This window comes from Artibeus jamaicensis, unplaced genomic scaffold (genome assembly GCF_021234435.1).
Source record: "Artibeus jamaicensis isolate MK-2021 breed Jamaican fruit bat unplaced genomic scaffold, CSHL_Jam_final scaffold_847, whole genome shotgun sequence".
In the NCBI taxonomy this organism is placed as follows: domain Eukaryota; kingdom Metazoa; phylum Chordata; class Mammalia; order Chiroptera; family Phyllostomidae; genus Artibeus; species Artibeus jamaicensis.
The window spans coordinates 25067639-25135966 of record NW_026522057.1 but is presented as its reverse complement, the minus strand read 5'-3'; the positions used below and the strand labels follow the sequence as shown (position 1 = coordinate 25135966).

The following is a 68328-nucleotide window of genomic DNA, read 5'->3' as shown; positions in this document are numbered from 1 at the left end:
TTGAGGGGGTGGTGCAGGGGTGGGGGCACTGGTCACAGTGGCAGCAGTGTGGTTTGGAACCGGCAGCTGTATGAGCAGCCTCTCCAACTGACCACAGGGGTGACGGCCTCCCCGTGGATGGCCCTGACCTGCTGTGTGGATGTATGGATCAAACTGCAGTTCAGGCCTTCAGCCCCTGAGGATTCTATAGGCCATTGAAAACCCTGCGAAATGTCCCCTTCTCTACCCTGAAGCTGGCCTGCGTGTCTCCATCCCATTTCGCCTGGCAGCAGGGAGGCCGAGCTGGGCACTCCCTTCTTCTCCACTCTGTGTTTACAACACAACTCTAAACCCAGCTTCCCTTCTCACCTTCCCTTGTGATTCTCCGAAAGTGCTGACTGTGACTGCCCTGCCTCTTTACACTCCTGGCCAGACGTCAGTGACCCTGAAGCAAGGAGAGCGCCCTGCCGGACCAGGACAGTTGCTATAAGGGCCCCCAGCGGGAGAGAGTCACAAACACCTTATTCCGAAGATCTGGATCCCCGCGCCTGGGTTTTCTGGTATTTAGAAATGATCACGTATTACCGACGGGGTAAAGGCGTTTTCTGAAGTAAGGACGCAGCATGTAAAGGTGCGGTAAGAAGCAGCAGGGCAGGCTGCGGGGACGCGAGAATAAACCCTAGAATCAGTTCCCTGAGAAGAGGTGGTTGGGTTCGGCCGCCGCGCCCTTGGTGAGTCCCCTGGAGATGCGCCACCCAACACCTAGCCTCTGGCCGCATTGCCTGCAGAGTCCTCGGAAGATGAAGAGCCCCCACTGAGATGTGATCTACGTGTAGATTTCAGAGTGGGCACAGAAATAAAAATACAAAGAATACGGACAGAGCCCAGGAGCGACTCTGACATGGATTGTTGGGAACCTTACACCTGGCTTCTAGCTAAAAACATTGCATTGATTACAGGAACCTGTGCGCTCCACGAGCCAATCAGCTACTGGTACATGAGGTGTGCATGCGCTCCCCAAGCCAATCAGCTACAGGCACATGAGGTGTCCACGAGTACCAGTTGCACCCAAGTAATCAATAAGCGGGCCCTTCTTTGTCTCAAGCTAGCCAATAGCAAGCAACCTAATCTCCTTCCTCTCCCTCCCCCCCTATATATATACCCAGTTGTCTTGCTGCCATTCTTTGCGCCTCTTGTCCCCCCAACTCATTTGTTCTAGGTAGGTGGTCGAGCCCCAGTTGATTGCTCCGCGGGCCGGAGCAATGGATTACATGTTTCAGGTTGAAATGGTACTAGTTTGGCTCTATTGAGATAAGCGAAATATATTATTAAACCCTCACCTGTCTCTTTTTACATTTTGCCTGTGGCTGCTGGAAGATTTTAAGTTCTGTATGCGGCCCTGGCCGGGTGGTTCCGTTGACTGGAGCATTGTTCTGCACGCCAAAATGTTGTGGGTTCTATTTCCACTCAGGGCACATCCCTAGGCTGTGCGTTCGATTCCCAGTCAGGGTGTGAATGGGAGGCAACCAATTAATGTCTCTCTCTCTCTTTCTCTCTCTCTCCCCTTTCCTCTCTCTCTAAGATCAATAAACATACCCTTGGGTGAGAGTTAAGAAAAATTCTGTATGTGGCTGGCATGTAATGTCCCCAGAACTCCTCAGGGGACAGGGAGGGTCTGGAGCCTGAGCTTTGGGGTCAGGAAGTGACTACATTAAGGGGACACGACGGGGGCTGGGGAGAGAAGGTAGCTTTTTCAGAAAGTTGGCAGTGAATGAAAGAGGGAACATGGCAGATGGCCTGAGGGGAAGCGAGGGCCCAGGGAGCGTCTTTTAGGACCGGGGTCTGGAGACACTGCGGAAGGTTAGGGTCCAGGAGAAGGAAGACGGCTCTGCCCAAGAAGCAGGACCGTGCAAGCCGGTCCGGACTGGGAAGGAGGCCGGGGGCAGACGCCGGGGAGGAGGGCCTTCACGGCTGAATAAAGCGGCTCAGTGGGGCCATGTGTTACTTGTCCTCCTCGCAAGACAGAGGCTGGGAGTCTCGGGCACCCACGCGTTAGTGCTCTCTGAAAGTAGGGTGACCGTTTCCCCCAAGTAGGTTTTTCTGTGTCTTCCCAGTCTCTGTGTGCTAATCATTTTTTTTTTTTTCCTTTTAAGACTCCAAGGGGCCCTGGCTGGTGTGGCTCAGTGGATTGAGCAAGGGCTTCAAACCAAAGGGTTTCGGGTTCGATTCCCAGTCAGGGCATGTGCCTGGGTTGCAGATCAGGTCCCCACTTGAGATCAGGAGGCCACTTGAGAGGCAATGACACATTGCCATTTCTCCCCCTTTGTTTCTCCCTCCCTTCCTCTCTCTCTAAAAAATAGATAAATAAAATCTTTAAAAAGACTCCACGAGGCCTGGAGAGCTTCTGAGTAGCAGGACACCCAGAAGACAGTTGCCCTGAGGACCCTGAGATTCAGCCCAGGCCCCACCCAGCTTCTGGGGTCTGATTCTTGGGGTGGGGGCTTCGCAGCCTCACTCACTGCACAGCTGGCCAAGGCGCCTGGAGGCACCGTGAGGCTTTGTAATACAGATGTGGCCTGTGGTTCCAGGCGGAGGGGTCATCGTCTCTTAGATCAGTGGCCCCTCCGGGGTTGCAGGCTCAGCAGCCAGTTCCCAGGCCGAGGTGTGGGAGGGCTGCAGGGGGACTGCCAACTGGACCGGAGGCTGAGGGGACGGGGTCGGCCACCACCCTGGCAGGGTGCTGCACGCCACAGGAGCCCCAGAACTGCCCGCTACATCCGATGCCTCCGGCCCTCTGACCTTCACCCCCAGCTTCTTGGCCAGAGCTGATCTGGGTCATCACATTCCACTTGGACTCCAAGATAAAATGAGTTCACGGCTCACTGAGGGAGCACCGTGTGCCCAGCACTGGGGAACCTCATCCCCCTGAACCTTCACATCAACACTCTAGATGCTGACCTAATACTACCCATTTTACAGATGAGGAAACTGAGGCTCGGAGAAGTTAAGCCACTTGCCCAAGGGAGTGAAGGCCCAAGGCTGACAATGAAGTGGTAAAACAAGAACTCAAACGAAGGTGCGTTCACTGCTGAGCGACCCTGAGCTTTCTCTCTCACCTGCCTCAGCCCTTGGGCGTTCAGGTCTGGGAGTCTCACAGAAGCAGGGTTTGGACTCCAGGGAAGAGCAGAACCTTGCATCTCCCTCTCTGTTACCCACCGGACGGATGGAGAGGGCCCGGATCTGGCCTCCTGGACAGAGAAGCTCAGGAGGAGGCTCTTTCAGGAGTTCCTGAGAGGGGCCCCGGGGTACCAGGTTCATATCTCATCATTTCAACTTGTTGGAACATGCCCAGTGAATTACAAAAGAAAGCCCCGAATGACAGAATCACAAGCCATTTATTTGAAATGTAAAACAAATAGGTAACTCTCTAGTGAGAAGGCAGAATAAATGGCATTTGGATGACATTTGGTGATTAAATTAAATAGTAATGAACTCATGAATAATATGCCTAAGAGATAACTAGGGAGGGCCATTTTTTTCCCCAAAGCCGAGGGCTCAGGGCCTCAGCCGTTCTCGGTAATCGTGCCTGGGGGCCTCGCTGGGGGTCACGGGCCCTGGGGTTGGAGGTGGGCAACCAGCCCCCCTGCTTCACCAGGGACCCAGCCTGGAGAGCAGGGCTAGCCTGTGCGTCCGGGAGCCCTGCCCAGGTCTGTGGGTGCCAGGGGAACCTTCGAGATCCTCCAGTCCACGCTGGTCATTTCATACCTTGGGGAGCTAAGACCCAGAATGGTCAAGACACTTGTCCAAGGGTGACCAGCAAAACCAGCAATAGGTCTCCTGACCCCCTGTGCAGAGACCTGCCCGCTAGGACACCCCATCCTCTTTTGGCCCTGCAGCAGCTGGTGTCCAGGGACGAACCACACCTCCCGATACCCACACCCTCGTGGGGGCCTCCCGGGAGTCTGGGCTGGCCTGTGACTCGCCGAGGAATAGCAGAACGTGATGGAAAGGATGCTGCCTGACTCTCAAGGCTGGGTCACGAGAAACCTGGTGCTTCCACCTGCGACTCTTGGACCACTCGCTCCTAGGAAAGCCAGCCATCGTGGAAGAAGTCCCAGCCCCCAGCATCTCAAATGAGGCACCAGACAAGGGCAGGCAGAAGCCACCTTGGAATCCAGCCCTGTCGGTCGAGCTTCTGAAGGACTCCCGCCCCAGCCACCATCTGGCTGTCACCACGTGTGAGACCCCAAAGGAGACCCACCCAGCTGAGTCCAGTCACCCACGGAAATATGATTGTTAATAACTCATTGTTGTTTTAATCTACTGTGATAGTTAGTTTTACATGTCTACCTGATGGCCCAAGGATGCCGGATAGCTGGTAAAACATTGCTTCCGGGAGGCGTTTGACCCTCCCGGCAGTGATGCTGGGTGTGCCCAGCCACACCGCATCATCCCGGGGAAGTGCCCCAGGTGAGCTCGGGCCTGGGCAGTCCCTGAAGGCGCAAAGTGTGTTACGTGACGAAGTGGCCCCAGTGCCCCTGGTCCCTACTCCTGCCACATGGTCCCCTCCCTCCCAGCCTTCCTCCTGGCCTGTGGCCATTTGAGGAGTTATCTATGACCCACTGAAGAGAAAGAAGACTCAGGCCTGGTGTAAGACGGGGCTGCATGGTGTCCAGGTGCCCCCTGGAAGTGGGCAGCCGCACCTCCCCAGACCCTCTCTGGGACGTCCCAGAAGGACAGGGGAGAATGAAGTCCTTCTGCGTTGGGCCAACAACACAGCCAGAATTTGGGGCAGTGCCTCTGGTTGCTCATTTGTCTTGGAAGGAGAGAGATGGTCAGACATGTGATTTATGCAGGTTCATGGGTGGCCAATGGCTTAACTGGCCGGTTGGAAGGAATACGGCTGGAAAATTGGTGGCAATAAAATTTGAAGAAGAGGTACATGAGGTCTGTCTGGAAAAAGTCTAACCCTGGTTAATATAACAAGGGCAGTTTGCACAACATCGATGTAACCTGGCAGCCAAGGCGAGTGGACTGGAGTGCGCATGTGTGAACGATGACGACTTCACTGTACTGGTCAGTGGGGGGCGGTAGATGCCACTGAGTGAGCATGTGCACTGTGTGGTCGTCACGTTCAAAGTGACTGAGCGAGTAGAGCAACAAATCTGCATCAAATTTTGTGTTAAGCTTAAACCTTCCTTCACAGAAACTATTTGGATGGTTCAGAAGGCCGCAGTTATCAGCAACTGGTGATGGGCAGCTTCACCACGACAACACACCCGCTCATACATCACGTCTCACGAGGAGTTTTTTGGTGAAACATCACATCACCCAGATGATTCAGCCCCGCCCTAGAGCACAGATTTGGGGCCCTATAGTTCTGGTTTTTCCCAAAACTAAAATCACCTTTTGAAAAGTAACAGATTTCAGACCATCGATGAGATTCAGGAAAACACAACAGGGCAGCTGGTGGTGATTGGGAGAACTGTGTGAGGTCCCAGGGGGCCTGCTTTGAAGGGGACTGAGGCCTCCTGTCCTGTGTACAGTGTTTCTTGTCTCTTGTGTCTTCTTCAGTAAATGTCTCTATTTATCATAGTACATGGCTGGATACTTTCTGAACAGGCTCTCTGAATGGGCAAAACGGTGTGAAAATATTAATGTCACATGCAAATGCTCATGGGATGCTCACCTCAGCAGAGAAGGATTTTCATGATCAAGTGGGTAGGATGACACCTTCTGTGGATCCTCAGCCACCTCTGTCACCTCCCAATGGACCCATGGACAAAGGAGCCCTGGTGGCCGGGCTGGAGCTACTGACAGGCTCAGGAACACGGACTTCCACTCACCAAGGCCAGCGTGGCCACAGCCACCGCTGAGTGCCCAGCGGCAGAGACCAGCACTGAGCCCCCATGGCAGCATCCCCCAGGTGACCAGCCAGCTCTCTGGTGGCAACTTGGTTACATCAGACCATGACCCTCATGGAGAGGACAGCGTTTTGTCCTTACTGAGACAGACACTCTGGGTGTGGACCTGCCTTCCCTGCAGGTAATGCTGCCACCAAAACCACCCGTGGACCTAGGGAACACCTTGCTCACGGTCACGGGGTTCCACACGCATTGCTTCCGACCAAGGAACCCCCTCGCCGCCAAAGAAGGGCAGCCACGGCCCCGTACTCATGGAATTCGCTAGTCTTACCACGCCCCCACCATCTTGAAGCAGCTTCACAGAGCCATGGGGTGGCCTTTTGAAGACTCAAGGCCAGTGTCCGCTCGGTGCCGAAACCTAGCAGGGCTGGGGCGAGCTCCTCCTGCAGGAGGCTCTGCGTGCCCTGCGTCCGTGTCCAGTCCGTGGTGCCCCTTCTCTGACAGCCCAATTCCCGCGTCCAGAGGCTGAGGGGTGGACACAGGCTCTTCCCGCCTCTGGGTGAGGAGATAATAAAGGAGTCGCGGCACTGGCTGGGGCACCGGATCCTGACTCCCGGGTGGGCGGGGTGGACACTACTGCACCATGGCGGTGAGGAAGAGCGTGTCTGGAGTGCAGGACATCCCTGAGGGCGCCTCCGAGTGTTGCCATGCCCTGTGATCAACGGGAAACTGCAACAACCCAGCTCCAGCAGGAGGGCGACTGGCTCGGACCCCTCGGGAACCTGGAGCACGACCAGCCGGGTGCTCGCCGCAGGCAGAGGGAATTCCGAGCAGTAGTGGGAGAAGGTACTTATGAACAATACCAGCCATGACCGCATCACCAGTTACCGGGGAAAAAAGATAGACTGTAATTGTCATGACTGCTTCCTCCTTACCTGTGATGAATGCTTCTGTGTGTCCATAACCATATGTGAAGCAAATATTTGTGTTTTCTTTCTTCTCTTATTCCCTTACCATGTAACCTAAGAGAGACTGACTTTATGTTAGCATTCCCATGTTGTTCGTTTCACGGCCTAGTATTTAAGTGGCAGGATGTCAGGAGAAGAGGGAACATCACTCAGGGACCTCGTCTCCTCCTCCGGTGGGGGGGGGGGGGCGTTGGTTAGTATGTTCTCGGTTGTCCTCTCATTACTGTCTCATCTGGGGGTCGAGCGCGGTCTAAGGAGGTGCATTCGGGTGCCAGGTGGACGAGGGTGAATCCTGGTGGCTGTTTTTATGTGTCAACATGACTGGGCTGAGGAATGACCGGAAAGTTGGTAAAACATTATTTCCGGGAATGTCTGTGAGGGTGTTCTCGAAAGAGGTCAGCATCTGAATGGGTGGGCTGAGGAAAGAAGCTCCCCCTGACCCCAACCCCACCCAGAAAGCTGTGCCCCGAGCCAGCGCCCCAGCCCCGGAAGCCCCACTGCAGCAAAGAGGCCAACAAGAGGCTCCTGGCCGAGCGCAGGGACCCAGGGCTCCCTGACCAGGAGAAGGGCCCTGTGGGGTGGATGGTGTGTGGGCGCCCTGCACCGGGCCAGCTCCTCTCTCCTCTCAAAGGAACAGGCTTCCCCTCTCTCCTCTCTGCAGTTGGGGTGGCTTCTATGGGACACATCAGGCACTTCATGGCACCCCTCCTGGGTGGGCAGGGAGGTGTCTTCTCCAGAGGAGGTCCAGGCCCTGGGAAATGGCTGCCCATGGCTGTTGCCACCCCACAGGGTGGGCTGAGCCCCTCTCTGCTCTGTTTTACAGAAGAGAAAACCGAGAATCAGAGAGGTGGAGTCCTTGCCTAGGGCCCACGTCAGTCCGATGTGGCAGGGAGCGTCTGGAGCCCAGGTTTCTGACTCCAAGTTCGGTGGTCTCTCAGGGGTGGGGGAGGGGTGGAGAGAGCCTAAGGCCCTGGACACTCTGGTCCCCACAGGGCCTGGTCCCTGGGTCTGCCCCACAGGAACGCCCCTCGGTAAAGGGAGTGGAGACAAAAACGGGGAAGAGGACGATGCGGTGGAACCGGAAGGCGTGGGGCCTTGCTTCCATCCTGTCTCTCTGTGTGACCTTGGACAGATCCCCTCCCTCCTCTGAGCCTCCTTCTCAGCTGTACCATGGGGAGGTGTCACTAACAGACCTCTTCCTCCTCTCAGGCTTCAAAGGGGTGGTCCCACACCCTCAGCTGTGGAATGAAGGATGGAGGCCCAGAAGGGACATGGTCTCCCTGGAGATCACACAGGTCTTTGGAGCAGAGCCAGGCTCAGACCTGATGCTGGACCACAGACGGGACGCCAGCCCGTCCCAGGTGTCCTTTCACGGGCCAGCTCCGAGACCCCTGTGCCCACCTGGGGCTGCACCAGGCCCGCCCTCAGGCTTTTCCCCAGACCCACCCCTCCCACTCAAGCCTGGGGCTTTGATCCCACCACTGCCCCGGCTGCAGGTCTGAAGACTCCAAGGAGCTCTTCTCACTGGGGATGGCAAGCCGCCCTGCACAAGGAGTCTCAGCGACAGAGTCAGAGGGGCAGGAGGGCCCCCCACCTCTTCCCTCCCCTCTAAACACCCCCCCTCCTCGTCCTGAGGGGTTACTGGCGGTGAAGGTGCTGGAAGGCTCTGGCTGAGGCTTCACAAATGCCAAGCGCTGGCCCCAGACCTGGCCAGGCCTGAGTCAAGGGGACTCTAAAGCCCTCCCCTCCAGCAGAGCATTTTCCCAGTTTTTAAAGGATTTTCTAAGTTCGCCCTTGGGATTGTTTGGCCACCAGGTACCGATTTAACTGGCAGGGGGCTGGGTCTCCTCGTGCTTCCTCCTGCCCGGGATTCCTTACCGGGCGAGAAAATGGAGCCGACAACGCTCCCACCGGCGAGGACGCCTTCGTGAGCACCAAATGTCGTAATTCACGCACTTGACCTAACATTACAATTTGTACGCATTTAATGTTGATTAATTCCAATTGCACAGTTTTCTCTTCCCATTCTGTAGCCAATAAATATTTGAAGTCCTCAGGTATGTTTGCAGGGTCTTTAAAAGCTCGTCGGCCTGAAGAGCTAGTGTGTCCTTGGAGAAGAAACTGAACTTCTCTGGGTCTGTCTGCCCACCCCGCTCTCCGGGGGCCCTCGCAGCCATAAGCGTGTCCTGCAGAGCTGACCCTCTCCCCGAAGGGACATTTCAGAGCTGTACTTAGCCAGGCCAAGGCCGAGCCCCAGGATGGAGACGCTTAGAGCCACACGGAGGCAGAGCCAAAGACCTTCCTCTCCCCCACGGCAATAAAAAATGTTATCTTGCCAGTCACTGGAATTTCATTTGTGTGGTTTGGAGTGTATTTTCTAGGTAATGAACCTGCCACGTTTATGACCTCCCTTTCTGAACTCAGTGGAGAGAAAGGGGAAGAAGGAAAGGGGAAAAGCTGCGTTATTGCCCCCAGCCAGCCAGCCGCTGCCAGCTGTGGGTCTGGGCAGGGCAGGGCTGCCTAGCTGTGGGCAGAACAGACTGGTCAAGGGCAAGCTCAACAGGGAAGTGCGTGTATGTGCAGCCTAAGTGAGCTGGGTTTGACCTCAGGGAGAAGTCCCCAGCATTGGGTGCTTGCTAAAAGAAGCCACTCCCCCAGGTATCTTTCCTGAACTAAGGTGACTGGGTCTGCCACCTCCTGTGCCAGGCTGGCTGGAGATGCCAAAAGGGTAGTGCCCTCTACCTTGTAGGTTCAGGAGAAAAGGTCAAAGGAACTGGAACATGCCAAGGGGGAGAGAAGAAGAAGGGATGGCCCCTGGCAGAATTGTCCACGCACAAGGGCACCTTAGATCCTGAGTGATCCATGGCAGATGGGACCAGTGGCTCTGCAACCACACACATGCACACACACGCACACACAGAGAGGCGCCCCCTCCTTCCCCTAGCTCAGGAGGAAGCAACTCATGGCCCCAACCTCTGGGGAGTATTCTGCCGGTCGTCTCAGCAGCGGACATCCCCACCCACACTGGTCATGAACTGCAGGGGCAGCAAATACGAGTGACTGTGCAAGGTGGCAGCAGAGTGGGTTCCGGGAAGCAAGCCCCTATCCAAGCCGGGGGAACCCCTCTTCCTCTCTGACTTCAGCCTCCAGCAGCCCCACGCCCCTCTGACTTCACCGCAGCCCCGACTAAGCTATGCAGCCGTAACTTGTGTCTCCCTCCATCCATGCACACATATGTATTCGCATCAACTAGGAACAGGCACTAGGTGGAAGGGAGACCACGGCCACCCAGGCAGACCTCAGCCCCTGAGCCCTCAGAACTCACAGTGCTACTGCAGAAATGGACAACAAGGGCCATCACAGAGAATGACCCGTGCTCTGAGGAGGAAATAGGGGCTGCCGGGGAGCAGAGCGGGTGCACCTCACCAGGTCTGGGGAGGGTTCAGGAAGACTTCCTGGAAGAGGGGGCAGCTGGGAAGGGAGGAAGAGATTGTAAGAGGAAGCCTAGAGCACAGCATAGTGCATTTGTCAGCTCTCCCAGAGCCCAGGGGGGCAGGGGTGCTCCTGTGTCCCCGTGGACTGGGAGAGGAAAGCCAGACCCCGGAGGCCTGCCTTGGGCTGCCACACCCACCTGCTCAGTGGGGACAAGGAGGGGAAACAACAGAGTGAGTCTAAGTCCCCAGTGTCAGGCTGGCAGGGCCTCAAATCTTTCACTCTCCGCAGCAGCAAGAGAAACAAAAAAACAGCGTTAAGGGGCCTCCCAGGGGGGTTGCGTGTTAAGAGGGATCAGCACCTAGAAGGAAAGACCTGCCCTCATCGGTCAGCTCCGCTCTCCCTCCCCCACCCCGGCAAGTCTTCTGAGCCTTCCCTTTCCCCTCGAGCCTCCTCTCCTCTCCTCCCTCTGGTCTCCAGACTCAGCACCCTGGCACCCCTCTTGGGGGGGAGTTATCACCATGGTAACCCCACCTGGGGCTCCTGCCTCCGCTGCTAGCCTGGGGCACACTAGGTCTTATACATCACCCGCAGCTACAGCTGAGCCAGCACAAAGCTCAGGGTTTCCCCAGCAGCTACAGGGGTGGGGGAGAGACACTGGCCCTCCAGGGCCCAGCTGTCCGATTTGGAGGGTGGGGTCAGGAAAGGAGACATAATGGATTAGTACACCCTCCCATCTGGCCAGACCTTCATGTTGGAGCAGGAGTGTCTAGAAAGAGTAACACTGTGACCCCAAGGAGAGAAGGAGGGGGTGAGGTGGAGGGAACTGAGGCCCCAGGGGGCTCACGGGGCAGCCAAGGTTGCAGAACCAGCAGGTGCCCCAGCCCCAACCCCCATCACCATCTATCTAGTTCAAAGGCTGCATTGGCAACTTCTAGGCCATCAGGCCACAAAAGACGCAAACGCCTGAGGGGACCGAGCAGATTGGGGGGTGGCAGAATGTGAGCATCGGGTCCTGCACAGAATGAGCAAGCAAAGGCCCTATCTGCACTCATGGCCAAAATTCTGCTCCCGTCGGCAGTTGCCTGGTGGGAAGGTGGGCCCCGGGGGTAATGTCCTCATTTTCCAAGAAGCAGGAATCCAGATTTTTATACGGCGTACTCTGGTTGGTAAAAGTTATCTAACTAAAGTACATTTACTCAGATGCTGTGCAGGTCAAACGGGACATACCTACCTCCAGTTTGCATGAATGCATTTAATGAATGTTTAATCAGCCCTTACAAGTGACAGGCAGGGTGACCATATCATCCCAGTGTGCCTGAATTGCCCTGGTTTTAAGACTGAAGGCTCTGCCTCCTGGGAACCCCTCCTTCCCTTAGACAGGTGCGGGGTTTTGATATATTTGGGCTGAAATATCTCCCTGACTCTGACCCACTGCCATTTTATAGGGACAAGGGAACGTGTTCCCTGACACCATTAAAGATGCCATCAGCAAACTCCAGACAGCGGGAAACTCTAAAATACAAACGACTCAGTTTCTTCACCACAGCGATTGCAGGAAGAGAGGAAAAGGGAGGGAGAGAGGGAGGGAGGGACAGAGAGAGGGAGGAAGCAAGAGGAGGAGGAGGAGAGGATGAAGAGAGAAACAATCTGTTAACCGCAATAAGACTGAAGAGACATATCAACAAATTGACGTGTTCAGATTATCCTGTGAAGTTATTTCACAAACTGCAAACTTTTAGAGGATGGATAACCGAGGCTTGGATGGAAGAGGAGGCAGCTGGCCAGTCGCTGTGGGAAATTCAGCTGGGATGCGGAATCCTGCTGTAGAAAAGGCTCTCCCAGGACGCAGGAGAGAAAGATCAGGAAGAGAATAACGAGAGAAGGGAGCGAGTCCACAAACCTCAAAGGCTGCAGCCCCCAATGCAGTGTGTGTTCGAGAAGGAAATAGAACGAATGGGGCAGAAGCTGTCACCAAGGGTAAAGTCAAAGGATACTTAGCTGAATCCAGAAGCCACCTGCGTCTCAAGATGGGTAGGAACCCACAGTGTTCCAAGTGAAAATTCAATAAAAATAAATGGAAACATTACTGTTAGAAAATAAATGCCTGAGCCAGCGGGGGAGGTTTGAACACTGACTCGCTGTGGAGTGATACTGAGAGAATAGAGTTCACTTCTTAGATGTGATAATAGGATTGTGGTTGTGTTTCAGGGAAGTCTCTTTATCTTGTAGAGATAATGCTAAAATATCTACAGATTAAAAGACCAGACGTCTGAGTCTGGTTTCACAATAATGCAGCAGAGAAGTGGGCAGAGCTATAAATAAAACAAGACTGGCCATGAATTAATAATCATTGGATCTGAGTGTTGGAGAGAAGGGAAGTTTATTATTGTATTTCCTTTCCTTTTTTAAAAGATTTTATTTATTTATTTATTTATTTTTAGAGAGAGGGGAAGGGGGGGAGAGAAACATCAATGTGCACTTGCCTCTTGCACGCCCCCTACTGGGGACCTCGCCCACAATCCAGGCACGTGCCCTGATTGAGAATTGAACCCGTCACCCTTTGGTCCACAGGCTGACACTCGATTCACTGAGCCACACCAGCCAGGGCTGTATTGTCTTTCCTATTATATCTGTTTGAAAGTTGTCCATAATAAAAAGTAAAAACAAGAAAACAGGGCTTGGGGTAAGAACTTTCTAGACAGAGGCTATCAACTACCACTAAGGCCCTGAAGCAGGTGAGGGTTAGGCGAGCTCACGGTGGTGGGTGCATTTGGAGCACGATGGACAACGGTACGAGAGTCAGGAGGGGTCGGAGACGCAGGAGGTGTCTGGCCACGCAGAGCCGCAGTGCCGGCGGGGAAGTGTGGAGTTTCCTTTACTTGCTGAAGGAGCCACGAGGGAGCCCTGGGCAGGACATGTTAGCATCTGATTCGTGCTTCAAATTGGTCCTTTGGGTTCACAACCCATGATCTATGCCCACAATGGAACATTGCTCAGCCATAGAAAGGGACAACCTGCCCTGGCTGGTGTGGCTCAGTGGATTGAGCAGCGGCCTGCAAACCAAGGGTTTCCCCAGTTCTATTCCCAGTTGGGGCACATGCCTGGGTTGCGAGCCAGGTCCCCAGTAGGGGGCACGTGAGAGGCAACCACACATTGATGTTTCTCTCCCTCTCTCCTTCCCTCCCCTTCGCTCTAAAAATAAATAAATAAAATCTTTAAAAAAAAACAGATAAGTACAAGTACACCTTGTAACCAGGATAAGCCTTCAAAACAGCGAAGTGAAAGAGACCAGACACAAAGCCACACACCGCATCATTTCATGTACACAAAAGGCCCAGAATTAGCAAGTCCGTAGAGACGGAAAGCCAATCTGTGGTTGCCAGGGGCTGAGGGGAGAGGAGAATTGGAACTAACTGCTAATGGGCACAGGGTTCCCTTCTAAGTGATGGAACGTTCTGGAATTAGAGTGGTACTGGTTGCACTACATAATGACTATACTAAAAACTGCTGAATTACTCACTTTAAAACGGTGATTTTAGCTCTGGCTGGTGTAGCTCAGTGGATTGAGCCCAGCCTGCGAACCAAACAACCGCAGTTCGATCCCCAGTCAGGGCACATGCCTGGGTTGCAGCCCAGTTCCCAGCAGGGGACACATGAGAGGCAACCACACATTGATATTTGTCTCCCTCTCTTCTTCCCTTCCCCTCTAAAGATAAATAAATAAAAATCTTAGTAAAATAAAATGGTAATTTTATGTTTTATAAATTACACATCTTTTAAAAGACCAGATCTTTGATGGCATTGAATGCTGAGCTGAGGCAGGGAGAGACCCTCTTCAAGCCAATCCTACACGTGTTTAGTCTGGATCCTTCCATGTCCAAGCTACTGGGGCCGGTACATAGGAGGACCCCAAAAAGCGTTTGTGGCCTGCCCTCAAAAGGGTGGTCCCAGAGCAGAGGTGGAGGCAGGAGTTGAAATCAGGTGGCAAGGATACATGGAAGGAGCTCTGTGCAGACGAGGGAGAGAAGAGAGGGGGAGAGAGATTCCCCGCGGTGGTTTAAGCCACTTGGCACTGAATCCTTCTATATTTATTGCAAGAGTGACAGAAAACTGAGGGACCTGGGGACCAGCCACCATGTTCTCCTTGAGCATCTCTCCGTTGTGCCTGATGCCAAAGGTGGCCAATGGCTAAAAGATGTCTACATTAGTGGGGGTTCTCCAGAGCAACAGAACCCTGGGGTGTGGGCGTGTGTATATATAGATATATGTATATAAAAGAGAGATTTATTTAAGGAATTGGCTCCCATGTTTAGGGAAGCTGGCAAATCCAAAATCTGCAGGACAAGCCAGCAAGTTGAAGACCCAGAAAAGGGCCCAGGTTGCAGTTCAGGTTCAAAGGCATCTGCTGCATAGTTTCCCCTTGCTCGGGGGAGGTCAGGCCTTTGTTCTATTTAGACCTTCGACTGCTTGCATGAGGCCCACCACATTATGGAGAGAGCAACCTGTTTTACCCAAAGTTTACTAATTTAACTGTTAATCTCTGCCCTGGCTGTTGTGGCTCAGTGGGTTGAGCACCACCAGCCTATGAACCAAAAGGTCGCCGGTTCAAGTCCCGATTAGGGCACATGCCCAGGTTGTGGGCCAGGTTCCTTTCCCTCTCTCTAAAAAATAAATAAATAAAAGCTTTTTTGAAAAGAAGGTTAATCTCATCCAAAAATGCCTTCACAGAAACATCCAGAATAATCTGGACACTGTCACCAACTGAGGTGACACATAAAATAAGTCATCAAGCCCTGGCATATGTGGCTCAGCTGCTTGGAGTGTTGGCCTGTAACCGAAGGGTTGCAGGTTCAATTCCTGGTCAGGGCATGTACCTAGGTTGCGGGTTCAATCCTCCGTCAGGGCGCATTCATGATACAACCAACCCATGCTTCTCTCTTCTACTGATGCTTCTCTTTTCCTTCCTCTCCCCCTTCCTCTCTCTAAAAAGCCATTAAAAAATGTCCTCAGTTGAGGATAAAAAATAATAACAAAATCAATCCTTCAGACACGTCTTGTCTAACCACTCGCGTGTACATATACAGAAATACCAGAGAGGCCCAGTAGTCTGTCCACGGTCACACAGCGACGTAGCAGCAGAGCCTGGCTGCCTCCACCCTGACTCCCAGGCCAGTGCTCCCTGGACAATCCCCTCATTCCTGCGGTGGCTGCTGGGGACCCAAGGGCTAGATGAGAGGCAGGGTGCAGGAGCTGCAGGCAGGGTAGTTGGTCACATTGCCAGGCCAACGCACCTGAGCAGTTGGCCCAGAGAACAAACTCTGGCTGCTGTGAAATTTGCATATCATCCGCATGCTGCTCCCTAAAGCTCAAAACACACAGAAATTCCCTGATGTGGCTCAATGAACTGAGTGCTGGGCCTGTGAACCAAAGGGTTGCCTGTTCCATCCCCAGTCAGGGCACATACCTGAGTTTTGGGCCAGGTCCCCAGTAGGGGGCGTGTGAGAGACAACCACACATTGATGTTTCTCTCCCTCTCTTTCTCCCTGCTTTCCCCTCTCTCTAAAAATAAATAATTAAAATCTTTAAGAAACAACATACAAAAATTTCTCTGATCCGCCTTTTCCCCTACAGCCTCCTAACTTCTTCAGCAGCATCTGTTTGGAAAGGCTTGGGGGCACTGGTCCTTCTGGGCTGGTCGCCTGCCGACCTGCCTGCCTGCCCCCCCGTCCTTGCCCCTCATATGTCCCCCGATGCCCACCCTGGGGCCGCAGGGGTCATGAGGTCAGGAAGCTCTTTCCTCAGCTGATCCGGGTTGCCCACCGAGAGGCACGCAGGTGGCGCGCCGACAGGCATTTTTTATTTTAATAGTCATGCATCCATTTTTATGTTGCTTTGAATTCATGACTGGGTGTGTTGTTTGCCATTTACGGCAGTGATATAAAGCTTCCCTTTAAACTAAATCTAAGGGTTTTTTTAAAGTGAGTCCATGAAAATCAAAGTAGTAAATAAATAATAAGAACAGCCAGCCCTGACTGGTGTGGCTCAGTTGATTGAGTGCCAGCCTTTGAACCAAAGGGTCGCCAGTTCGATTCCCAGTCGGAGCACATGGCTGGGTTGCAGGCCGAGTCCCCAGTGGGGGTCACATGAGAGGCAACCACACACTGATGTTTCTCTTCCTTTCTCCCTCCCTTCCCCTCTCTCTAAAACTAAATTTTTTTTAAAGATTTTTAAAAACAGGACCAGACAGGCAGTACGTCAGTGTGGCCAGAACAGGAGGGAAGGGACTGAGATTTTAGAAACACTGGGCTGATTGAAATATCACCTGTCACCACGTCGACCTGTCCCTTCTGGCCTATTCCTCAGGGAAGGTGAAGACCAAGGGGACAGTGTGCCATGTGTGGGGAAGAAGTGCTGGCTCCCCCACCCGTGTCTGGCTTTGAGACACATGGCCCAGGCGCCACGGCATGTCCCGCCACCTCTCCCCAGACTCCTATAGGCCCTGGGTAAGGTCCCAGCACCGGGTCTGGGGACCCAGTGTCTACCGAGCTAGCATCTCCCAGGACCCACCTCTCAGGCCTCCCAGAAGTAGAATCATGTTTCCCCACCCAGACCACCCTCCAACGTGGAAAAAAGCCATTTCCCCTCACGTTAAAGCCTGCAAGGTAATTAATTTCCCAGTCATTTAACTCAGCTGTAATACCCTCACCATTAATAAACCAGCTACGAGAGCCACTTGAAATTAATAACTTGCCAATGACCCAGGAGCCCTGGCTTCGTAACTTCTTTTTAAAACAACAAAACAAAACAGAATTTAAATGGAGAAGCCATTTTCATCTATGAGCCAGTATCATTATTCATAACTGGAGAATTGTAAGGAGTAAAAGCCTTTTCCACTTAATTAGAATCTTAAACATTACAGGAAAAGGGAGAGGTCACATCTAGCCCAGGGGACAAGGAGGCAAGAAGTATGAATCAAAAAGGAATAGAAGCCCCCCACCCCCGGGCAGCCTCGGGTCTGCACAGCTGCGTGAGGAGCGGGACCCGGGGTCTGTGCACCCACTGAAGCCAGAGGGTCCAGCGTGGCAGTCTGTGGGGAGCTGAGGCTGGCAGGGGAGGGAGACACAGAGACGCCCACGTGTCATAGTCACGTCCTCAAGACACGAGCAATGAAGTCTAATCTTAACTACAAGGCATGCGGGACAGAGCGAAAAGAGGCAGTGAGTGGAAAGGCAGAAGTGAGGTTATAAGCCAATCACCCCGATAAATGAGACTCCGATGTCCTTCACCAGCTGGCAGCCCTCGGACCCCAGGGGGGCCACCTGCCCCACGTGGACCCAGGACAGTCACCACCAGGCCTAGGGCTCATCCCACTGTGTGCATGACAGGCCCAGCAGCTGTCAACCAGCCGAGGAGGCCGGCGGAGCCTCAGAGAAACCAGTGCGCTGTGCCTTTTGAGGAACAGGATTGGTTAGGCAGCGGTTCCCAAGTGCCAGGCTCTGAACTAGCTACGCTGCATCACTTCTCAAAGATGCAGCTTCCTAGGCTCTGCCCCCAAGAGAGGGTGACCTGGCAGGTCCAGGAGAGGGCCCAGGAATCGCACATGAAACACCCTCGTCCCCACCCAGCCCATAGGGCAAGCGGGCTGGGGAACCACCACTTGGAGCACTGGATTCACTGAGGGTAGATCTGGGGGCACCGTAAGGACCGCTCACCCAGCCCACCCATTGTACAGATGGGAAAACTGAGGCTTGTGGGGCTTATCCTGGGTCGCAGGGTGGCTCACCAACAGTGCTGGGACTCAAACCCAAGTATTCTGACCCCCTCGCTGAGATGCCTGCGTCTGTTAAGCCACCTCAGGAGACAGCAGGAAAGTCCTCCGCCCTCAGGGCTGAAGGCAGGGCCTTCGGGAGAGGTGCGGAGGGGGAATTAGGGACATTGAAAGGGGGCAGACCATGCCTGTTTCCGCCCACTCTCCCTGTTCCCTGAGGTCCTGATGGAGCGTAGTCACCACTCTCTGTGCCGCACATTCTCACACACATGTGCACACAGGTGCACACATGATGGGGGTGGGGTGGGGACCCGACTGGGCTGTCCCCAGTTTCTACCCCTCATCCCCACGCCCCCTCCTCTGGGGACCTGTGAGGAGCAGTGCGGTTAAGGACAATGGCCTCCTGATCTGTAGACTCACCACCCCTAAAGAATGATAAGGACTGGCCCTGCCTGGTATAGCTCAGTGGACTGAGTGCCAGCCTGCAAACTGAAGGGTTGCAGGTTCAATTCCCAGTCAGAGCACATGCCTGGGTTGCAGGCTAAGTCCCCAGGTAGGGGTGTGTGGGAGACAACCATTCGATGTCTCTCTCACTCATCGATGTTTCTCTCTCTTTCTCCCTCCCTTTCCATCTCTCTAAAATAAATAAATAAAATCTTTTTAAAAAAAGAATAATAAGACTCTATTTCAAAATGCCCCTGGACCTTGGTTTCCCCCATTTATAATCTGGGTTGCATCCACCCACTGCAAACAGCCACGAAACTGCAGGGAACCCTGCAGAGGGGAGGAGGCCTATCCAACCTCACAAGCAGCCCTTCAAAAACCCAGCATCAGGTAGGCGGCCCCCTGACCAGCCAGCCCCCTTTGGGACAGGGAGGGCCAGAACGGTCCTCCCTCTCTGCAGGTAGGTATACTGAGGCACAGCCAGGTAAATGACTCACCCAAGGATGCACAGCTGGTTCTCCGAAGATCCACAGCTGGAAATCCAGGCGTGGGAGAAAGTGTGGTCCAGACCAGAGAGGGTTAACCTGGGAGCAGACCTCGGAGGAGGTGGGGAAGCGGATTGACAGGCACCTAGGACACATGTCCACGCCCTCTCTTTCCGCCAGCCCCTGCAGAATCAGGGATGCGTGTGGTGCAGAGGACCGGCTGGATGGTTACCCTGCCTCTCCCGCTCCTCGTTTCTCCCTCCTTGTCCTTGGGCACAACTGAGAGTCTCTTTTAGGCTCACAATTAGGCTCCTTCTCCAGCTGGCCTTGTTCCCCCGCCTCAGCACGTGACACCCCTCTCCCCAAGCTTTTCAGTCGCAACCCAGAGAAGCCAGACCAACCCTCCCTGAAACACATACGTCTCAGGCTCGCAAGAACCCCCCAAACAAAACAGAAACCCTTGTGAAGTGATTCTGTTTGTCCCAGAGCCTCCTGTTCACAACAGCACGTCCCAGCGCCTGCTCTCCCCCAGATCACAAACATTTCTTGTCTACAGTAGCCATTCAGGCCAAGTCCAGGGACAACCAGGGGAGCCCATGGCTCCAATGACTCCGAACAACCAGACCACAGTGATCAGACACCCTGCCTTGCCACCTTCAGTGTGTTGGGGGTCAGGACAGGAAGATATCTGGTCTCTTGTGACAATAGAGTATAATAATCGTAATTGTCACTACAAATAATTGCCACTTACTGTATGTCAGGCACTATTCTAAGCACTTTGCATTAGTTCATTTAGTCCCCATGCCAACTCTATGAGACAGGTATTGGTACTGCACCCATTTTACAGATGGGGCACTTGCAAAGACTGAGGCCACCTGACAACCAGAATCAGCATCCTCACATGGCAATGATCATTGGAGCTCCTCCTTTAAGTAGGTCCTGCACACTCCAGTTAGCCACAGTCCCCACCACTCTCTGTTGTATTACACCCTGTCTGCCTGCCTCATTTAAGGGACTTGCTCCACCTCACAGGTGTCTAAGCTTTCAACTCCTACAATTCCTCCCCTGTGCTTCCTACACCCTCACCTGCTTCTTAAGAAATCAGGGTCTGAGACTTGCAGATCTGCAAGAAAACTACACCCTTCATCCTTCTTGCTGACTTCTCTAGGAAGCCTTCCTTGTTTAATCATCAACATTGGGAATGCCTGAGCTGAAAGGACACTTGGGGTCATCTGGTTCTAACCCAGCAGTTACAGATGAAGAGACGGAGGCCCAGGGAGTCATGAAATGTTGCTCGCCCCTCACCCAGTCACTGCTCCCTGCCCCACCAGCACGGTCCCCACTCCCCTCCCTACCTGTGGAGGAAGGTAGGAAGGGCTCCCATTCTTGTGCCCATCTGACAGATGCAGAACCTGGGGTGAGACACCAGGTCTCTCTTTGCAACTTCGAGGCTGCTCTCACTTCCAGGGTGTCTCAGCCCACAAGCCAAGGCCAATTCTCTTCATTATCCATCGCTCTCCTAGTGACTACTAGGTCTCTCTGAGCTCCAGGACCAGGGCCGGGTCCCCTTTGCCTTCGCCGGGACACAAGCCTCTAGCAGCCTGAGCCTGGTGCCCCCATCAACCCTCCTCCTCTGAGATTTGGACCCTTCATTCTGCCTCCCCCACTTCACACCCACCCCAGCAACACTCTCCCTCTGGCCCACACAAGGCCTGATTCTGCGCCTAATTTCCCAGCCAAAGAAGGCGCATCACAAAGGCTAAATGTGACCCAAGGTGACTGCTGTTCCGGGCAGAGCTGAGACCAGCCCCTCACCCCGACCCCTTTTCACCGTGTTTCCAGCTCCACTCTGCATTGCTCTCCATAGAAGCCAAAAAGGGACATTGCAATGTCACTGTGACCATGCCCTAGCTTGGACCTCCCCCCAAGGACCCTGATCACCAGGGAGCCATGTCCTTTTTTGGGTGGGCAGTGGAGTCTTGGACCCACAGCAAGATAGTCATTTACTGAACACCTTTGGTATACAGGTCTTGGCAGCCCCACAAGCTCGCCCTCCCACTCCTTCCCGGGACAATGACAGTCTCTGGTCATCCCCAGAGCTGCCCATCCGGCGGCTCATGTGCACGCCACTCCCCTGGCACCCCCATGTGCTTCTGTCACAACTGTCACTCACAAGGCATCGCCATTCCTCCTCATGGTGCAGCTGCCCGACACTCTGCCGACCAGGGAGCCCCTCCTCCCCTGCCCCAGCCCCCCAGCCCCAGGGCCACCAAATTCCCTCAAGCAACTATGGACGGACCTCCACAGGGACTGGCAGAAGAGGCTTCCCAAGCAGGGGGAGTCTTACTCAACTGTAATTAGACTCCATCACCGCCCAGGCTGCAGACAAAAGAGAAGCCATAATGGGATTGGAATTGTCATAAATTAAAATCATAAATTCAATAAACTCCTTATCGGCCTCCCTCTGAGACCAGCTGGCCCACAGCGGCCGGCTTTCACAGGCACAACGAAGGGGCCGCTGGAAGAAGACAGGTCAGCGCAGCCAGGCCAGCTTCAGGCGGGGAGGCTCTGGCTCAGCGTCCAGCCCACGCCGATGGGGCCAGGTCAGGGGCCTTCATGGGAGGAGGCCCCTGCAAGGGCAGCCCAACGTGCTCCAGAAGCAGCCACCATGCTCTAATCCAGCCTAGCTCTTCACCAGCGTCCTGCCTCAGAGTTGCTGCCACACACTCTGCCACCCGCCCTATGTGCACCCAGCAAATGGCCTTTGGCCTCGAGTGTGCGGTGCGGTTGGATGTACTTTGACCCCGCAAAGTTCTGGGTTTGGGTCCTGGTCCAGTTTCTGAAGGCCTTGGGCAGGCACCTGTGTTCGGGAGCATACTCCTTCCTTCCCACCCTGAGAGCACCACCATCCACCCCTCCACACCGCATCCTTGCGTTCTGCACATCGTTACAAATTTCCAACTGAGTGCCAGACTGTGCTCACCACTGGGGGAAACAGCAGCGAGCAAGATACTCAAGGTCATGGAGCTGACGCTGCAATGGGAGAGGCAGACATAAGCAGGCAAGTTCATGAGTAATTGATTATAGTGGCGGAAGGGCCACAAACGAGAAGCCCAGGAAACCCAAGCAAACTGGGGAACACGCAGGGAGAAAAGATTTATGTGAAGAACTGAAGCTTGAGCTGGGGTCTGGAGGATGAGCCCAGAGGAGAGGGTGGAGGAGGAGTAAAGAGCTCTCAACATAGGAGAGAGTAGGTGCAAAGGCCCCGGGGCGGGAGCAGCAGGGGGTCCTAGTATTATGGGACCTGACGTTCATACAACTTGGATGGGCAGAGGCTTTTTTTAAATGAATTACAAAAATACAAAAGAATGCATCTTCATTCAAAAGAATGCAAAATTGGATGTGAAAGTTAATGTTTACTTAGAATGAAAAGTTGTTACAAATTGCACATTTTCAGAGCTAAAAATAAGACAAACATCACAAAACCCAGAGGGAAAAATATTTTTATTAACTGCTTAACACCTCTATAGTGTTTTCTTCTCACAGTTTTGGCTGGGTACTCTTGGATTCCCTTTTCAGATGTCAAGATTCTGCAACATCATTTTCTACAGAGAAGAGAGAAAACCAATGCACACTCTGGTCCACAGAATAATATTCTAATCCCCAGAACCTGTGAACATGTTATGTTACATGGCAAAGGGGAATTGGGGTTGCAGATAGAATTCAAGTTGTTGATCGGTGGACCAGAAAACAGGGAGATTATCCTGGATTATCCAAGCGGGCCCAGGGTCATCACAAGGGCCCCTAAAAGCGGAAAGGGGCGAGAGAAGAGGGAGGAGCAGAGAGCTGGCAGCCGGAGAAGGACTCTGCTGGACACCGATGGCGGAAGGGACCCCAAGCCAAGGAGGGCAGACAGCCTGTGGAAGCCGAAAAAGGCCAGGAAACCTAACGCCTCCAGAAAGGAATGCGGTCTCCACACCTTGATTTTAGCCTCTGATTTGAGACCCATTTTGAGCTTCTGATCTCCAGAACTTTAAGAGAATAAATGTACATTGTTGAAACCACTAAGTGTGTGGTAATTTGTGACAGCAGCCACCATGCATTCTGATCCACTCTACTTCAGATGATTGTCACTGAAACACACACACTACACTTCTTTGTATACGATGCCACCTCAGATATGTTCCTGCCTGGAAGAACACACTCCTTCTTCGGTAAGGCCTCAATAACAAAATTCTCCGCTGACAGATTTCTACACCTGGTGACTGGCTCCTTACTCTGCCTATGTCCAACCTTCTGGGCTGGGCTCTGAAGGACACGCTCACCTCATGCATCCACCCCTGGCCCTGTGTCTTCCTGCCATGACCTCGGGTGAGTCACGGGCAGGGGGTAGGAGTGCTCCTTTGCTGGACTCAGAGACCGTGACCACGTACGTCAATCCCACTGAACCCTCACTGCATGAACCCCTCCACTCCACTTTGCCTCAGAGGGGTCCGAAGCCTGCCCATGGCCTCTCCAGCTCCCCTGCACCAAGGGCGGAGGCAGAGACGTCTGAGAGGACGGACAGAGACAATGGGTGGCAGGCTATGTTAGCGGAGCCCTGAGCCTTGAGGGCCGGAGCTTGAGGCCCATCCATACTTGCCCCATTGACGTAACTCAAAGTAGTACAATGCCTGGTGCCCAGAGAGCCTGCAGGAGTGATGGGGGCACAGGGTGGGCCCCGGGGAGGGGCGCAGGCCGGACCAGGCAGGGCCTTGGACCCTCCCAGTCCGCCCCGCCCAGTCCACCGTGGCGAGAGAACAGCAGCTGCTGGGTAGTCAGCAGGCTGGAGGTGGAGGAGATTCTGGGAGGGTTACTGCAGTTTCCAGGAAGGGCCTGCTGGAGGCTGGGGAGGGGGCAGAGTGAGGATGGGGAAGGTGGGAGAACCACCTGGGAGTCAGCAGCCACAAGATTGGGGGACAGGTTAGAGGCGAGGCTTGAGGAAAAGGCAGTGTCGGGGGTGACTCCAAACTTCCAGCTGACAGATGGGAGCACTTGAAGGGGTAGGGGCCCTAAGAGCAGGAATGGTGAGGGACAAGAGGGGACCTTGTGTTCCCCACTCCTCTTTCCACCCCCAGCCCACAGGACAAAAAAAGAAGGCTTAGCTCATTTCCCCAGAAGCCACCCGACCACTACACTGGGGCGAGACTCAGACCTTCCCATCGCGCTACCAGAAACAGGGTTCTTCCCTTGGGCAGGACACTTTCACAGCCTCTCGGGAACCCCACTCCCAAACCAGGTGCTCCCCTCACCTCTCAAGCTCCACCCCAAGGCCCTCAGAGGGAGCCTTGATCCCCCCTCCGCTCCCCAACTCTCAAGCCAAGGCCAGAGTCATTGCCAGCACTTATTAAGCCACTAATTAATTGAATTCCCCCCCCTCGTTGCATGCTGTTAATTAGTTCTTTGTAGTAACGGAGGCCATGGTTCTTGGAAGTAATAAGTTGGTCTAGGAGGCAGTTTTAATGTTACTTAAATTGCTGAAGGAGATGGGGTCCAGAGCCCAGGTGGGCAGGGCTAATTCAGGAAAGTTGACATAATTATCTTATCTAAAAAATGACTTTTAGCCCTGGCTGCCATGGCTCAGTGGATTGAGCACCAGCCCGTGAACCAAAAGGTCTCAGGTTCGATTCTCAGTCAGGGCACATGCCTGGGTTGCGGGCCGGGTCCCCAGTAGGGGGCACATGAGAGGCAACTGATCAATGTTTCTCTCCCTCTCCTTCTCCCTCCCTTCCCCTCTCTCTAAAAGTAAATAAATAAAATCTTTAAAAGAATAAGAAATGGCTTTTAATTTGTCTTCACGTTATTCTGCATTTTCCAAATTTCCTCCACTGGAAAACATTTTTATAACACCAAAAGAAAAGAACCTAGATAAATAAATTAAAAGCAGGCAAGGCCTTAGAGCATTTGGGAAGATTGTACCTGGGAGAATGGAGCCAGGGCGTGCTGGGCTGGCGGCTGGGGGGCGTGGGCTCCCTGGGCTCCCAGGGCTCCCGCGGCTTCTGTTCCAGGCTGTCCTTCCTGTCCCCTTCCCACCATCCCCCAGCCGGTGAGCACCAACACCACAGCACAAAGCAGAGCTCTGATTCTGAGCCAGGGACCTAACGCTGACCCAGGCTGAGGTACAAAACAGCTGGGGGTAGTCATCTTCCCCGGACCAGGCATCAGGAAACAAAACAAGTTGATGAGGAAGAAGAACATCTTCTTCCTCATCTGCAATAGCTAAGGTCTTCTTGCCTCAGTGTCCCACCTTCAGGGAGTTTGCATTCTAGTGAAAGAAACAAAGCGATAAGTAAACAGGAAGTAAACTAAAAGAGGAAACTTTGGGTGTGGAGAAACGTACTGTAGATAGGATGGTCAGGGTCACCTTGAGGGGGCGACATTGAGCTGAGGTCAAAAGGAGGAGGGGGGACCCCAGCCACACAAAAAGGGTATTCTAGATGACCTGCCCAAGTTCATCTCTGAGGAGGGGCCTCTGTGCATGCCCCTGCCAGATGCCTGCTCTGTCCTCACAGCAAAGCAAAGAGCTACCACTCACACCAGTAAGGCACCGATTAACCTTGAGTAAGACCTCAATTACCTGCAAGGTCTCAACTGCATCATTAGACTGGATGTGGGAGGGGAAGGTAGTGGGAACCGCATCTGATTCCCCAAATGGCCTGTGATGTTGAAGAGTGTCCCGAAAGAGGCTGAAAACCCCTGGCTCCCCAGGGAGAATTTGTTTTGCTGCTCCCCAGTTTTCCCAGGATGAAGCAGCTGCTTGCCAGGAAGAGGGACATGGCCTCTCCCATGGCCGCTCCCGAGGACAGCACTGGTCAAAGCACCCGGGTGCAGTGGTGGGCTGGTACATGCCAACCTCCAACTCTCCGAAGGGGGAACTGTAGCATCTGCCGATTTCCATGGTGTAAATATTCCAGCCATGGTCAATTTCAAACCCACCCGGCATCAGCAAACGCCAAGTTGGAAAGAGTCTACCGGGCACACTGCTGCTTTAGGTGTGACCCTGGGCCAGTTGCCTCATCTGCAAAGTGAAGATGGAATGGGACAGGTGAGTCACCATCGCCCTCAGGAAGGGCCCGGCCCCGGTCGGTGCTGATAAAAGTCAGGGTTTCTTCCTCCCGCCGAGGAAAGTACGGGCGTCCCGACTGGAAGGTGGGAAATATCACGGGAGGGTTTCGGGATTGGCAGCCTTGTTTGACCCTCTGGGCAGAGCTGGAGTGAGTGGGCTCCAGGGGGAGGGGCAGGGCAGAGAAGGTAGGGCTGAATCCCCACCCCCACCAGCGCCCGGGCCAGAGTCTCGCCCGATGAGTGGCAGGAAAACGGGACACCACAGAGGACCCCCAGGACCGAGACCAGGCTTGGCCCGGTCACCCCTCCGTGCCAGGCCCCAGCCCGCAGCCCAGGGCACAGTAGGAAACAGCAGGTGCCTAATAAATGTTTGCCGAATGAATGAATGAATGAATGAATGAATGAATGAATGAGAGTCCTCTCCAAATGGATACAGGCAGCCTCCTTCCTCTCTGAGCCCAGGAATATGTGTGACAGGCGACCTGAATTGTGGGCTACCAGGCAAACGGCCCTGGGGACCCTGGGAAAGTGTCTTGGGCCTGTGGGGAGGGTCATGGTGCCAGGTGAGGGCAGGTTAGAGACAGCCCTGTGATCAACTGCAGCGAATGTCCAGGAAAAAATTCTCCCACTGCCCCAGCCCATTCTATCGCAGTCTCCAATATCCTTCCCGCGGGAAGAGGCATCATTATTCAGTGCCCGTGGTGACAGCTAACGAGTAAATCGGTGGCCTTGAGACCGCTCCCTGGGGAAATTGGATGTACCTTCTGGTGAGGGCCCCTCTGCAGGGGCTGTGTGCCCCACTTTGGGGCAGGAGTTGGGACAGGGGCTGGGTATGGAGAGAAACTCCCTGCCCCTCTTTCCTGCTTCCCATGAAGCTCCCCTGATGGGGAACCCCACCCCACCCCACCTCACCCCCACCCCTGTGCGGTCACTGCCTGGACGCTCACCTGACTGACCATGTCCCCACCCCACGGCCCCCGCCGGCACTTACCTTCCTGACCCAGAACCAGCTCACAGGTGACGTGCACGGAGGCACACTTCAGGGGAAGCATTGTATGGTCACCTGGGCGCGGACGCCTTGCAGAGCCCTAATCCTGGACCGAATCACCCCCACAGGCTGGAGAGGGTGGAAGCAGACCCACGGGTCACAACGGTAAGAGACCAGGATAGTGACACCTAATTCTTTACTGTCGGCCTGGAACACAAGAGTCCCTCCACGAACATTTGCTGTCTGAATAGATGAGGAAACGAAGACGTGAAGAAAGGGCTACAGAACAGAACAGGCAAGGCTGTGTTTTTGCATCGACCTCTGCCGCAGTATGTTCCTGTTTTTTCCCAGGACCGCTTTTGACCACGGCAACAGCATCATGCACCGGGTCACACCCATTTCTAGTCCCTCACTTCAAGCACCGCTTGCTTTCGCTTTCTTTCCCCCTACTCTCAGGATGTCACTGCCCCGAAGTCGTCCCCCCCCACCCAGGTGGTGGGTACAATAAGCAAACTGGCCCATATCCGCCAACAGTGGATATCCTCCTGGCCCATATCCTCCTGGCCAGCATAATGTCTCTCGACATCCACAGCGGCCCCCAGGAGACAGCCTGTGTGGTCAGGATTCCAGATGCCCAGCCAGGCAAGGAGATGCTCTGGGGGCCTGCAGGCTTTCCTGTTGCCTTGAAGCCTCATGGAGGAGCTGATTTCTAGGGACGAATGCCTATGGGGACTTTGTAGAGAAGCGGAGCCCTGAACTCAGTAAGACTTAAAGGCCCAGCTCCCAGCTCTCCCCAAGGTCAGCAGGATATGATAGCGCCAGCCCCACTGTCTGCCACTCTGGCAAACCTTTCTCCTAATTATATCTGAATTATGCAAATCAATACCGGTGTCGATATGTGATTTCCTCTAACAAGTGGAGAACATGCAAGAAGGGGAAGACCTGGGAGACGGGAACTCATCTAATTAGGAACGTGTTTCTCTGCTCTTCTCTGGGCCGAGGGAGCAGTGGCTGTGTGACCCCAGGGAAGACATGGTCCTGGTCCCGGGCTGAGCAGGCCAAGGGCAGACGGATGAGGGCAGAGGGAACAGGACGATGGGGGCGGGCCACAGGCTGTGGGGCCGTGCGCAGAGCCTGATGGTGCAGCAGCAGCCGCAGCGCGAATGGGTGATCTGGGGGACTGTCTTCCCACTAGGCAGTCTGAAGTCCCCCGTCGCTGGAAGCTGGAAACCCAGGCACACAGAGTAGGCAGAGTCTGCTCCCCGGACGTGGGCCAAGGAGGAAAGAATGAATGAACAAATGAGTGGAGGAATGAATGAACGGAATGAATGGAGCTATCACACTTGGGCCTGCGCTCCGTGCCTCCGTGAAGCCCTGTACCTCCACACTCTCGCCGAATCCTCCACCCTGTGAGGTGGGCTCTACCGTGACCCCACTTCGGGGATGCAGACCGTGAAGTCACGGAGGTGGAAGTCCTGCCAGGTCCCATGGCTGTAAGAAGGCTGGTCACCAGCCCTGGCTGTCCCACTGTACCCCGCTGCTTCGTTCAGTGCAACCAGGGCGGCCTAGGCAGCATGCATAGGCAGACAGCTGGCCGCGGAGGGATGGGAGAGGGGACAAGGACTCCCCGCTTGAAGCCATGAAGGCCTTGGGCCCAGGGACCCCTTCCTGCAGGCCCCCCATGCAAGGAGGCAGCACCAGGCCTGAGCTCCAAGAACAGGGAGATCATCACGGGGCCGGCACATCCCCTTGGAGTTCACAACCAGTCACTGGCATCTGCCCCGAGATATGGACTGGGACACTCCCGACAGGCTCTTCGTGTGCCCAGCAGCCAAACCTTCTCCAAGCTGAGGGCCTGCCGTGAGGCACTATGCACAGCGGTGAGGGGCCTGGCCTGCAGGGAGCTGCCTCCTTCCAAGTCCCAGCTCCGCCACGGGCAGCCATCGGGCTTATGACAGTTTGCCCCCATGCCTCAGTTTTCCCATTTCTAAAACAGGACTGACAACAATGCTTGACACATAGTAGGTGTTCAATATATGTTAGCTCTTGGAATGGCTCAGAGCAGAGCCCCAGGTCTCAAGATAAATGAGGCCCCTTGAGGAGCTCATAATACAAGGAGAATGGGGGGAAGAGAGCACCATGGTAAGAAGGGGCAGGAAGGAAATAACAGTTATCAGTTAAGTTACGGAGGTGATGGAAGGGCCAAGGCAGACCAAGAAGGCGGTTTATCCTTATCAGGCTCAGTGCTCCGAGGAAGCATGGGGCAGTCAGGGGAGGCTTCCTGGAGGTGGTGGCACTGAGGCTGATAAGTGGTGTTCTCCAGGTAGACAAGAGAAGCAATGATGGCTTTGTAGGCAGAAGTCTCAGCCTGTGCAAAGTCCCTGAGGCTTCAGGAGCTGAAGCTGGAGAGGTGGGCAGGGCCTTGCCTTCCTGAAGCCTTGAATGCCAGGCTCAGGGCTTGGGATTTCATCCCAGAAGGGCCAGGGGGACCCTGAAGAGGGACAAAATGAGCCTTGCACTTTGGAACAGTTGCCCTGCAGCTGAGTGGAAGCATGAGGAGAAGGGATAAGGCAGGAAGCGCAGTCCTGGAGCCCGAGTCCCCAGGTCCAAGGCGGGCTCCCTCTGCGGGGGCTGCGGTAGAAGCCAGAGCTCAGCAGGACCACGGAGGCTCCTCGGCGCCACGGGCCATGGTCCATTTGCTGCTTTTCTCGGTCTGTTTTGAAACTGTGAAATGAGCCCTCGTCTTCAAGGCAGCTGTAATAACCATCCCGGTTCTGACATTTAAATTACAGATGGCATTTTCAATTAAACAGGCGCGCTCAGCAGGTTTAATCTAGCTATCAGTTTCAGTCTGTTCTTTAAGTGCTGGAAGGAAAGGAAGGAAGGAAGGAAGGAAGGAAGGGAGGGAGGGAGGGAGGGAGGGAGGGAGGGAGGGAGGGAGGGAGGAAGGAAGGAAGGAAGGAAGGAAGAAAGAAAGGAAGAAAGAAAGAAAGAAAGAAAGAAAGAAAGAAAGAAAGAAAGAAAGAAAGAAAGAAAGAAAGAAAGAAAGAAAGAAAGAAAGAAAGAAAGAAAGAAAGAAAGAAAGAAAGAAAGAAAGAAGAAAGGGGGGAAACGTCAGCAGTGAATTCTGGATGTCTTTAGGAAACAGGAAGGTCTCCGAGATGCGACCCCAACTGTCCCCTTCTGACTCCCACGGGGACTCCCACAGCCTCCTGTAAACAGTAACATGGCACAAAATTCACATGCATGGGCACCAGAGGTACTCACACACCACACACGCAAACAGACCCAGAATCCTGTCTACAAACCCAGGGCCTCTGGGGTCATGGCTGCCACGAGTGTGCAGAGGCCAAGCCTCTCTCCAGTCTGACCAGAGAAACAGTAAGAGGTTCTGGAGCCAGAAAAACATGGACGGAGGCCCACGGCCCGCTACTAGTAACCAGCCGTGTGGCCTGGAGCACCTGACCCTTGCAGAGCGCCATGTCCTCAGCTGTCACAGGAGGACAAAGGCAGGGCCAAGGTGGAACAAGGTCTTAGTGCCCAGCCCTGGTTCTGGCTGATGTAAGTGTCCGATCATCCTTGTGCCTTCACACTGTGCTGCCTGAGGCTGTGTCCCCTCCTGTCCACTCAAAGCTCTGCCATTCAGGATTTCCACTCCTGGGCTCAGAGGACAGCGGGATGCTGGCCGTGGTGCTGAACCACACCCATCTCTTGCTCTCAGTTCCAGATGGATCATCTCCCTGCCCCAGCCGGGTCAGCTTGATCCGAGACTCTCACCCCACCCCAGGCAGCCACTACAGGTGACCTGGGTGACAGGGGGCCCAAATTTTCCCTGAAGGTTCTGCCTCTCTGTGTTCCAAAGTGAGTGAACCCCGAGTGGGAGGCAGAGGTACCCAAAGGTACAGTGAGACTGGACCCCAACCCCCAACCTCTACTGACACAGAAAATCCCCACCTTCAGCCAAGCAGAAGTCGGGCTGTGGGACTCTGGCAAGTTGTGCCAAGGACGCTGCTGTTCGAGGCTGGTCTTCCTTTTGGGTCCTGGACAGCGTGTAGACCGGCCTCCGTCCCGGCCACAGTGTGTGGGTTCCAACGGTTCAGGGCCAGCTGGCTTTGGGAAAATGCTGCCAGTGTCCAGTGAGGGTGCATCTGGGTGGACTTCCTGGCCCCTCACCTCCCGATCAGGTTCTGACTGGGCCGAAGTAGGGCTGAGAGAGGAAGAAAGCAGCGGTTATCGCCCCACTTGGCAGGCCAGCCAGCAATGACCCAGAGAAACCCAGAAACCCACCCGGTGTGTCGGCTCAGGTCTAGGGCTCCAGTCTGCCCTGTGCCCAGCAGACCAGGTGAACACCCCTCCATGGACAGGAGAAACTGCCCGGGGTGGGGCGGCGGGGGCAGGGGGAAGTACGTGAGGCTGCGGCTCAGAATCTGCTCATGACAGTGTTTAAATCTGCTCCAAGGCCGCATTTTGAGGGCATGGCTAGATCTCCAAGGGAGAGTTTGGTGAGACAGAAGACCCTTCGACTCTGGAAGGGCCTCGTTTGTGGGCCATGTACAGTCACAACGCACTGTCTCAACCGCTCGCCTCACTGGCCCTGGCAGCATTCTGCTTGGTGAGTGCTATAATCCCATTTCACAGGGGAGGAAACTGAGGCTCAGAGAAGTGGAATCACCTGCCCAAGACCAGCCCAGGAGAAAGCAGCAGCCTGCAGGCTTGGCCTCCAGACTTGGGCAGTCCCATTCTCCTTGTCTGCCCCAGGCCACCTTGCTCAGGAGGGAAGAGGAGCTGACCCAGGGCAGGGAGGGCCAGTGCCCGCTCAGGGCAAAAATAGAGGGGGGAGGGGGCCTGAAACTGAAGCTACAGAGACTCAGGCCAGACCCCAGAAGGCGGCTGGGTGTGCGCACCCTCGCACGCGTTCAGGACTGGACGCGCCTTGCTTCAGGGGAGACAGCAGCACACTCTCCCCTGGCAATGCATCTACTTTCATCCTGTCCGGCAGTTCTGGTCTGAATCTCTGTCCTCTGTCCTCTGAGCCACATCTTTTAGGAGCAGCTCTGAACGGTGAGGCTCCTGATCACAGGCCCCCACCTCTCTACCAGGTGCTGGACCAGTAGGGGATTCGAGCCCCCTCCCTGAGCACACCAAAACCAGGCCAATACCAAAGTCCTTAGTGAGCCCCTGGGTGTGTGCCCAATGCTTTATGTAGAAAAAGACAACCCTACAGGTAGGCACTGTGTCCACTTAAGAAAACAATTTTATGGAGCTACGGAAAGGTAAGTAACTTGTCCAAGGCGACCAGGTTTGCTAATAGTAAAGATGAAATTTGAACCCAGGTCCTGGCTGGGTTTTTTTCCAACCACGCTGACTCTCAAAGAGGCAGATTCATTCCCTCCCCCAGCACAGCCTCAGTTTCCTCATCTGCAGCTCGAAAGGTGCAGGGTGGGGGCTGCCTGGGGAGCAGGCCAGTGGCACCGCACTCTGGGGCGGGTGCCGGACAGGACGCTCATCCTCTCTGTCCTCTCCCCTCCCTTCCCTGACCCCCAGGGCAGGTGGACGCTGGTCCGGGCACTGGTCCGGGTGGATCAGAACCTCTCAGAAGGGGTTGGGAGGTGGCAATCTCAATGTCATAGCATGACTTGATATTTGGGGGAAGTAAAACAGACACCCAGGGTTTCCACAATGCAGGCTAGAGAAAATCAGGCTTGGCCACTGGGGTATTTTCTACCTGAGGTGGGTCAGATGGTCAGGGACATGAGGAGGGCGGGGGGGCACAGAGAGGCCCCTGTGCCGTCTCCACCCCCTCCTCGATCCCCCCCACAGCCTCTGTCCCAGTCCAGGCCTCTAGCCCCTGCAGAGCCCCAGCCTGAACCGGAGGCAGCCCCCTCCCCAGCATCGCCCTGGGCCCTAGCTCACTGGCCCTGACGAACCCACTCAAACCCAGGAGGAGCTGCGTTGAGGACGACTTTTTTCCTCTCTTTCCCACATCATTAGTGAGAGCGCAGCCTCTGCAGCTCCCAGGCCTGTGTGAGGCGACAAGCTCCCCTCCCTGGCGACCCCTGGTCAGGCAGAGGGAGGAAGGTTGGGATCTGGCCTGGGAGGTGGGGGGCGGGGAGCAGATGAAGCCGAGAGGGTGAGGGAGGCAGAGAGCGTCTGGGCAGAGCCCCTCCTATCCTGCCCAGAAGGACACTGCACCCCCACCAGCAGGGCCCTGGTAAGCTGGGAGCCGCCCTGTGCCCAGCGCTGGGCCAAGCACCCATTCCTCCCTGCCAGAGCCTGTGAGGGGTGGAACCCAGCTCCCGGTCCCCCTTCTTCGAGCCCCACCGAGTCAGCCTCCTTCTCTCAGCCTTGCTGTTCTGGGGGGGGGGGGGAACTCCACCCCAGGCCTTGCCCACCGGGGAGTCGGCTAGGCCTCCCCCAACGGCGATGGTTTAGAGGTGGGCATGGGGCCCTGCTGAACTGGGTTCTGGGGAGACTCAGATCTGGGGGCGCTGGCCTGGGATGAGGCCACGCAGAGCCGAGAGACCAGGAGAAACACTGAGCTCCGAATGTGCCTCTGGAGCCTCCAGGTCGAGCTCTGCATGAAAAAAATCTACACAGGGCTTTTCTGCTACGGGCGGGGGCCGTCAACTTTGCTTTTGAATCAAGCCACTTTGCATTGCTTTTCTGTCCTTTGTAGCTGACAGGGTGGCAACCGGTATAAGGATTTTAATAAACCCCATTTTTCAGATGAGTAAACTGAGGCCCAGAGAGGTTGAGCTAGGTGCTCCAAGTCACACAGCTATGGATGGACAGAAGCAGTGTCGAGACTGAAAAGCTCTCACCCCCAACTTAGTCCACTTAAGGTTCCCTGGGGGAAGAGGGGGTTCTCTGAGGTCATTTTCAGCAGGACCCAGAGGACAAAGGAAAAAAAGGGTAACCTGCCCCGGTTACCATGTGGCCGTGTGGGCTCAGACAGGTAGTCTCACTTCTCTGAGCCTCAGGCTTGGAACAAAATGTCCTACCCCTGTGGGGTGCAGGCTCCCCCTCGGGCAAGCAGGGTGGTTGCCTCTTGCCCCCACCCCAGAGGACCGTGGTGAGCAGGGGGCTTCCCAGCCAGACAGCCAAGGCCCCCCGTAGCAGACAAACACCCCCCCCAACACACACACACTCCACCTGGTTTTAAATGTCTCTCAAAGACCAAATTCAATTTGGTCTAACTCCGCCAGCTCTGCAGTGCAGAATTCATCAGATGAGGAGCCTGCTTTTCGGGGAATAATTCATTTTTCCGGTGTCGGAGAGGAGAGTAATTGATCCAGGGGGCTGACGCCTCCCTCCCACCTGCCCTCCCTCCCAGGACCATCTGACTCCAAATGCAGCCCGGGTAGGCCAAAGTCACAGCAATAAATAGGAGGGGGCTTCTGCTTTAATATATTGGATTATTCCACTCGCTGGTGACAAAAAACAAGATTTAATTCCCCGAGAAGGCCAGCAGAGAAAATCATTTCCCTGTCTGCTTCTTCCTTTCCTTTTTTTTTTTTTTTTTTCTTTTTTTCAGAGATGTCTTTGTCTTTATGTAGGCTCCCGGCTGCAGTCTCCACCAGCAGGGGCTCCCTCACCTGCCCACCTGGCCAGGGTCTTCCTCCGCTGGGCTGGAGAAGGGGCAGGATCCTCTCCGCCCAGGCCCCTCGACCATGGGTCTCTGAGGACAGAGGCTTCTGTTCACATTTAGATGCCACCATGACACTTAGCACACTGATAAATTAGGACAACAAGCCCTGGGAAAAGACCAGTTAGTCCCACAGGTGCGACTGATGGACAGGAAGCTAAGGACGCTTCCTTGGCTAGGGAAGTAATTTAGTATCATACTCTTCCTCAGCTCAAGTGTCCACTCAGATCAAGCGTCTACCCGCTGCCTCCTCCAAGAAGCCTTCCTTGATTATGGTCCAGGTTAGATGCCCCTCCTTTAGGCTCCCAAACTACAGGGCGTTGTGTCTCACAGCCCATCTACAAGGGGTGACTGTGGTGACTGTGGTCACCCCTTGTTCATTTTATTTATTTAACAAGCTCATAGACAGCACTTTCTCTGTGCAGCCCCCGACCCGAGCGCTGTGCAAATATGGAATCATTTGATCCTCCTGACAACCCTGTAAGGTAGGTCCTATGATCAGCCCCATTTTGCAGATGAGGACACTGAGGCAGTTCCTGGTAAAGTGTTGTGGCCAAGGTCACACAGGCAGGGAGGGTCAGGCTGGGAATGCACATCTGTCTCCCCCATTAGCCTGCGAGCTCCGGGGGGGACAGGGGCCTCGCTGGCTCGCTGTTGTATCCTGGGAGCAGAACAACGTGTCTAGCGCACAGAAGGTAAATGCTTAGGCACCGAGTGCTTTTGCAGAAGAACCATAGGTCCATCCCTGAGGCTCAGCCTGACATCCTGTTGTTTCCATGGAACCCCGAGGCCCGTGCCCTCCACCCCCCACCCACAGCACAGTCACGTCCTGGGAAGTCACATCCTTGGTGTGGGAAGAACTCCGGCTCCAGAGTGAGACAGACCATAAGTGGACGCAGCCCTGCAGGTGTGACCTTGGACAGAACTGGAAACGTCAGTTCTCTGGGCCTCAGTTCCATCACAGACTCTCAAATGGGGACCCTGCTAGCACACAGGCATGCTGGGAAAATCAAATAAAACCTCAGACGAGCAGTGCTTTGAACCTGCCTCGCACGTAGCGAGCACACGGTAGGTGGAAAACATCAGGAATGATCAAATATGGGCGACACGATACTGTTGCCGTGCTCGGAAAATAACAGAGGCTTATCGACCTGCGTGGTGAATCGAGCTCTGAGACTCGGCCGGAAGGATGGATCGTTGGTAATGCAGTGCAGGCGAGATGGGCGAGTCCTGGGGCATCGCCAAGGAGGATTTGGCAAATCACACATAATCCATGGACTCCTGGGAGTGACCAAGAGGTGGGAGAGTCTGAACCAGGGACTTCCTGGACCAGAAATAGCACCTGGCAAGTGTTTCATTCATCCACCCAGTGCACGTGGAATGCCTTTCGTGTGCATGAAGCAACGTGGTCAGGGAGGGGCACACACTTTGGGGCTCCTCGGACCAGGCCAAGGCCCAGCTAGCTCTGCCGGCCACTGCCTTATGACCTTGACCAGTAGACCCTCCTCTCTGAGCCTTAGCTTCCTCCTGCATAACCTGGGTTGATGAAATGAAGCCTCCCCAGGGGCTGCCTCGGGCAGTTGATGACAGACTGTGGAGGGTAAGAGATCAACACACCTTCGCCCCTCCCGCCTCTCAGCGGCCAGCCAGGTGGGTCTGACAGCTGTGTCTGGAACCTCCGGCCCTTCAGCTCCTCGGGACAGCAGAGCAGGCTGGCAGGTGGCGTGGCAGGTCCCGTGTTGCCAAGGGGACGAAGCCAGGTGAAACCCGAGGGTTTCTGTCTCCGGATCCTTGTTCTCAAGCCTGGATGTGTGGCCTCCCTGACCCCTGGGAGAGGAAGGGAAGAGGGAGAGCAGGGTGGGGAGGGGGCTGGAGACCCCCTGCATGCAGGTTCATTTAGCAAAGGTGACCTCAGAATGGAGCCCATGAGGCTGAGACAGGTCAGAGGGACATCCCCTGAGGGAGGAATGCAGGGGAGCATGGCTGGTGGCCTGAGTGGTCAGGGGCCTCAGAGAAAAGATGCTCAGTAGCTCAGAGGTTCAGGAATTCCCCTGAGCACCCCTCTGTGACTCACAAACATCACCTGGGTGGAAGGTTCCATGCTCTTCACATCCCCCTCCTCGACCCCAGCCCCCTCCCTTGCCCAGGCAGTTCTTCCTGACATCTGACTGAAAGCTTTGCTGCTGCATCACCCACAGACCCCAACTGAAGGAGTAGGAGAGGCCCCGGCCCTGCCCGCCCTGTCTGCAGAGCTCCCGGCTCAGCTTGAGGTAATCCTGCTGACACTTAATTGGCTCTTGTTGGAGGAGAATGAATACCATCTCATCTTAATCTTCCTCATTATTCTCCTGGTTCAGCAGAGTCAACACAAGATTAGGTTTAATTTATGGGAGAAAAAATAGCAAAGTCATTACTCACCAGGAGATCAGGATTGGATCTGCCTGGGTGGCCTGTGTTCCCTGCAGGTGTGGGGCTCTGTTTAGGGTGGACGGGTTGGGGGCTCCAGGACCCAGATCTTCTGGGGGCTGTATCCCTGGAGACCATCAGCCCTTCCTAGTCTTATAGGACTTATCATCCAGAGGACCCAGCCTCTGAAATGTTTCTTGGGAGCCTCTGGCGTAAGAGCATCCCGGAAGCAGGACAAGAGGCCCAGCCCCTGCAGACCCAGCCCCTGCAGACCCAGCCCCTGCAGATCCAGACTTAGCCCCAAGCAGTGGAAAGAAATCAGGCTTTGGGTTCAAATTCAGCTTTCCGAGGCCTCCTTCTTTTCGAAGAACTGGGCAGGACCACTCGTTCAGGGTACTCCCTGGACAATGCTGCCACCTAGTGGTAGAACTGGTCTCTCCTTTCCTCCTCCCTCCAGGTCCACAATGAAAGGTACCAAGCGCACAAAAATCCAGATTCACGAAATAAATAAATCAGAACGAGGAAAGGGGACTTTTGTCGACTGCAAAATGGCTACAGGGCTCCATGAAGAAATCTAAAAGAAAATTCATCTTACCTCCCCGGCCGCCGTGGCTAAAGTGGCCCAGAAACACTTAGCAGCCCGTCCTCCTCCGCCCCCGCCCACCCCCCTCGCCCCCCGGCAGTGATGTGCGCAGAAGCACTAACACCCCACAGTCCTTGTCATCCCCGGCTCTTCCCACTCTTCCTCACCTCGGAGCCCCTAACTGCTGCCCCTGCTTTGTCCCCTGGCCTGTGTCCCAGCCTCAACCACTTACTCCCGTGTTGCCCCGGACAACCACATCTCTCTGAGTCGTAGCTTCTTGTCTGGACCTACCAGGGAGGGCCGCTGGGCAGATTAAATGAGCCTGTGTGCTCAGCACAGGAACTGACACCTGTGCGGCCTCCACCGACACCTGTCACTTGTCATCGCTGTCATCATTATCGTTCACCATCATCGTTGTCATCGTTAGTGTCCAGCCCGTTACTCTTGGGAAATTCGGCTTCATCAACTAGGCTGTCAGTTGCTCCTATTTAACTCCCCGTCCCAGCTCCCGCTGGACAAAGCAAGGTTTTCCCTTCAAGGACACTGAGATAATTTCTGCCTCCTATAGCATTTATACCTTATAAGAGAGTGCACACAGTAGGTGCTCAGGACACTCTCAGAACTACCTGTCTACACCTCCAACCTCACGTCAAACGGTTCCCCAACTTGCCCACTGAGTTCTGGCCACGCTGGTTGCCTTTCTGATCTGTGAATAAGTCTGTTCCCACCTCAGGGCCTTTGCACTTACTGCTCCTGGGCTGTGCTTCCCCCAGCTTTCTGCTGGTTTCTCCTTATCATTCAAACGTCACTTCCTCCGGGGACCTTGACCAAAAGAGCACTCCCACCCTCACTCTCTACTTTGTTTACTGTACTACAGAAGTCAAGAGCCCATTGGCTGAATAGAATTCCATTTATTAGCTGTGTGGCCTCAAACAAGTTGCTTAACCTCTCTGTGCTTCAGTTTTCCCACCTGTAAAAACTGAATGTAATGGTTCCCACTTCATAAGGTTATTATGATGAATATATATATGTCTTAGAGTAGTGCCTGGCATGGATATTAAGTGCTATACCATGTTAGTAAATTTTTTTATTTATTCATTTAGCCTCTTGTGTTTATGCTTCTCCATCTGGGCTGTGTATTTCAGGAAGGCAGAGACCTTGCCTGCTTTATCCCTGCCTAATAGATAGTAGGTGCTCAATAAGTATTGATCAGTTTGAAAGGTTCTTCGGGGACCTGCAGGCCTCTCTCTCCTTAGCCAATGTTCGGGGCCATCGAACACGGTGGCTGGCTAACTTGTCTACCATTCCTGGCTTTAGCTCACCCCACTCCCCAGAAGGGCCCTTGGGCGCCCCCTGCTGGAAAGTGTGTAGGTTTTCCTTGAAGGAAGCTGATAGCTGCAGTCCCGTTAAACTGTACGGTTCCTGGGGGTCCAACTCTGCTCTCTAGATTAGAGACAATGTAGCTGGGGGGTTAAGAGCAAGATCCTTGGAGCAAGGTGCACCTGGATTAGCACTAGTGCTTCTCCAGTTATTCTGTGTGCCATTTGCCAAGAAAGTCCCTCCGTCTGGTCCCGTGAAGAAAGACGGTAACAACACCCTCTCCCCCTTCCCCACCTCCGTCTGGGGGACCAGGGTGGTGTGACAGGATGTGCCCTGGACACGGTGAAGCTTGCAGGCTCCCCTCCCCACCCAGCCAGACCCCCTGCAGCATCAGCCCTTCGACAGCTCAGGAGCAGCTGTCTCGTCTTCCCGAGCTAAACACCCCCAGTCTATCCGATGGTCCCTCCAGTGCCAGGTACTTGGGGACAGTGGGTCTGGACCACGCCATTATCCAAGCCCTTCAGGTCTCCTCTGCAGGCTCCGGGGGTAGAATGTAGCCTGTGGGCTACTGGCTCTTTCCTCTGAGAGCAGGCAGTTGGCTGGAGGTGGCCTCCCTGGGCTTGTACCCTCTCAGCCCACCCCACGCCCCTCCCTGGCTGCTCTGTCTCCCCATCACAGCCCAGAGATGGAGGTTTCCCTGGGCCCTCTCCTGCCTCACTGCACGCTTGTCCCCGGCCCTCACCAGTGCCCTTGGCTTTCACTGGTGGCCACATGCACAGCAACTCCAGTGTCTCCAGCCCATAGCTCCAGACACTGCACAGGCCTCTTTCCTGACTCCCTGTGGGGGGGGGGGGAGCTCCCCCACTGCAACATCTTCCATGCCCCCCAAATTCCCACCCTGACACCCAGTCCTCACAAGCACGCAGGCCCACTGATGTCTCAGTCCAGCCTCCCCCCACAGCCCCCAGGCAGGCTCTGGTCCTCTCCCGACTCATCCCCGTCTGGCCCCCCCCCATGCCCACCCTAGTCCCTCACCCCAAAGCTTCCCATTGCCTGTCACTCCTGTACTTAAAACTGGGAGCTCACAGGGGTGAACCTCTTCCTCTGTGAATCCTCATCAAACTGGACCTCCTGGCCCACTGGCAGCGCAGGTGGGTGTGGACAATGCCTTCCACCCCCCCGAGTGTAAAATCCCCAAGAAAGGACTGGGGTGCCCAGGGAGCAGGGGCTGTGCTCCCACCTCAGAGCTGGACATTCTCTGAGGTCAGGGCTTTGCCCTCCCCTATCCCATCAGACTGAGGATGTCCCCAGAGCAGGGACTACGCCTCCACCATTAGACTGGAGACCCCGCAGGACACCAGATAAATCCCCTCCCAGGGTGCCACCTCCTCAGTGTAGCCAGGATGATGGCTCTTCCTGGGACAAGGAGTGTCTTGCTCACCGATGTCACTTCAGGGCCCTGCACAGGGCCTGGCAATGACAGGGACTTCAGGGACCATGAGTGAACGGATGGGTGGATGAATGAACCATTGAAGGAGTGCAGGCAGGCCCCTGCCTAAACCTTGCAGGAGGTTAGCTAGCAGGAGGCATCGGGGCTCAGAAGCAAAGGAAGACCAGAGCAGCATGGGGATTTTACTGGTCCCCACGGTGGACAGAGCAGATGTCTCAGGACCCTGCACCAGCCTGGACAAGCAGCTGAGAGTCCTGAGGAGGGGCCGGGTTTCAGAGCTGCTGGGGAGGCCAGAGAGAGCCTGGCCCAGAGCCTGGCGCCACACCCATCCCTCCTTCCCTCCCTTCAAACTGGTGCCAGGGGCCAGGCCGCCGCCGGGGCGCAGAAAATGACCAATGAGACCAGATGCACATGGCTTCTGTGCTAGTCGATAGCAAGCCAGGGCGGAAAGCCTCAACGTGGGCACAAACCAAAAGGGATGCCAAGCTGACCCTTTCTGTGCTCCCCTACCCACACCTCCCCATCCCCCACCCCAGGTCATGGGCGTCTATCCCTGAGCTCAAGAGAACTCGTACCCCAGATGAGGTGTTGCCATCACCCATGGGGATCAAGAAAGGCCTGCAGGGTGCCCCCCTTCCATGCTGGCCTCTGGGCAGCTTGGGTGTCAGTCAGGCGCCAGGCACAGCTCCCCACTCCTTGGCCTCACAATCCCAGCCTTTGTCCGCGGCCCGGGCCTGGCTGGCTCTGCCCCCGGCCCAATGGGCTCTGGAAACCCAAGCAGCTGGAGCCCCACCAAGTATTTTTCCAGGCTGAGCCAGGGGCCCTCAGGAGACAGGGCAGGGTGCAAAGGGATGGGTGTTCATTCATCCGTTCCTTCATTCATTTCTTCCTTGAACAAATAGTATTTATTGAACGTCCACGTTGTGGCAGGCACTGTGCTGGGGGTGGGGGATTCAGTGGTGGGCCCAGTCCAGGCCCAAGCCTTCACCCATCCTATTTTCCAGGTGCAAATATATGCCAGCAAAATCCTTCTCTACCTGTGTGGGGGCTGGGCTTGGAGTAAGGGGCAGAGAGGAGTGCATGGGGTGGGGGTGGGGGAGGTGTGGGTGCTACCCCTAAGGCCTATCTACGCCGGGCCTCTGCCCATCCCCCGCAGCTGCCGGGGGATGGAGGAGGGATCACTCAGGGCTCCACCCACACGCTGCTGTTGGTCACCCGGGCCCCGAACCAGCCCTTCCAGTAGACGGAGTCCTGCCCCCCGTGCTCGAAGCGGACGAAGCGAACGCCGGGCCCGTAGTCGGTGAAAGTGTGGGAGATCTGTGGGGTGAGGAGAAAGGTCAGTCTTGGGGCACCGAGGCCTTCCCTGGCCACCCCACCCGGTCCTCTGACTCGCCCCTGACCCCGCTGGATCTCTCAGCCCCTGGGCGCTCTCCCCACTAGTCGCCCCTTCCAGCCCCGCCCCGCCCATTACATCCAGATCCCGCCTCGCGGCCCCAAGTCTTCGAGCTCACCTCGATCCAACCCCCGTTGTCGTCCGTTTGCGGCACCGCCACCTGCCCGCTGTTGAACTCAGCCAGCACGTCTTCGTGCTCCGACAGCAGCTTCACCGTGAGCTCATACACGCAGCCTGCATCGCTGCGACCGGAGTACCTGCCCCAGGGAGGGAGCGAGAGCAGAGGTGGGCCTCAGCCTGTAGGCCTGGCCATCTACAGCAGGTAACCCTGCCGACCCTGCTGCCAGCGTCCCCATCTTACAGATGAGGAAACTGAGGCCAGGAAGAGAAAGTGACTTGCCGAAGGTCCAAACCCCAGGGCTAAAACTCAAATGGGCCAGACCCAACCTTGGGCCCAAAGCCAAAGCCAAAGCCAGCCCACAAAGACATGATTGGTTTGGACAGTAGAGGGAGTAAAACAAAACAAAACAAACAAACAAAATGCCAGCTTTCAGGAAGAAAGGTGGATTTCACCTTCTCCTGGAGACAGGTTCCACGTGGCCACCACCAAGGGGAGACAGTGGCCCTCCAAGCAGGGGCGTGGCTTTAGTCCCCACCCCCCAACCCAGTCCCGCGGGGTCGCTTACCAGTCCTTCACCACGATGGCCGGCTGAGTAGTGTCCAGCAGCTCCTCCCAGTAGCCCTCCGCCTGCAGGTCGATGACCTGCGCTTTCCGGCACCACCTGGGGGAAGTGGGTTAGGAAGGAGCCGAGGCCCCTTTCCCCTCCCCCGCCATCCCCGGCTCCTTACTCGAAGGAGGTAGCAAAGAACTTCTTGACGGTCTCATCGTGGATGAATTCCATCCCACAGTCTCCGGGCATTTCCTCCACCCTCCAGCCGTCCCCGCCATGCTCCACGTCGCACCAGCCCTCCAAGTCCTCTGTAGGAACACGACAGCCCCACCCTAGTCACCCAGTCCTCGTGATGGTGTGGCGGCGCTGGCTGTTGCCCCCATAGTCGGGTGCTGGGCCAACTGGCACTTTAATGCTGTCGGGTGGGAGACGATGGTGGGGTTGAATGGCAGGCACTTTCTGTTTGTCCCAGATTCTCTCTCCCTCCCTCCTGGGAGGGTCCCCTACAGGGCAAGTCTTGCCCTGGGTCACGGATGGTGGAAGGGCCTGGGAGAGAGACCCCCAGGGAACATGCAGACAGGGAAATAAGTGTGTTTATTGGGGCTATTCTGTACTGGGCATTGTGCCAAGTGCTCTCATTTCGCCCTCAAGCAGGCTGGCATTGTGCATGGCCCATTTCCCAGAGGGGGAAGCTGAGCCCCCCAGTCATCGGGTAGTAGGACCTGACCCTCACCTTCTCCGCACGGGTTGCGCAGCAAGTTGCGCCGCCTCTTGCTCAGGAAGTAGAACTGCTGCCAGTGGTCGCGCTCGTCCTCCGAGCCGCCCTCGGGCACCAGCCCCTCCTGCTGGCACTTGAGCAGCCACAGGGGGGCGCCGTCCACCAGCTCCTTCCAGCGCAGACACACCAGGCGGCACACCTGCACCAGCTCGGCGGCCGGCAGCTCCGCCAGCACGCGCAGCAGCAGCGGCTCCGGCAGCTCGTCCAGGAACGCCTCCGCCGCCTCCTCCTCCTCTCCGGCGCTCGCCTCCTCCAGGCACGCCTCCTCCTGCTGCTCCTCAGGGCTTGCCTCCTCAGGCTGGCCCACGCTCTCTGCGGGGGGCAAAGGGGTGGAGGGTCGTGACTGCCCCCAGCCTGTCTCCCTACAGGCCCCTGAACCGCTGTGTGTCCGGTATCCGCCCCCCCACTCAGCAGCTGAGGCCAGAGGTTCTGCAACCAGAAACCGGTGCCCAGTGGAAGTGGAGAAGGCCCAAGGGAACCAGGGCCCCGGACTAGCCCCAAGGCTGGAGAGCCTACTTAAAGGCCTCAGTCTTTCCTGCAAGGCCAGCGCACCCCATGCCTGAGTAGGTAACAGCAGCTGATAATATTTTTAACAGGACTGCCTTACATTTCACAGATGAAGTTCTTTAATCCTTCCGACCACCCTCTGAGATCCCCGCTCCTGTCACCTCCTCATGGAAGCCCTCCTGGACTTCCCCAATACATCGGCTCACCGCCAGAGTTCCAGTCCTTCCCAGATTTTGTCCTAGTCGGTGATGGTTTGTAAAACACCTTTTCTGGGACTAGATTGAGGGCACGAGGGCAGGAACAGGGTCTGGGGAACTTGCTGCTCTGTCCCCAGGGCCTGGCATCTGGCACACCGGCAGCAGCTCCCGTTTACTGGGCACTTAGCGAGTGTGGGCCTGTTCTGAGCATTTTAATTTCATCTACTCTTTAAAGCCTCACAGCATCTCTTCAGGCCTTTTCCTGTCACTGTCCCTGTTTCACTGATGAGGGCACAGAGGCACAGAGAGGTGAACTGGCTGAGGACGGCACAGCAAATGGGTGGTTGGAGCCTAGATTTGACCCCAGGCAGCCTGGCCCAGGGGCCATCTTTAGCCCTCACATGTCAATAAAACCCCTCCCTGAGTTAGGAGGCACCGCTGTGATTTTGATTCTGCAGATGGAAATGCTGAGACCCCAGGATGCACGATGGCTTGTCAAAGGTCACGCTGCTAGTATTAGGGAAGGGGACATGGGGAGCTGAGGCCCAAGGGGGAGGCAACCAGGGGGGTCCTTGATTGGGGGCAGGGCAGAGGGGCTCATTACAAGGCCCCATGTGTCAGACAGAGAGCTGTGATTCATGTTTGGGAAAGGAAGGCTTTTTCCGCTCCCAGCCCTCCGGTTCCTCGTCTATGGAATGCCGGGCCCTCAGACAGTGCTGACGTCCACAGCCCCTGCGGGACAAGGGCATTCTCAACGGTAAGGGAGTAGACAGATGTCAGGAGCTGCAGGCTAGACTGTCCTCTGGATCCCAGCTGGCCTCGGCCAGGCCACTGAAGCCTCAACTAAGCAGATACCAAGTGCCCAGTGTCTCTGGAGGAGGGAGACAGTGTGGGTAGGAGACGGGGCCACTCTGGGTGACAGAGAAGGCCACAGCTCTCAGACTCCGGGTGGGGGTTCCTAAGGGCTGAACCCTGGAAAGCCGAGGTGGTGGTGGAAATGGGCCGGGCACTGGGGAAGGGAACAGGCAGGGCCTGGGCCCAAGTCTGGGTGTCGCCAGGACCCCAGCCTGCCAGCCCCTCCACCTCCTCGCCGATGGCGTTTTCTCCCCTTCCCCACACAGTCAGACCCTTGGTTGTGGAATCGGGGTTTACCTCTTCAGAGCCCAGACTGCACAGTGGGTCCTCAATAGACTTTATTTGTGAGTCTTAGCATTCAGCACAGCACATTCCCTTCATTATTAGCATTTTTATTATTTATTTATTTTGCCACATCTGTATGATGTGGGGCTTTACCCCTTCCCTTTTGGCAAAGAGGAAGCTAAGGCCCGGAGACACTCCCTGGCTTCTCCCAAGCTACACTGCGGAACAGCGGGAAGTCCGAGAAGAACACGCCAGGCTCCGAAGCCACATCACCTGCCCATCCTGCTGCCCACAGCTCTCTGGGGAGCAGAGCCCAGTGTCCTCACCTCTCCACCCCTCCCCCTGCCCTGCCCTGGCCCTGGTGGACACCTGATGCTCCCCCGAAAGGTGCACCTCATCCAGTCCCTTCTCCTGGCCCCAGGCCTGGCACTTGAGGCCCCAGATCTGATTACAGGCCCCCCCCCTTGCTCAAGTGCACACAACTCCCCACATTGTTGCTGTCGGAAAGTTATCTGGCCCCTGGAAGCTGCCTCCAGGGCTGATTCACTCACCTGGATTGGGCCCCGGAGTCCAGGGAATAGCCGGGCCCTGAGAAAAAGCAGGAGCCCATTCTGGGGCCCTAGAAAAGGTGTGGGGGCCACAGAGGACTGGGAGTGGGAGCGAAGGAACTGGGATTTTCGGGGCCAGGAGAAGGGGGCTTGGCTGCCTGAGTGGGCATCAATCTGTTTCCCATTGCCTCCCCCAAGCAGTGCCCACTCTCAGACGGGCCTGCTGAGGAAGGGAGGGGGAGTCCGCAGTCCAGACTGGCTCCCACCCTGACTCAGCTGGCAACCCCTACAGGCCAAGCCGGCTCCGCCAGCTTGAAGGACGGGGGTCTCTGGTGCCAGACAAGATGACTGGGCAATCTCAGAGGGCCCCGAGTATTGGCGAGAGCTGATGCCTAACCTTCCCTCACTGCTGGCCCGGTCCCCACTGGGCACCTGGCCACCCAGATGAAGGGTGGTCCCTCCAGACAAGGGAACCCAGGAAAATGGGGTGGGGAGAGGCCAGTAACCCCAAGACACCCATGCAGATTCAGACAGCTCACCAGCCAGAGCTGGCAAGTGGAAGAAACTGATGGAAGGAAAGGGCGTGAGCCTCCTGCAGCCTCCTTCATCCTAGATGTCGCCCAGACCCCAGCCTGAAAAACCCTCAGAAAGCTGGGAGGCGGGAACGTGGAATTATTTCTATGCTGTTTCCTGGGTAAATGGAAACCCGGCGGAGTCCTTCCTCCCTGCCTGTCACCTCTCGAGGCCTCAGAGGACTATGCTCTTTTGAGACTGTGTCAAGGGCTTTGCTCAGGTGAAAGTTTTCAGCGCTGGGTTTCAGCGCCCCCGCCCTTGTAGCTCTCGCCTGCCTGCCCCGGTCTCCCCTCCCAGGCTGAGCTAGTGGGCCCAGGCTGCGGTAGCTACCTGGGTCACCGTCTCCGTCCATCGCTGCGGAGGGCGATCGCAAGGAGGAGGAGCCGGAGCGCTGCGAGGCTGCCCGGGTCCCTAGGCGTCGGCGAGTCTAGGTGCTGCCTGCGTCTGGGTCGGGTCCCGGCCCGCTGCGCCTCTTAAAGGCCCCTGCCTCCGCCCCCGCCCCGCCTTTGGCCCCGCGCCGGGCCGCCGGGCAGTCCGGAGCTGTCCGCCTGGGGCCTGAGGCTGCAGGTTCCTCGGCGGACCCGGGAGGCCGGGAAGGATCAAGAATAATTTTTATTTTTTTGTTTGCTGGCTTATTTTATTTTTAATGGGGGGGGGGGCCGATCTGAGCCTTCTCCGGGCGCCCTTCTGAGTTGGCTGTCGGGAGGAGGACGCGAGGGGACGGGGAAGAGTCTGGGTCACGCGGAGGGTGCGGGGCATGCAGCCAAGCGAAGGGGAGGGCAGAGGCTCCTCCCGACACCCCCACCCGGGGTAATTTTCCTACTTCGCGGTGGGGGGGCGCGTCCCAGGTCCACGCACCCAGGCGCACGCCGGCGCGGCTCGGCGCAGGGAGGGGAGCGGGCGGTGGAGGCGGGGCCGGGGCCGGGCCGCGCACCCGGCAACCGCAGGCGGAAGCCGGCTCAGCTTGTGCGACCCAGTGGGATCTCGCCCCGGTGGCCGAATGCAGGTGACCAGCGGGAGTGGGCACGGGGGTGACCGCGGCAGGGGCGTGGGCCGGGCAGCCGGCTCTGCGGTTCCCGGCCCCGCCGCTGTGCGTGGAGGGAGGCCCGACTCGAAAAGTCTCAGGCCGCCGGCGCAGCGCGGTGCGGCCTCCAGCGGTGGCGCGAGCGGAAACCCGGGCAGGGGTCTTCCTCGATGTGTAGGGGTCCGAGTCACGACTTTGGGGGACTTGTTAAAGTCGCGACGCGGAATAGGAGGCCGAAGGCGCGCAAGGGGACCCGGAGCTGGAGCCCGGACACGGGAATGGGGGTGGGGGAATAGGCAAGGCCTTTCCATTGCCCACCCCTTCCCCAGTCCCAGCTGGGCAGACCATGTCCACTGCTGTCTTGAGAATGTCACTGGAGCCCTTCGGACCTCCGTCTGAGACAATAAGTGTTGCTGCCCCCAACATCTCCCCTCTCTCAGTTGATGGAGAGAATGGAGAAGGCACGGGACAGACTGGACTGTTCTGCGGGGCCGCGCTCTGCTGCTTTCATTCTACAGGCTATTGGCCTATTGAAAAAAGCCGCCTCTAGAATCGGAGAAGACTGGCTCCCGTCTGTGCGTCTTCGGGCAGATCCAGCCATCCGTCCGTGGGCCTCCTTAAGCCTCCTTTACAGAGGAGGACACCGAGGCTCAGAAAGGCACAGTGACTTTCCTGAGACAGTAAATGTCAGGCCCGGGATAGGAACCTCCGCCACCACAGGGTGCAGGGAGAGGGCTTGGTCTGGAGCCCAGCTTTTCAATATCCACAGGAAAGCGTCTGGAAGCCAGGAGCCATGGCGGTGGGGAATATCAACGAGCTGCCGGAGACCATCCTGCTGGAACTGTTCACACACGTGCCCGCCCGCCAGCTGCTGCTGCGCTGCCGCCTGGTCTGCAGCCTCTGGCGTGACCTCATTGACCTCGTCACCCTCTGGAAGCGCAAGTGCCTGCGGGAGGGCTTCATCAGCGAGGACTGGGACCAGCCCGTGGCGGACTGGAAGATCTTCTACTTCCTACAGAGCCTGCACAGGAACCTCCTGCACAACCCGTGCGCAGAAGGTGGGGCGCAGAGTGGGTCCAGCTTGCTCCCAACACACACACTGTCGGGATACCTGCTAACATTTATTAAGCACTTACTATGCGCTAGGCACTTGCAGTTAACTCCTTTAATCCTCTCACAATAACCCTAAAAGGTGGGTACTGGTAGCATGCCCATTTTTCAGAGATGCAAACTGAAGCCAAGAGTGGCATTTCTTATTTTACCCTTAAGATTTCTTCCCCAGTGACCTTTCCTAGGAGAGAGAATGTTGGCCCGTTAGGACTAATTGTGTCTCAGACACAAGACCAGCAAGTCAGCCTCCAGGGCTAGTTCCACTAGGATGGTCACCAAGGTCAAAAGGGGCTGGGCTTATGGAAGAATGACAGAGCCAGTCCTTTCCGGCACGTTTCAACAACAGATTAAACAAGCCCTCTGCAGTCATCCAGAGCTCCCTTGTCCCCTCGCTGTGGTGAATTTGTCGGCTGCACACCGGCATGGGGAGGTGGGAACATGCCAAATTCCGGAGCAACGTGGTGATAAAACAAACAACTCCAAGCTCTCCAGAGCTGTTGGAGGCCTGCCTCACTGGATCCCCGCAACAGCCTTGTTCTTGCCCAGCAGCGGGTACACTATGGTCTGTGAGTCAGATCTGGTGCAGAAGCTAAGAATAGTTTTTACAGTTTTAAAGTGTTAACAAAAAGCGTACTATGTAACAGAGACAGTGCCCACAAAACCTAAAGTATTTTGGCCCTTGACAGAAAGTTTGCCACTTCCTATTCTTGGCCCCAGTTTCTAGAAAACAAAACCAAGGCTCAGAGAGGGAAGGCAACTTGCCTAGGGTCACACAGCCCAGTATTGGCAGAGGCAGGACTAGACCCAGATCTGGGCAATGTCAGAGTGTTCTGCATCATCAGAGGGGCTGCTGCTCCTTCATAGCATCGTGTGTCTCAGGCTTGCAGAGGAAATCACCTACCACGGTGCCTGACCCAGGAAGCTGCTCGTTTGAGGCAGGCGTTACCGGTCTGCAGTGTTCTGTGGCAGGAATGCAGGGCTGGGGGGCAACTGCTGGGGTCCAGGGAGAAGGGGCCCTTGGGAGACTGTGACCATGGAAGGGCATCCCCTTGATGTGCCCGGTGCTTTCCTGCCAGAGGGATTTGAGTTCTGGAGCCTGGATGTGAATGGAGGTGATGAGTGGAAGGTAGAAGATCTCTCTCGAGACCAGAGGAAGGAATTCCCCAATGACCAGGTCAAGAAATACTTCGTGACTTCTTATTAGTAAGATCCAAGGTCAGGGGGTCTTGGGGTGAGGGGGGAGCCCAAGTCACTGCACCCCGGGGTCTCTCCTGCTCTGGGCAGGCAGTCCTAGCCTTCCAGCGCCCTAGTGGTGAGCCTCAGCCCCTCCCACCCTCCGCCCACCCCCCAGCACCTGCCTCAAGTCCCAGGTGGTGGACCTCAAGGCCGAAGGGTATTGGGAGGAACTGATGGACACCACACGACCGGACATCAAGGTCAAGGACTGGTGAGTGCCCAGGGTGAGGGTTTGGGGGGGCTCTGCCACTCAGGCGCCCCACCCCCACCTGCCCCCCATCTCCAAGGCCCTAACGGGCCTTCCCCCTGCCTGCAGGTTCGCAGCAAGGCCGGACTGCGGGTCCAAGTACCAGCTGTGCGTTCAGCTCCTGTCGTCAGCACACGCGCCTCTGGGGACCTTCCAGCCAGACCCAGCAACGATCCAGCAGAAGAGCGATGCCAAGTGGAGGGAGGTATGTGGGCCGGGAAGAGGGCAGGAGCACACTGCTCGTGGCCGAGACCACAGGCAGACAGGTCTGGGCTCAAATCCCAGCTCTGCTGCTTCTCACCTGGGCTTCGCCGCTCTGAGCTCTGAAAGACCTCAGCGACGTGATGCCGGTAAAGCCACGTTCAAAAGGCTATTATTACCTACTAATGTTGATGGTCACTGCTGCCTCCGTGCTGGCAGGTGACAGCAAATGGTCAGCAAACATTTTCTGAAAAAGCTAGATGGAAACACTGCAGGCTTTGCAGGCCGTGCCGTCCCTGTTACAGTTATTCAACTCTTGGACTCCGCAGCTGCAACACAGCTGCAGCGAGTGGGCATGTCTGTGTTCCAGTCAGACTTACAAAAAAAAGTAGGTGGGGGGCCAGCTCCGGATCTGGGCCAGTGGTGTCCAGGAGACTTCCTGCGGTGATAGAAATGATCTGTCTGCACTGTCCTGTGTGGTAGCCAGTAGCCACTTAATAAGAGCCAGTTCCCAGTGTGACTGAGGCACTGAATGTTTGAGTTCACTTAATGTTAACTAATTTTAAACTAAATGGCTACATGTGCCCATGACGACTGAACTGGACATCCTTTGAAAGCTTGAGAAATTGCCTTGGTCATTCTGTCCTGCGCTGGGATCCTCCAGGATTTTACTCCATTTTGCAGATGAGGAAACTAAGGCACAGAGGGGGGAGATGGTCTGCCCAGCAGCTCAGAGTTAGAACTGGAACTCAGTTCCGCTGACTCCTGCACCAGCACTAAGATAGCAGACGCCCCCTGGCCCCTGCTGCCCCTCAGGCGGCACTGCCCTCAAAGGTCACCTCCTCTGACCTCACTCCCTCCCTCCCTCCCCCTGCCCCCTCCCAGGTCTCCCACACTTTCTCCAACTACCCGCCCGGCGTCCGCTACATCTGGTTTCAGCACGGCGGTGTGGACACCCACTACTGGGCCGGCTGGTACGGCCCGAGGGTCACCAACAGCAGCATCACCATCGGGCCCCCCGCCGCCCTGATGTCTCCGAGCCCCCATGCACAGAACGCTGACTGGTAAACTGTTGTCAGAGGAAAGCTGGGCTTGGGAAAGGGAGGTGGGCCAGGCTTCCCCGGAGCGCCTAGTTCAGCCTTGCTTCCCACCTGCCTCTTCATGGAGCCTCGCCATTTGTGCTGCCTTCACGTGCTGTGGACAGCCCATCCGAGGGCTCGACCTGAACGATGAGGGCGCAGGCATTTAGGAGATGGGGCCCCTGAGGTCAGGGAGGTATAGGGTGTTCCCCCAGGGCCCTCCCCCAGACCCCGTGAGGGTGGGTCTCCAGGCTCAGATGGCAGCCGAGACCTGGGTTTCTACCTTCCCCTTCTGGGCCTTTCTCCGCATCTCTTTTGGGGCCCCTCGAAGCAGGGGCAGAGTCTAGGACATCTGGCCAGCCTGTGGCTGCCCTGGATAGTGCAGATGCTGGCAGGTGACGGTGTCGCTCAGACGGGCCTGAGAGTGGAAGGAGGGCTCTGCTGTTCCTAAGCTCTCGCTCTGCCCGCCGGCTCTGAGTGGTGGCTGAGGGCCAGAGGCTGGTGCCTGGTCTGAGACGGGCAGGCCCGGGGTGGGGTGGAGTCCACGCCGGGTCTGGGCTGTCCTCACCGTCGGTGACTCCCCAGAAGCCAGATGGGGCGGGGCTCTCCAGAAGACCTCCAGAATCTTGTACCTGGTAACACAGGGCAGGTGGATGCAGGATCGGGCTGTGATTCTGGGAGCTAGGATGTGTGGGCATAGGATGAGTGGGGTGGGGTTTTCAAGGACCACCCGTCCATCTCCGTGTCTGGACCAGGCCCCCACCCACCCTTGGAACTGCCATTCATAGGCCCTCCCCACCCTGCTCTCTGCTTCTCCCTCCCGCTGGAAGGACACCAGTGCTCTGACCCCACCCCTGCCAAATGCAACCAAATAAAAGGCCTTCCCAGCCCAACTCGTGCCCTGTGGTCTCTGGGGGGGGGGGCAAAGTTCATGGGAGGCCCCAGACCTGTCAAAGGAGCAGCATGTGTGGCCTCTGTCCAAGGAACAGAGAGGGGTTGGCATTGCAGGAGCCGTGCCATGGGAGAACCAGGGTCCCGGGACAGACCCCTCCATGAGCTGCAAATACCTGGCCCCAGTAGCCATCGGCCTAGCTAACTTCCACTGTGGCCTGGCAGCCAGCCTGGGGCGGGGCGAGTGGCTGTCTCCTGGCAGCCCTTGCATGCACCTCACACTGGGTCAGCGGGGTCATCCCAGCCCTGCTCGCAGTGGGTTAACTTACTCTTCCCAGAGCTTCAATGACATTAGATAAAGCCAAGGCACTTGGTTCTCAGTGGGTGCTCAGTGAGCACTGTTAGATGAGGGCCTCGGCCGAGGCAGGGACCACCACTCAACACCTGTATGGCAATTTAGCAGAGGATGCCCTTCCTTGGAGAACATACAGCCCTAACAAGGAGTTAATGGGATCTGGCCAGGCACCCTGATGCTGTGCACAGCCTGCGCAACTCTTTCTGGTTCCCCAAAGGACCAGGTACTTGGTCATTATTTGTACAATGAAGGATCAGTGAATTTAATCCAGACAAGCACGCAGAGAGATTTTTACTTTTTAAAAATAATTTATTATGCCATTAGTTGTCCCATTCCCCCCTTCATTCCCCTCCACCCTGCACACCCCCTCCCACCCACATTCCCCCCTTTAGTTCATGTCCATGTGTCATAAGTTCTTTAGCTTCTACACTTCCCACACTACTCTTGCCCTCCTCCTGTCTATTTTCTCCCCACCGTCTATGTTACTTATTCTCTGTATATTCTCCCCACTTCTCCTCCTCCCACTCCCCTTTTGCTCATCCTCCATGTGATCTCCATTTCTGTGGCTCCACTCCTGTTTCAGCTGTCTGCTTAGTTTGCTTTTGTTTTAGGTGTGGTTGTTAATAACTGTGAGTTTGCTGTCCTTTCACTGTTCATATTTTTATCTTCTTTTTCTTAGATAAGTTCCTTTAACATTTCATATAATAAGGGCTTGGTGATGATGAACTCTAACTTGACCTCATCTGAGAAGTGCTTTATTTGCCCTTCCATTCTAAATGAAAGCTTTGCTCGATAGAGCAATCTTGGATGTAGGTCCTTGCCTTTTATGACTTGGAATACTTCTTTCCAGCCCCTTCTTGCCTGTAAGGTCTCTTTTGAGAAGTCAGCTGACAGTCTGATGGGAACTCCTTTGTAGGTGACTGTCCCCTTATCTCTTGCTGCTTCTAGGATTCTCTCCTTCATTTTAATCTTGGCTAATGTAATTATGATGTGCCTTGGTGTGTTGCTTCTTGGGTCCAACTTCTTTGGGACTCTCTGAGCTTCCTGGACTTCCTGGCAGTCTATTGCCTTTGCCAGATTGGGGAAGTTCTCCTTTATTATTTGTTCAAATAACTTTTCCATGTGTTGCTCGTCCTCTTTCCCTTCTGGTACCCCTATAACTTGGATGTTGGAACATGTAAAGATGTCCTGGAGGTTCCTAAGCCTCTCCTCATTTTTTTGAATTCTTGTTCATTCTTTTCTGTTTGGTTGTTTCTTCCTTCTGGTCCACTCCATTGATTTGAGTCCCAATTTTCTTTCCATCACTATTGGTTCTCTATGCATTTCCCTTCATTTCACTTAGTGTAGCCTTCGTTTTTTCATCTAATTTGCAACCAAAATCAACCAGTTCTGTGAGCATCCTGATCACCAGTGTTTTAAACCATGCATCTGATAGGTTGGCTATCTCTTGGTCGCTTAAAAAAGTATTGGCTCTGGGGTTTTTTGTTCTTCTGTCTGAGCCATATTTTTTTGGCTCACGCCTATTATGTATGAGGGGCGGAGCCTTAGGTGTTCACCAGGGCAGGGCAACCCAGTCACTGGGTTGTGATGCTGCATGTGGGGGCGGGGTCAGAGAGGGACCAGTGGCACTTGTTCTGCTCTCTCTCAGGTTTCAGTCCCCTTTGCAGCATCCCACACCCTTTCTGGTGCTGGTTCCTGGGTGGCTGGGCTTGTGTGTGTTCTAGGACCCTGTGGGTCTCTCCCTCGAATTCTGTGAGGCTGGGAGTCTCTCCCAGCACCTTCTCAGTGGGTGCTTTTAGGCTTTATTTCCCTTCCCTGGGGCCCTGGGTTGCAGGTCTGTCTTGCTGCCTGTTTTTGCCTGCTTTATATGCATATGAATGTGTGACTGAGCCTCCTCACTGGGTCTGCTCCTTTCCTCCCTGTGCCCAGGGTCCGCCAGCCAAGGCCTTTTCCTGCCCTGACCCCTCTCCGCCTGCCGCCGACTCCGCCCCTCTCATGGGTCTGGATGAATGGTTGTTAGACTTCTGTAGTCAATTTTCTGTCAGTTCTGGTTGGTTTTTTGGTTCTAAATCTTTGTTGTCCTTAATTTTGGTTGTGCGAGGAGGTACAGTTCCCACCTATGCCTCCATTTTGTCCAGAAGTCAGATTTTTTTACCTTTGAGTAAATGGAGGCCTGCCGGAGGTCAAGCCCTAGGGAAGGTAGGAGCCAGGCCTAGCTTGACCTTCACATTCAGCAATTACCCTCCAGGGGGCCCACTGGCCCAGAGGTCCCCTCCTCTCACCTCCTTTCCCTACCTGGGAAGCAAGTTAAGAAAGAGGTCTGAGGCGGAGGTGGTGCAGGGTGGGGTGTTTAGGGGGCTGGTTAGGACCAGCCGCCTCGGGTTGGGGGCGGGGAGCAAAGGGAAAAAATGGATCCCAGCGGCTGCTGAGCTGCCCCCCACCTGGGGGGAAAGGCTGATGCTTAGAAAAGGAAGACCTCCGGTGCCTGGGGCAGCCCCCGAAACCTTTTTCCATAGCGTCAGCCCCCTGCGGCCAGGTCCTGACCTCAGGCGGGGCTGGTTGACGCAGCGCGTGCGTCAGTGAGGGGCGGGGCCAGAGCGCTGGAGCGAGGCGCAGGCCTGTCCCGCCCTGCCTGGCATCCCGCCCCCTACGCCGCTCTCCGCTAACCCGGAGTGCAGGCAGGGGGCGACGGGTGCGGCGAAGGGGTGAGTGTCCATAGTCGGGAAACGGGTAAACCTGGGGCATTACCCGCGGACGCTGTGTCCGGAGCGGCGGAGGGGCCGGGAGGGCCTCCCGGGACCACGGGGTGGGGTTCCGGCGGGGTGCGGGGCTGGTCGAGCGCTGCGCGGAATCCCCTGTCGCCTAGTCGTGACTCCCGCTCCGTCTTGGCCTGCGGGCTGCCCCAAAACGCGCCGTACCTCCCGGCCCACACTTCGTGGGTGAGACCCACGCCGGCAGATGAATTGGGACCAGCCGGCACGCCCATGTCTGCGGAGCCTAGAACCAGCGCCTGCTTTTTCCGAGCCAAAGCTTCTGCTTTCGAAGGTGCTTTGAGTAGTTGTTGGGAGGGTCCAGGGACACAAGGCCAGTGCGTGATGCCGGGCGGGCACGTGGGAAGCCCAGTAAGTGCGAGGCGGCTTATTTGGGCTGGCGTGAATGTTCTAGGGTGGGCTCCCCTTCCGAGGCCCACCACCACCGCGCAGTCAGGCTTCACGCAGGACACGAGGCCCACGAAGGACGGAAACTAAGGGTAGGGGGAGTGATAACAGGCGACCAGAGACCGGCCTTTGAATGCCAAAGTGAGGAGTTCCTGGTACCTAACTCAGAGCCCAGCGACTTTTACTTAGCCAGGGGTGTCCAACCTGCAGCCCCTGGCCGTATACAGTCCAGGGTGGCTAGGAATTTACAACACAAAATTGTAGATTTACTTAAAACATTTTTTTTTTGCACATCAGTTTTTGTTAGTGTTTGTGTATTTATGTGTGGCCCAAGACAACTCTTCTTCCAGCGTGACCCAGAGATGCCAAAAGGTTGGACACCCCTGTCTCGGTCCTAGACAGTACTTTTAGAAGTTGCCCGCGTTAAAATCTCACAGGTTTCATTTTTTTTAAATGTTTACAGTTCCTCCTGAAAAATTAGACCTGGCTACGTGAGAGTTTTTATCCATCACAGTATTTTGCGTAGTGCCTTACTTATGTCTGTTTTTCTCTGCGGTCCTGAAACACCGTCCCCTGGGCAGGAACCAGGGCGCATGCACCCACCCTTCTTCCGCCCTGCTCCCCCAAACAGGAGCTTAGAGAAGATGCTGAACTGCCTCTTCTTCCCAGTCTTTATGGGACATGAGAAGTCTTCCTGGTGTGGGTGCAGAATGTTCCCTCCCCCACCCCTGGGGCAGGAGGTGGGGGGTGGGAATCTGCTCAGAGGGCTTCCTGACCAGACCCCTCAGGGATCTGGTAAGGGATCTTGCCTTACCAGGCATGATCCAGGCTACTGTGAGTCAAAACCCTTGTGCAATTTAGGTGTGGAGGCAGGGAAGCCTTGGGGACAGGTAGCTAGCTGTACAACTGCGTACTTTGACTTGCTTTTGGTTTTGCTTTTGCTTTTGGTTTTAGTCCAATGATAGAAGTAACAAAGTCCTGTGCCAAATGCTTTCTTAGCTGCTCCTGCTTCTCTAAGGTTGGGACACTTATCACCTCCTTTTCACAGCTTCACAAGTTAGTCACTGCAGATCCGGATTCAAACCCAGGCAGCCTTGCTCTGGGTCCCCAAAGCGCTTTTTGGTTTCTGGGCCTTTCACAGTGGCTCTGGCCTGACTGCCGCCCCAGAAGGGAAGGGGCGCACTCACTTGGGTGCTTAACACATCTGGCTTCCAGGCCAAAGAAAGTAGTTTGTTCCTTAGTGCCAGCTAGCCTTACCAGTTAATCAAGTTGTGACATAGTAATAAAGATTTGATAACAGTGAATTCACAACACTGAAACATCACCACAAACCCTTACAGAGCTCCCAGATGTCACTGTGGCACTGGCAGAATCTTACTGTGCACCAATTTAAAATTAGGCAATTATTTTTTTTAATGGAAGGGAAAGCTCTCTTAAAAAATTAGTCCGGCTCTGGCCAGGTTGGTTAGTGCCATCCAATTACACCAAGGTTGCAGATTCGCTTCTCCATCCTGGGTCAGGGCACATGCAAGAAGCAGCCAATGAATGCACAGATAAGTGGAACAGCAAATTGATGTTTCTCTCTTCCTCCTCCCCTCTCAAATCAATCTTAAAAATGAGTCTGTATTTTGAGGGCCTTCTGTGAACTGGAAGGCTGCTCTAACACGTCGGTCTTGACCTCCCACTTCACAACAGACGCAGGATTAGGAGTCCCTGGCCCGGGACCCTAGGGATCTGAGGCGGCCACCTCCTTGGTCAATGCTGTGACTGCTGTTGCCCCCCACAGGCCTGTGCCCGCACCTCGCCCCCACCGCAGCAATGGCCCTGGTCAGCATCAATGAGCTGCTGCCAGAGAACATCTTGCTGGAGGTGTTCACGTACGTGCCAGCACGTCAGCTGCTGCTGCGCTGCCGGCCTGTCTGCAGCTTCTGGCGTGACCTCATTGATGTCGTGACCCTGTGGAAACGCAAGAGCCTGCAGGAGGGCTTCATCACCGAGGACTGGGACGAGCCTGTGGCAGACTGGAAGGTCTTCTATTTTTTGTGCAGCCTCCGCCGGAACCTCCTGCGCAACCCGTGTGCTGAAGGTGGGCTGCTTCCTTGTCAAACCCTCAGGACCTTTGCACACTACCCGGAATGTTCTCTCAGAACCTAATGCCCACCATGCTTCCTTGGTTCCTGTTCATTCTTGAGGTCTCAGTTCAGGGACCTGCCCTGGCCCATCTAAAACCAGTGTTCCCTGCCTCTGTCCACCACCTCCACTTAGTTCCTTCCTAGAACTTTTCATAACCTAGAATCACCTTTCTGTCTCTTTTCCTTGTCACAAACTTCATGCTTGCCTCTCTATATCCAGAGTCCACAACACCTCCACACAGCAGGTGCTCGAGAAGCCTCTGTTGAATAAACAAACTGCAGGTCCCCCTTTAGCTCAGTCTGAGCTGCCTCTGTGCCAGGCACTATCCTGAGCTCTTCCCAAATGTGAATACCCTCCCTTATCCCAATTATACGAAGAAAATGAGGGTTTTCAGAGGTGGCTGCAGTCATATAACTTGAGGTCCGTTTATCTCGAGTTCCCTTGTATTCACCAGGGTTTTTTCCCTTCATGCAGCCACCTAGCGCGTACCAGGCACCGAGCTCCTTTTGGGGGCTACAGCAGCAGCTGATTGAGAGGCACTGGCTGTGTACCTGGAATCCCTCTCACCTGGGTCCCAGGAGCTGGCCCATTAAGGCAGGTCAGCTGCATCGTGCAGATGGGAACATTAGGCCCCAAGCAAGACGGGTGTCCTTCCTGGAGACCCAGAAACGCCCAGCTGCCAAAGGCCCTCAGGCCCCTCAGCATCGCCATAGCCAGCGCCCCAACACTCCGAGCTCTCCACTGGCCCCAGGTTCCTCTCGGAAGCTGCCCAGCCAGGCCACCGGCTCAACTTCTGGCCTCCTGTGCTGCCCATCTGGTTCTGTACTGCAGAGGCTCTAGGCACCTGCGTAATGGGTGCAGTGCAGGCCCCTTGTAGAGGAAGCAAGGGAGGGATTTGGGAAGGCTCCCCTGGTGATCATTCTGGAAAGCCCTGGTGAGAAACAGCTGTTGTGGGAACGGCTTCTCAGCTCGGTCTGAAGAGGGGACCGGAACCTACTGGCCCCAGCTGGTGGGAATCATCCCACAAACGGGGCCACTGCATACCACCAGCCCAGCCATTACCCCTCCTGCCCAGGCGGAGGTTTCCTGGAACCCCCCCCCCAACAAACCTATCAGTGGTCCTCATGCCCCTCAGATCTCAGTGACATGGTTAGGACACCTGGGAGCAATGTCAGTTGTCCCTTTGGGACATATTCACGTGAGCCAATAAGAACAAAAGTATCATCCCCATTTAATGTTCTGAGAACTGAAACTTCGGTATTTCCCAGAGATCGCCAGCAACATCAAACTGAGAAAAGGTGAGGTTTTGCCCCAGCCTCACGTGAGAAGTCAAGCTAGTGAAGGACAAAGCGGGAGGGGGCGGATCCCAGACCAGAAGCGATACCCTGGGGACAGGTGGGAGTGGGCTGGAGGAGCTGAGCTTTGTCGGGGTGTTCCCAGGTGCAGGTGGGGTGCGCAGCTTGAGCTCTGAGAGGACAAGCAGGCCCCCCTTTCGGCGCCCCCTCCTCCTCCCTCCCAGGACCAGAGGGGGAGGGCCGGGCCGGGCTGCGCGTTTGCATTTACCCAGCTCTGACTCTCCCAGAGGGTATGACATCCTGGCATATCGACTCCAATGGGGGCGACCAGTGGAAGGTGGAGAGCTTACCGGGAGACCACGGGACAGACTTTCCTGGCCCCAAAGTCAACAAGTACTTCGTCACATCCTATGAGTAAGACACACTGAACCTACCAGGCTGGGTTGCCGGGAAGAGCGCCGGGACACCTTTTGCCAAACCCCAGGCCTACCTCCTCAGGGGCTCGTGAAGCTCAGAGCCTACTGCCTGGGGCAGAAGTAACTCTGACTGGGGGTGGAGCCCAGGAGGCTGGGAGCCCCTGGGGCAGTTAGGCTGTCAGGGTGTGTACAGGCTTCCCTAACCCAGGAGTGTGAATTCCCTGGGGCCCCGGGAGACTGGGCCTAGGAACTGGGATCAAATGCTGCCCAGGGCAAAGCGGGCAAACTCCCTGCATGTTTCTTATGGGTCTATGCCGAGCTAGGAGCCAGAGTCAGCACCAACCAGCAGCTGTCCTGCAGCGGTCAGGGGACACTGCTGGGTCCCCTGAACCACCTCCTGGGTCCAGGCCCTGCAGAGCACACCTGGGAATGCAAGCCTCTCCCTCCGCTCCCTAGGTTATGCCTCAAGTCCCAGCTGGTGGACCTCAAAGCCGAGGGCTACTGGGAGGAGCTGATGGACAAGTTCCGGCCTGACATTGTGGTGACAGACTGGTGAGTCCAGCCAGGGCCCCACACTCCGAGTCCTCCACTTTTCCTTAAACACCTGGGGTGAGTGCCTGTTCTGTGCCCAGTAGCGTCCTATAGCAAGGGCCACCCCCCTCCCATCGCCAGACCTAGCACTTGCTCATCCAGTAGCACCTTCCAGCCTTCCTACCACCCTGTGTTAGCAGTGGACGTTGACCCCACTTTACAGATGGGGAGACTGAGGTCTACAGATGAGTTGTCACGAACAAGCCCTGGAGCAACAGCCAGCCAAGATCCAGCCTACCCGGACCTCACAGTGCTCACATGCCCTGTCTGCCTCCCTGCCCCTTGTCACTGTGTAGCCCACACCTCTCAAGTCCCTTCTCTGTACACAGCTGTGCCAGGCTCTGACTTGGCCCACGGCAGAAGCAGGACACCAGTCCCAGCCAGCGTCACCACTCTGAGGGTGGAGGGGCGGACAGAGATTTGGGGGGTTGGGTGGGGACAGCTGGGCTGAGTGGAGGGCGAGCTATGTGTCAGCCCCGACTGCCTGGGCCACCCCTCCCTTAACCTCCCCCGGAGTCCACAGCCTGGCCCCCGGCAACGTGCAGGTGACACCGCTCTGACAGCCTGGGCGTTCATCTCTGTGCTCTGCTTTTTAAGGTGAACTCTTCTCTGAAATACCCCAAAGGGTTGCCCTTTTCTCAGTAACTAAGGCCCAGCCCAGGCAGACTGCTTCCCAAGGTCCAGGGAGCGCTGAAGGTGGGCCTCGTGGGCTGCACAGGAAATGAACCTCAAGAGCTCCAATGTGTAGGCCTGCTGCCTGCCCACCACCAGGGCCGCCCGTGGTCTTGGGGTACACAGTCCTGAGCCCCACCCTCACCTAGGTTCGCCGCTAGAGCAGACTGCGGCTGTACCTACAGCATCCGAGTGCAGCTGGTCTCGGCCGACTATATCACCTTGGCAACCTTTGAGCCCCCGCCTGTGACCATCCATCAGTGGAACGATGCCACGTGGACAGAGGTGAGGCCTCCACTGCTTGCCTGCCACCCACTTCTCTCGGGGCCTGCACTGCCCGGAGCACTGCCACCTGGAACTCGCCCTCCCCATCCTGGTGGTAACTTCCTCTGCCCTCCCTTCAGGTCACCCACACCTTCTCGGATTACCCCCCCGGCGTTCGCCACATCCTCTTCCAGCACGGGGGCACAGACACCCAGTTCTGGGCAGGCTGGTACGGGCCACGCGTCACCAACAGCAGCATCGTCATCAGCCCTAAGATGACCAGGAGCCCGGCGCCCTCCACAGCCCAGCCCAGGCCCAAGGTAGGGGAGGAAGGGAAATGCTGACTTGCCCTCCCTCCGCCTCATTTCTGCAGGCCCTCCTGACAGTGTCATCTGACAGCTACTTATCCGTCCGTCTCTGCCAGCCCAGGGACCTCCTGCCACAGTTCTAACCTTAGGCAAACCCACCAGATTGTAGTAACTTCCTCTGACAACTTACTGTTCAACATAGCCCTGCTCTTTTGTCAAAATAAATGTTTTCAGTAAAACCAGCCTGGGTTGTGTCTGGGGGGTGGGGGTCCCCAGCACTTTGATGGAGAAGTGGCCCTTTCCCCAGGTGGATTTGGCTGCATCTGTCCCTCCCACTACCAGTAGTGAGAGCCCAGGTCGGCCCTTGGGGCCCTTTATTGAAACAACGCACAGCATAGTATTTGAGACAGTGTTGGCCGGCGAACCCCCAGGAGGCCGAGGAATGCAGGTCCCACGTCCTTCCTGCCCTTCTGGGGGGAGTTCCTCCATGAAGACAGCCAGCCCTGAGCAGCCCGGCGCTGGAGAGCGAGCAGTCCATACACAGAGGCAATAAGAGCACTTGGAATCGGGGGGGCCCTGCAGCACTGCCCGAGGCTGAGGGCCCCCAGAGTCCGACAGTTGTGGCATCTGCAGCAGGGCAGACACACCCTCAGCTGCTTTTATGAGCTCGTTCTTCCACGTAGAGCTGCATCTAATGGACAGGAACAAACAGCCGCGTCAGGGGGGCGGCCACATCGGGGCCTGTGTGATGGGCCCACAGGCCCCTGGCAGGCAGCTCTCTGCCAAGGGTCAGGCTGGATGGCCACAGCCAGAAGTGAAGGGAAAGGGGATGGGAGGAGCCTTACACCAGCACTCCCTGGAAATGTCCCCCAGGCCTTGTCCACAAGGCCTCAGCACACCCTAAATAAAGCATACCCGGTCCTCACACAGCTCACCTTTAAAATGTCCGACGTCATGGTTTTTAGGGGTATCAGCCGGGGGTCATGCATGTGGACGTCCTGCTCATCTGCCAGGATCCAGGGGAAGTCCTGGGGAGGGAGTCGAGGGGAGAGGGTAAAGGGGAGCTGGAACCTGGACTGCCCTCCTTTGGTCCCCCCACCAGACTTTGGGGAGCATCAGAATCACCAGGGAAGCGCAGATTCCCAGGCTCCTCCACAGGACAGGCCAGGTCTGTAGGTCAGAGCTGGGCTGGGAACCCAAGTAACTTAATAAGCCCTAAGCACCAATTCTGAAACTAGTGGGCAAGGACCCCCCCCCCCGGAGAACCCTCACCAAGCCAGCAGCCCCATCATCCAGCCCCACCCCTCCCTGACAAATGGCAGGCCTCTAGCCACGCAGTTAACACACAGAAGGAGCCCCCTGGGTGCCAGGGACTGTCATAAGCCATGTGACTAGTGCAGCAGCTATGGGCAGCACCCTGCCCACTGGAAGTGTGGTGGCATCTGCTTATCAGAGCCTCCCAGCTGTCCCCCTGCCCAGACCAGTGTCATCTCACCTTGATGACCTGGATCTTCTCCATGTTGCGAGTGGCCGCTTCCCTCGTGTGCACCAACACTGTGAAAGTACAGCCTGAAGAGGCGAGCGTTGGGTCACACCCAGGCCACACCATGCCTGCCACTCGGCTTAGTCTCTTCCCCCCTCCCTAGCTGACTCAGCAGCCCCACAGACTGGAGTGGAAACCAAATGTTAGACACAGTCAGCAGGCAGATGGAAGCCAGGGTGGCGTCAACCAGGGAAGCTTCCTGGAGGAAGTAGACTTTCAAAGGAGTTGTAAATGGCAGGAAGGGACGGGGCTCAGTGCAGCCAAACAGGGACTTGAGAACGCTGACCAACCCAAGGTAGCCACGGAAACACCCAGGGAAAAGGCAGCAGGAGGGGAGCACACCTGGGGGGTTGTGGTCCAGGACAGCGTCACACACGCTGATCTTCAGGATAAAGGCTCGGAGCAGCTGCTCCACGTGAGACAGCAGGGAGTCTGAGCTGGAAAGGAAAGGATGGCCTCCCATCACACGGGTGCCCCCCTCCCGCCAGCATGCAGTCAGCCTGGGAAGCAAACCAGGGGGTCCAGGGCCCCTCTAGTCCTCCTGAGAGTTTTGACTTCTTAAGAGCCTGGCTACCTATCATCTGGGAAGTTTAAAACCAACACAGAGCCCCACCCCAGACTAGTTAAGTCAGGATGCAGGGAAGGGAGGAAGGGATTCCCTACAGGTAGTTCCTATATGCTGATATCCCCCCCACCCCCACTCCAGACTGGGAACTAAGACCTGGAGCCCGAGGGAAAGGGCCTGCCCAAGGCCATACTAGGACAGAGACGGATTTTATTGTCCTGACCTCACCACCGGAAGCCAGCAGCCGACCAGCCAACATTCCTGCCCAAGGAATGTTGACTAGAGACTATACCACTTGACTGGGAGGTTAATACACTGGTCATGGCCTGGCTCTGGGAGACCCTGGGTTGTTCATGCCACATCTCTGGGCCTCAGTTTCTCCATCTCTGTAAGATGAGGCTGGGACTAGCCATTCACCAGTGCTGTGGTTTTCTAGGTATGGCACTGGAGGACCTCCATGTAACCTGTGTGAGGTCCCGAGACCACTTGGCGGCCTGCCTGTTGGGTTGGCACGTCTTGCATTTTTCCGAGGTACTAGGAGCTGCCTTAAAGGGGTGAGGGAAGGGCGTTCCTAGGGACCTCGCACCATTGGCAGGGGGGTGGTGGGGTGGCCACTCACCTGATAGACAGCAGAGGAGGCTGGGTGATTTCAAAGACGAACTTCTCTACTGGACGGTGCTCTTTGTCCAAAATTACCACCACCACTTTCTCCACATCATTCTGCAAGGACAGGAATCCCCTACTCCAGAAGTGGGTGCCCCACCCACCACCGCCCCGCCCTGCCCAAGGAAGGAATGGAAAGGGCACACTCACGGCCCTGCTCAGCCTCTAGGCCGAGGGCCCCCAAGAGCCCAGAAGTCTGAGAAGTTCAAGTAGGCACTCCCAGACATGAGAGGTACGGGCTGAGGGGAGAGACTACTGGACCCCTTAGGGGTCCTAGGACATCTCGGAGAGCAGGACAAAACAGGAGGAGAAAACCCTAAGGGGCCAAGCCCAGGCAGAACTTAGGGATGGGAGTGAGAACACAGAACCCTCCCAGGGAGGCCCCACTCATGGAACCATCCCATATTGGGGCTAAGATGGGTTGGGGGGCCGGTGGCCTCACCTTCTCCAGGAGCGGCTTGACACAGTGCAGCGTGTCCTGGATGTACTGGTTCAGCTCCGGGTGGCAGGACATCTGCACACGATGCCGCGGTGGCTGGTGAGGCCCGCAGCACCAGTGGGGAACACCCACCATCCCTTCCAGGAGCCCAGGCCTGTCTGTTTGGAGAGGCCCAGCAGTTCCCTGGAGCTTCCCACCAAAGAGACCAACCTCGCATCATGGAGCTAAGAACTCTGAATTAGCCACAGAAGCAGATGAGTTAGAGGATAAGAATTTAGTCTCAACATTGGCACTCAGCATTAGAGTTTGCTAATGTAGGGTCCTTTGGCTCCTCCAGAGTCTGAAAAAATCCTAAATTGTATGTATTTGGGTATATGGGCATTTTTTCCACAGAAGGGATCCAGAAATGGAATCAGTTTTCAAAAGTTTAGAATCTGGAACTAAGGAGCTGTATGGCCTCAGCCAAATTACTTCTCTGAGCTTTAATAAACTTTACCCATGAAGATCTCAAAGAAAAAGTGAGAATTAAATAAGAGAGTATCTAGTCGGTACTCAGTAAGTGCTGTTCTCTTTTCCTTTCCCTCTACACCCTTTAAGCTTCCACAACCTTCCAGTATTCAGTCATTCATTCCAATGTTTACTGAGTATCTTCCAAGGGGCAGGCACTTCTAGAGACCAGGAGTAGAGTAGCTTAACGCTTTGTCTCCCTTTTAACCTGCAATTAGGGAAAGTGAGGGCAGGAAGCAAGTGCCTGAGGTTTACAGGAGTCCTGTTCCCAAACCAACCGTTGACCTTCTGCTTCAAGAACCCTCAAAGTATAATCATGCCCCAAGGCAACTCGAACCTGAAGGCCTGGTCCCTAACTTCTGGAGGGGCTGGAAGGAGCTGAACCACTGCAAAGAGGGGTGGGAGTGGCTACCAGTAGCTGCAAGAACCTGGGAGGCAAGACCCCCGGTGCTGCAGAAAGGGGGTTGGGCCTGAAACTGGAACATAATTTTAAAATCCTCTCTCTACCCACTCTATGATTGGAATGTGACCCAGTGGCTCCAAGCCAGCAGTGGGGGACTCACCTGGACAGGCACGTTGTACTTCTTTCGCTTCTGGAAAATGCCCACCGGGTAGACCTCCCGCACGTAGAGGATTAGGTGCACAGCCACCTCCAAGAACTCGCAGAGCACGTCAGCCACCACTGCGAGGGGGCAGAACCCGGTATGTTCTGGGAAGCCCGCCGGCCCAGGTCCTCCCTCGCCCCCAGGTAGGCAGGTCCAGCATCCCTACCTTGGCCAAAGTTGAGGTCCTGTCGCGTGAGCGTAGTCATTTTTCCCGCCTCCTAGGGGTGGGACAGAAGGGGGGGGGTTGTTCCAAAGGTCCAGTCAGCCACAGGGCCCGCCAGCCTCAACAGCTCCTCCCCTCCGCCCGCGGGGAATGGGGCAGGACTCCCCAGAACACAGAATCAGGGCAGCTGCGAATGACCCCCCTACACTGGCGTCACAACTCTGGGCATCAGCTGCCCCTGGGTCAGCCTGCTTTCATTGGCACTTCACCAAATGTCTCGTGGCAGGTGGTAGAAAAGGCCAGAGCTGTGCGGGCAAAAAGGACCGCAGAGGTAACCGCAGGATGCTTAGGGCGGGGAGCAGAAAGCTGGACACGCGGGAGGAGAAACTCCGCTAGAATAAGGCTCCACCCTCTCCATGGCCCGACCCCTTCCCGAAGGGAATCCCGCCCCTCTCCCCTCCCCTGGTACCGGCTCTGGCCTTGGTTGCCTGCAGGAGGCCCGGCCCCCGCACAGGGAACCACGGATTCAGCCACTTGCACCTCCAGCTCAATCCGCGCGGCCCGGGCGCCGCTTCGTGACGTCCGTAGCGCCGCGGCGGGTCTTAGAGCGCGCTTCGAGCCACGCCCACTCCCCCCCCCGCGGCCGGAGCGGGGGCGGAAGAGGCGGGGCCAGCCTTGGGGCTGGAGAGCCCCCGGGCCCGAATCGGATAATATTGCGCTAGCCACCAGGTTTCAATTTTGAGTGTGCGAGATAGAAGATAACTTTGGCCTCCGCGTCAGATCGCTACGAATCTTCTCCAGAACATTTCTCTCACTTTAGGAGGCGCGGTAAGGAGGTGGGTACGAGCTGCTGATGCGAAACAGATGGAGGTCACAGCTGGGAACTCTGGACAGCGACATCTACTGCTAGTTCCGGAATCGCGGTTCCCGGCCTCAGCTGCCCAACCGAAAGCGAATCCGCCGGCTCCTGGGCGGGGAGAGGGGCGGACGAGGGTGCACCTGGGAGGCCGCTACCCCCTCCCGGAACTTGTACAGCCTGGCTTTACCTCCCAAGAAGAAAAAAACCTCCTTGGCCCACGCATCAAAACAATAGCTGGCCTTCATGGAGGTTCATCCGTGTGCCAGACGCTGCACTAACTGTGTGTACATGGATCATATCACTAAATTCTCAAAACAATTCTACGCGAGTTAGTCTCATTGTCCCCATTTTACAAATGAGCCAACCAGGTGTAGAGGGTGGAGTAAAACATCACACAACGATTGGGGGAGGGGCGCTCAGAACCGCGTTCTGCCCCTCCACTTTACAGCTCTGGAATCACCCCCTCCCTACCCCCATAGATTCCTGAAAGGTATTAATGTTAAAATGATTACTAGCAAGGCCTGAGCACTTATTGAATGCCAAGCGCTGATTTCTTTAATTCCCTCATTAGCCCTAGGAGCTAAACGCCCATTACACAGCCCCACTTACAGATGGTAAAGCAGGCACAGCGATGTTCCCTAATTTGCCGAAATGGCACGTTTGGAATACAAACCCAGTTCTGACTTCTATTCAGATTTCAGCTTACTTTCAGCCCCTTTACTTTACGGGTGGGGAAATGAAGATCAGAGAAATGGCTGTGGAGGCAGGAAAAACCAAGTCAGAACCAGAAGCCCAGGGACCTTGTCCCTGACCTCAGAGAGCTTGTCAGAAGTCTCACCGATCTGTGGGACACAGATCGAGCCACGAATGTGGGAGACCCTTTACCCCAGAGGCCTTCAAATCTTCATTTACACAGTTTGGGTGGGGTGGGGACAGAGGATAGAATGTGTAGCTTGGCCCATTAAGCCAGGAATGCCAGAAGAGCAGGCATTCAAAAAGGAGTCCTTGGAAATCTGCATCTGAATCCCTGGGGAGCCCATTAAATACTGGAAACCCTTGGCCTCCCAGACCTACCAGTTCAGCCAGAGTGCACAGCATGGTACTGGCCCTTCAACAGCTCTCCGGGGACCCTGATGCCCAAGAAAGTGGGAATCACCACAACTGGTTTGGGCTGTTCCCGAGGAAAGTCTGCATTTTAGAAAACTGCAGCACTTAACCTAAAGGGGTGGATGATTTCTTTCAAGAGCTGATGCACCTGGCAACGCATCTGGGGCACAGCAACTCTTCTTGAGACATGGAGATCCTGCCCCCATCATGCCATGCGTGAGAGGACCACTTTCACACAGAGCCAGCCAAGCAGCTCATTGACTTGTAGAAGGTGTCCCCTAGCTCCAGATTTAATCATTGTGATGCTGTGGCCCTAGGAAAATGAGGGTCCTTCTTCGCCTCTTTCTGGAGGCTACTCAAGTAGGTTTTTCATTGGTGACAGGAAGTGGCAGTCTTAGGGAGGCAATTCCTTGTAAAGGGTCCCCAGGGCATAGTGTGAGCATCATGGGGCTTGTGCCAGGCCCCCCTTCCATGGGCCCACAGCTCAAGAACTCCAGGGAAACCTTGGAGGACATACAACCCGACACTTAACATTTCCCCACCTGGGAAAATGAGGTCCCAATAGCCCTTTTTAGACACTGGGGAACCCACCTTGTCAAAACCCAAAGAGAACAGTGCCTGGGTGTGGGGCTTTGTATTCAGGGTCAGCCA

General features: G+C 55.8%; 3 protein-coding genes across 8 annotated transcripts; 1 reads left to right on the top strand and 2 right to left on the bottom strand.

Annotated features, from left to right (window-relative positions):
- Positions 1–41330: 41330 nt before the first annotated feature.
- Positions 41331–46702, bottom strand: FBXO2 (F-box protein 2). Its single transcript, XM_037165704.2, has 6 exons — positions 46577–46702; positions 43237–43593; positions 42682–42811; positions 42519–42614; positions 41951–42089; positions 41331–41756 (listed from the first exon to the last, which is right to left on the bottom strand). The coding sequence occupies exons 1-6, from the start codon at positions 46596–46598 to the stop codon at positions 41622–41624; spliced, it is 879 nt and encodes a 292-aa protein (XP_037021599.1). The 5' UTR covers positions 46599–46702; the 3' UTR covers positions 41331–41621.
- Positions 46703–47145: 443 nt separating this feature from the next.
- On the top strand, positions 47146–61465 carry LOC119064101 (uncharacterized). Its single transcript, XM_053660132.1, has 14 exons — positions 47146–47252; positions 48040–48328; positions 49457–49583; positions 49732–49827; positions 49933–50068; positions 50950–51128; positions 54906–54925; positions 54986–55094; positions 55256–55434; positions 57334–57633; positions 59263–59389; positions 59848–59943; positions 60804–60939; positions 61059–61465. The coding sequence occupies exons 1-14, from the start codon at positions 47247–47249 to the stop codon at positions 61260–61262; spliced, it is 2004 nt and encodes a 667-aa protein (XP_053516107.1). The 5' UTR covers positions 47146–47246; the 3' UTR covers positions 61263–61465.
- Positions 61466–61578: 113 nt separating this feature from the next.
- MAD2L2 (mitotic arrest deficient 2 like 2) lies at positions 61579–66645 on the bottom strand. 6 transcript variants are annotated; one of them, XM_037165691.2, is made up of 9 exons: positions 66527–66645; positions 65715–65766; positions 65507–65625; positions 64440–64511; positions 63954–64054; positions 63112–63206; positions 62722–62795; positions 62162–62254; positions 61579–61917 (listed from the first exon to the last, which is right to left on the bottom strand). In XM_037165691.2, the coding sequence occupies exons 2-9, from the start codon at positions 65752–65754 to the stop codon at positions 61876–61878; spliced, it is 636 nt and encodes a 211-aa protein (XP_037021586.1). In that variant the 5' UTR covers positions 65755–65766; positions 66527–66645; the 3' UTR covers positions 61579–61875. The 6 variants fall into 6 exon arrangements, with proteins under 6 accessions (XP_037021586.1, XP_037021585.1, XP_037021587.1 ...); XM_037165690.2 differs by lacking the exon at positions 66527–66645 and adding an exon at positions 66438–66520; XM_037165692.2 differs by lacking the exon at positions 66527–66645 and adding an exon at positions 66252–66324.
- Between the last annotated feature and the right edge of the window lie 1683 nt (positions 66646–68328).

What these genes read in the sequence shown, in the direction of transcription:
- LOC119064101 (XM_053660132.1), top strand. An exon ending in CATGCACAGAACGCTGACTG is followed by an intron (nt 51,129 to 54,905) that starts GTAAACTGTTGT and finishes CTTTTTCCATAG; the next exon opens with CGTCAGCCCCCTGCGGCCAG. An exon ending in GCGCAACCCGTGTGCTGAAG is followed by an intron (nt 57,634 to 59,262) that starts GTGGGCTGCTTC and finishes TGACTCTCCCAG; the next exon opens with AGGGTATGACATCCTGGCAT.
- FBXO2 (XM_037165704.2), bottom strand. Translation starts at nt 46,598, where the DNA reads ATGGACGGAGACGGTGACCCAG. An exon ending in TTCTTTGCTACCTCCTTCGA is followed by an intron (nt 42,615 to 42,681) that starts GTAAGGAGCCGG and finishes CACTTCCCCCAG; the next exon opens with GTGGTGCCGGAAAGCGCAGG. An exon ending in ACAACGGGGGTTGGATCGAG is followed by an intron (nt 41,757 to 41,950) that starts GTGAGCTCGAAG and finishes CTCACCCCACAG; the next exon opens with ATCTCCCACACTTTCACCGA.
- MAD2L2 (XM_037165691.2), bottom strand. Translation starts at nt 65,754, where the DNA reads ATGACTACGCTCACGCGACAGGACCTCAACTTTGGCCAAG. An exon ending in AGTACAACGTGCCTGTCCAG is followed by an intron (nt 64,512 to 65,506) that starts GTGAGTCCCCCA and finishes CATCGTGTGCAG; the next exon opens with ATGTCCTGCCACCCGGAGCT. An exon ending in AGAAGATCCAGGTCATCAAG is followed by an intron (nt 62,255 to 62,721) that starts GTGAGATGACAC and finishes CTCCCTCCCCAG; the next exon opens with GACTTCCCCTGGATCCTGGC.